The sequence below is a fragment of the Dromiciops gliroides genome, chromosome 1 (assembly GCF_019393635.1).
Source record: "Dromiciops gliroides isolate mDroGli1 chromosome 1, mDroGli1.pri, whole genome shotgun sequence".
NCBI lineage: Eukaryota > Metazoa > Chordata > Mammalia > Microbiotheria > Microbiotheriidae > Dromiciops > Dromiciops gliroides.
In genome coordinates this window covers 12,640,549-12,712,637 of record NC_057861.1, presented here as the reverse complement: position 1 = coordinate 12,712,637, position 72,089 = coordinate 12,640,549, and positions in this window count along the sequence as shown.

The window sequence follows — 72,089 nt, the reverse complement described above, 5'->3', positions numbered from 1 at the left end:
TGAGAAAACTTCTATTAACTGATACAAAAACTTCTATTAACTGATACAAAAAAGTTAGCAGAACCAGGAAAACAATATGCACTATGATTAATATCACTTAAATTAACCACAAGAATAATTACAAAACCAGAGTTCAAACTTAGCACCAGAGAAGAAATATTCAAATGTGGGGGTAGGATGAAGGCTTCCAGATTTTACTTCTCTGTTAGATATTTTCACCTACCCACCTTTCTCTACTTCATATTCAATTCTTAGTTTGTGTGGAGAGGAAGGAGAAATATGTTGGGCAGGGGGAGATGATATCAAAACAAAAACTATTAATGGACTTTTTTTTTAAATTGAGGCTTTGGAGAGTCATGGTGGAAAAAATGTTTGAAGTCAGGGGTACTACATTTGAATCTTGACTCTGCTGATAATTATATGGGTCTTTTGGACAAGTTTAAACTTTCTGGGCTTCAAGCAACCCCCTGTAAAAAAAATGGGAGGGGATTGGACTGGATGACTTCTGAGTTTCCTTCCATCTCTAGATATATGTATGAACCCAGGGATACTTACTTAGCTATGTCACCCTGAGCAAATGACTTAACCTCTGTTTGCCTCAGTTTCCTCAACTACAAAATAGGAATAAGGGCAACTTCCTCTCATAGTTGTTGTGAGGATCAAATGAGATATTTGTAAAGTTCTTAATATAGTGCATGGCATGTAGTAAACGCTCTTAGCACTTAGGTAGAAAGTAGCAGAGTCTGAATTTGAACCCATGTCTTCTGATTCTAATCCAGGTCTCCCTATTTTAATCTTTCTGGCCACCTGGTAGATCATACATAAGAACATGCCCAAGACCAGACTCCTCTGTCTGAGAGAAGTATCCCTACATGGCTCAGTTCCTTCTGGAGTGTCTTTCTTCATCTTCATAGCTCCTCATCTTCAGTCAAATTGTATCTTTCCTCTGGAATGGTAAAAAAAAAAAAAAAGTGTGAGTGGTAGAAAGAAAGGGGGGGAAGAGTGGGGGCAGGCTGTGTTTGAAATCCTCGAATTGTCAATGAGGCAGCTGTCAGTGGACAGACGGAACAGAGACCATGCCAAGGGTAGTGGGATCTCCCCCAGTTCATCTCCATGGAGTGTGATGTTCAAAAGATTTGTTCACACCATTTGGCAGCCGCCCCCTACCTCCTCATTAGAAGGGGGTGGGGTTCAGGCACCATGAGCTGAAGGAAAATTCATTGCTCACAGAGCATGGAAGAGGGGGAAACTATGGAAGAGGGAGTATGTCTTGAGGGACTATGGGGTTTTCAGCCTGTGAGAACAGAAGGCTGAGCAGCGATAAGCACTAAGATAATTCTCTCCAAGCTAGGCAAGGGTGTTGACTAGAAAGGTCTAGCTTGCTAGACCTTACATGAAAAGTAGGCTGTGATAGACCCAGGGAGAGGCATTGAGAGGGACAAGAGGATGGAGAAATGTAGTGAGTCTCAGAGAAAGAGAAAGATGATGATTCAGAAGCTGTATACTGACAGTGAGGTACAATAGGAAGAATATTGATTCCGGAGTAAGGAAGTGGATGAGGGTTCAAATCCTCCCTCTGACACTTAATAGCTGGTGTGTTCTTGGAAAAGTCACTTAAGCTTCTTGGATCTCAGTTTCCTCATCTGTAAAAGTGGGGATTTGGATTCAGTGGCTTTAGGGGTCCGTTCTCATTTTATGTTCTGAGAGATAGCTATCAGATGGGCAGATTCAACAATACCTCCTATATATTAGGAAGCATGCTAGAAGCTTGGGAAACACAAACCAAAATAAAACCAGTCTGACTTCAAAGATTATGCATTGTAATTGGGGAGACAAGTGGAGGGGGAAGAAGGAAATGAAGCATTCTGCAGAGAAGTCTACTATAGGGAAAATTAGCAAGTACTGCCAAGCATGTGTGGTTGGGGACAAGGGAAGGGATCAAGGAAGGCTTCAAGCAGAAGGAGGAGGAAGGACCTGAACTGAGACTAAAGGAAGAGAAGAATTTTAAAAAGGAGAGATAGAGAGAGAATGAGTTACAGCTGTGGGTCAGTCTGTGCATCTGCGCAGAGGAAAGAGATGAAAAATAAAGTTTAAGGACTTGGGCATAAATTCTAATGGGAGAAGATAACCCATAAAGGGTAAGTTAAAAAAGGGCAAAGGAGGAAGGGCATGGATGGGTACCTGGCCAGGATGTGGCATATAGACTTGATTGGGAGGGAGATAAAGGAAAACCTCATCTGAACTCTGAATTTGGAAGTCCAATGTTCCAATGGGGGAAGGGGAGAATTAGGGATGATGACCTGAAAAGAAGTAGCAAATGTGAAAATGGTCTAACAGATAAAGAGGTAAATCTCTGCCACACCCACCCCTCCCATCCTACTTAGCAAGGACCTATAAATTCTTCAAGTGTAACCCCTTCCAAGAAAAATTTCCTTGATCAGTCTAGTTCTCACATGCCACCATCCCATTCTTTCCCTGAGCTCTTACAGTCTATGTGGTTCCTTAATGGGACATTTCTTAGAAAGCACAGCATCCTTCTGATAAGGGCCTCATCTCTAAAATATATAGGGAACTAAATCAAATCTATAAGAACCCAAGTCATTCCCCAGCTGAGAAATGGTCAAAGGATATGAACAGGCAGTTTTCTAATGAAGAAACCAAAGCTATCTATTCCCATATGAAAAAATGCTCTAAATCTCTAATGATTAGAGAGATGCAAATTAAAACAACTCTGAGGTACCACCTGACACCTATCAGATTGGCTAAAATGACAACAAAGGAAAATAATAAATGTTGGAGAAGCTATGGGAAAATTGGAACACTAATCCATTGTTGGTGGAGCTATGAATTGATCCAACCATTCTGGAGAGCAATTTGGAATTATGCCCAAAGGGTGATAAAGCTGTGCATACCCTTTGACCCAGCAATACCACTTTTGGGTCTTTTTCCCAAAGAAATCATGGAAAGGGGAAAGGGACCCACATGTACAAAAATATTTATAGCTGCTCTTTACGTGGTGGTAAGGAATTGGAAGTTGAGGGGGTGCCCATCAATTGGGGAATGGCTGGACAAGTTGTGGTATGTGAATACAATGGAATACTATTGTGCTGTAAGAAATGATGAGCAGGAGGAGTTCAGAGAAACCTGGGGGGTCTTGCATGAGCTGATGATGAGTGAGATGAGCAGAACCAGAAGAACATTGTACACAGTATCATCAACATTGAGTGTTGATCTACTGTGATGGACTATATTCTTCTCACTAATGCAATGGCACAGAAGAGTTCCAGGGAACTCGTGATGGAAGAGGATCTCCAAATCCAAGGAAAATAAAAAAAGAACTGTGGAGTATAGATGCTGAATGAACCATACTATTTCTTTTGTTTTTGATGCTGTTGTTTTTTTTTTTTCTATTTTGAGGTTTTTCATCATTGCTCTGATTTTTTCTCTTATAACATGACTAATGCAGAAATAGGATTAATGTTATTATGTGTGTGTGTGTGTGTGTGTGTGTATATATATATATATATATATATATATATATATATATATATATATATATATATATAACCTATATCAGATTACCTGCTGTCTAGGGGAGGGGGGGAGGGAGGGGAGGGAGGGAGAAAAATCTGAAATTGTAAAGCTTGTATAAACAAAAGTTGAGAACTATCTTTACATGTAATGGGAAAAAATAAAATACTTTATTAATTAAAAAAACAAAAAACAAAAACAGAAACAGAAAGCACAGCATCCTACCAAAAATTATTTTATAGAGCTAGAAAAAATAATAACAAAATTCATCTGAAAAAAAAAAAGTCAAGAATATCAAGGGAAATAATGAAAAAAAATGCACAGGAAGGTGAGTTAGCTGTACCAAACCTGGAGCTCTACTATAAAGCAGCAGTCATCAAAACTATCTGGTACTGGCTAAGAAATAGAGTGGAGGACCAATGGAATAGGCTAGGCACAGGAGACACAGTAATAAATGACATTAGTAATGTACTGTTTGATAAACCCAAAGACCCAAGCTTCTGGGATAGGAATTCAGTATTTGACAAAAATTGTTGGGAAAACTGGAAGATAGTATGGCAGAAATCAGGCATAGAACAACATCTGACATCTTATACTAAAATAAGGTCAAAATGGGTACATGATTTAGACATAAGAGGTGATACCATAGGTAAATTAGGAGAAAAAGGAATAGTCTACCTTTCAAATCTTTGAAAAGGAGAGCAGTTTATGACCAATCAAGAGATAGAGAATATTATGAAATGCAAAATGGATGACTTTGATTACATTAAATTAAAAAGTTTTTGTACAAACAGAAGCAATGCATCCAAAATTAGAAGGGATGCAGAAAGCTGGGAAACAATTTCTATGGTCAGTGCCTCTGATAAAGGCCTCATTTATAAAATATATAGGGAACTAAATCAAATTTTATATGAATCCAAATCATTCCCCAATTGAGAAATGGTCAAAGGATATGAACAGGCAGTTTTCTGATGAAGAAATTAAAGCTATCTATTGCCATATTAAAAAATGCTCTAAATCACTATTGATTATAGAAATGCAAATTAAAACAACTCTAAGGTACCACCTGGTACTTATCAGATTGGCTAATATGACAAAAAAGGAAAATAATAAATGTTGGAGAAGCTGTGGAAAAATTGGAACACTAATGCATTGTTCGTAGAGCTGTGAACTGATCCAACCATTCTGGAGAGCAATTTGGAATTATTCCCAAAGGGCTATAAAGCTGTGTATATACCCTTTGACCCAGCAACACCACTCTTGGGTCTTTTTCCCAAAGAGATCATAAAAAAGGGAAAAGGACCCGCATGTACAAAAATATTTATAGCTACTCTTTTTGTGGTGGCAAGGAATTGGAAATTGAGGGGATGTCCATCAATTGGGGAATGGCTGAACAAGTTGTGGTATATGAATGTAATGGAATTCTATTGTGCTGTAAGAAATGATGAGCAGGTGGAGTTCAGAGAAACCTGGAAGGACTTGCATGAACTGATGATGAGTGAGATGAGCAGAACCAGAAGAACATTATACACAGTATCATCAACATTATATGTTGATCAACTGTGATAGAGTAGATTCTTCTCACCAATCCAACGGAACAAGAAAGTTCCAAAGGACTCATGATGGAAAAGGCTCTCCAAATCCAGAAAAAAAAAGGAACTGTGGAATATGGATGCTGATTGGACCATATGGTTTCTTTTGTTTTTGGTGCTGTTAATTTTCTGATTTGAGGTTTTTCCTTTGTGCGCTGATCCTTCTCGTATAGCATGACTAATGCAGAAATATGTTTAATGTTATTATGTATCTATAATCTATATCAGATTGCCTGCTGTCTAGGGGAGGGAGGGAGAAAAATTTGAAATTGGAAATCTTATATAAACAAATGTTGAAAATTATTTCTATATGTAACTGGAAAATAATAAAATAATTTTATTATTTTTTTAAAAAGAAAGTACAGCATCTATGAGCTGGGAGAAAACAACAACAACTCAGAGTCCATTGAATCCAACTTATACCTAAAAGATTCAATTCACTTTGAGAAATACCTACTGTGTATAAGAGGTGATACCATAGGTAAATTAGGAGAGAAAGGAATAGTTTACCTATCAGATCTTTGGAAAGGAAAACAGTTTTTGACCAAACAAGAGATAGAGTATATTATAAAATGCAAAATGGATGATTTTGATTATATTAAATTAAAAAATTTCTGTACAAACAGAAGCAATGCATCCAAAATTAGAAGGGAGGCAGAAAGCTGGGAAACAATTTTTGAGGCCAGTACTTCTGATAAAGGCCTCATCTCTAAAATATATAGGGAACTAAATCAAATCTATAAGAACCCAAGTCATTCCCCAATTGAGAAATGGTCAAAGGATATGAACAGGCAGTTTTCTGATGAAGAAACCAAAGCTATCTATTCCCATATGAAAAAATGTTCTAAATCTCTAATGATTAGAGAGATGCAAATTAAAACAACTCTGAGGTACCACCTGACACCTATCAGACTGGCTAAAATGACAAAAAAAAAAAAAGAGAAATACCTACTGTGTGCCTGACCCAACAAGTGATCATCCAGTCTCTTCTTGAATGTGTCCAATGATGGACAATTCACTGGCTCTCAAGACAGCCCATGTCATGTTGGACAGTTCATTTGGATAGAAAGCACCCTGACATTGAGCCTAATATGGGCCCACTTGCAATCTCATCCTTTACTCCTAGTGTTTTCTTTGGAGGCCAAGCAGAATTGGTCTAATTTTCCCTTCATAGACTTGTAAACTGTATACTTCCATGCTCCCCACCCAGTCTATTCTCCATGACTTAGTTTCTTCAACTGTCCTCATGTGCTATGAACTCAAAGCCTCTTACCATCCTGATTACCATCCTCAGGTGTTGTACTTGATCAATATCCTTCCAAAAACATGGCAGCCAGAACTACACCCAAGACTCCCAATGTAGTCAAAGCAGACAAAGGACAAAGGACCAATCACCTCCTTCACTCTTGTACTAGCTTTCTCGTAAAGTAGCCAAAGGTCCCATCAGCTTTCTTGGCTACCTCAACCCACTATTATCTCATACTGAGCCTGCAGGCCACCAGACCTTTCAGATGAAATGCTATCTTGAACTCCTACCTCTATTTTCATGGAACGTGCTCTTTTATAAGGAAAGAAGCAAAATCAGGAAATCATTTCTGGCCTAGGAATCAGGGATTTATATCCCCAGGACTGACATGGGGGGCACATGGTGATTGCACCCCTAAACTGGCTCTCTGGAGGGGAAAATGTATATAGGATATATTTTTAAGTTTAATCTGAATTATTAGCATTTTCCCCATCACTTTCTTAAGTCCTAACAACTAAGGAAACAATAAATCAAGCCCAGGATTGTTGTGTTTACTGATTTCTGAGGTAAAAATGCTTGCATGAAAATATAAAAATTGATTCCTATAAGCTGGTTCAACCTGACATCAATGTACCTCTTACTGACACACTCTGGGTCATGGATAAATCAGTTCTCCTCTCTGGGCTCAGCTTCCTCCTCTGTAAAATGAGAAGGTTGGACTAAGTGACCTCTATAATAACTCCAAACTCCAGATATATGATCCGGACAATAATATTGAATAATCCATATGAAGAGAAATGCAGAATAATCGTCTATTTGAGATCCAATCAGGAGGCAATTATTGATTGGGATAGATAAAAGATGACTTTCTGGGGGTGGTGGCACTTGGGTTGGGCTTTAAAGGGGGTAGGAGGGGTCATAATAGTGCCTACCTCTCAGGGATCAGATAGAATACAGGATAAGGCCCTGTCAAGCCAAGGTCTATAATTCTATGACTTCATATCTGCATAACATCCAATGCTTTTTCAGCTATTTTTCTATGATCTTCACAATCGATCAATAAGCATATTAAGAGCCCGCTATGTGCCAGGCACATAATGCTAGCAATACAAAAGGAGGCAAAAGATAGCCCCTGCCCTCAGGGAGCTTATGGTCCAATAGGGAAGAGAATATGCAAACAGATATATACACAGAAAGCTCTATACAAGATTACTGGGAAGTAGCTAAGAGGCAAGGCACTGGAATTAAGAGGAGTTAGGGAAAGCTTCCTATCAAAGGAACTTAAAGGAAGCCAGAGAGGTCAGTTATCAGAGCAGAGCAGGGAAGGCATCCCAAGCACTGGGGGAAAACAGAGAATGCTGGAAGCCTAGAGATGAAATGACTTGTTTGGGGAACAGCCAGGAAGGCACTGTCACTGGATCTAGAAGTATAGGGCGGGTAGCAAGGAGTAAGCAGACTAGAGAGAGAGGAGAGAACTAGATTATATGAATGCCAAGCTGAGGATTTTGTATTTGCTCCTGGCGGCAATAGGGATCCACTGTGGTTTATTGAATAGTGGTGTGACATGAGCAGACTTGTGTATTAGGAAAATCACTTTGGTGATAGAATAAAGGATGGACAGGAGTGGGGAGAGACTTGAGGCAGGCAGCTACTGCAATAGTTCAGGTGTGAGGTGATGAAGGCTTGCACCAAGAAGGTGGCAGTGTCAGAGGAGAAAAGGGATGACAGCCCTGTATAACAATAGCCCTGGGACCTAATTACTGTAGGAATTCTAATTCCCATGCAAAACAAGAAAACTGAAATTCAGAAAGATTAGTTCACTTGCCCAAGGTCACACAGCCACTTCATCCCACAGATAGGATCCAAATAGAGATGTCTCTGGATTCTTCATCAACTCTTTTAATTATACAAAGCTTCCTCCTTTTCATAATCCCATTCCATTCATCTAGCATTCACTAAGTACATATTTCGTGCCAGGTATAATGCTTGATGCTGGCTAATGGTGATAATTATGCAATTAATTATGCAATATTATTGCTATTAATGCTAATAATTATGCAATTAATGCTAATAGCTTAGAGCTATAAAATTCTTTCATGTTCATTATGTCAATCCTTACAACTCTTTGGGGAAAGGTAATACAAGTATTTTACAAAGGAAGAGCCTAAGGTCAAGAAAAGGAAGGAGAGAGAAAGGAAGAGGATATAGTTCATACCAGACCCTGTACAAGATATGGGTCTTCACTCACAATCCAGTCTTCCCCAGTGTATCAATAAAATACTTAAATAGATCAAAGATTTTAATTGTCAAAGATTTTAAAAGCCCCTGGTCAAGAGTGGCATCCATGGTGGCAGAAAGAGAGGGCCACTGGATTCTCCCTTCGTGGGTATGAGTGACTCCATTTTAGCATAAGCTTCCATTTCAGAGTAAAGGGGCAGTCAGGGGCAGCTAGATGGCACAGTGGATGAAGCATTGGCCATGGATTCAGGAGGACCTGAGTTCAAATCCGGCCTCAGACACTTGACACTTACTAGCTGTGTGACCCTGGACAAGTTACTTAACCCTCATTATCCCTCAAAAACAGACAAACAAAAAACAGTGTAAAGGGGAAGTCTCATTGAATCCCTACATTTACCCTGACTATAACCCAAGTCATATAAGGCAAACTGAAAACTCAGAGTTGTTATGCCCTGCCTCGACCTTCAAGGCCAACAAAAGACTCTCAGATTAGGGAGTCTTTGTCTCCCCTTCCCTCAAACACAACCAACTGGCCCAAAGCCAGTGGTTGACCAGTTATGAATCATAAGTACCTATGGAAAATGCCTGTTTTTCATAAGTCTACTTGCTTCATCAAGATGTCATTTCTCAACATGCCAACTGGTGCTTCTACCTTGCAAATGGATAGAGCATTGGGCCAGGAGTCGGGAAGACCTGAGTTCAAATCTGACCTCAGACACGATTTGTACCACTCTGGGCACGCAGTCTCAGTTTCCTCATCTGTCAAATAATAGCACCTACCTACCAGGGTTACTATAAGGATCAAATGAGATATGTATAGTGTTTTGTTTTGTTTTTGCGGGCCAATGGGGGTTAAGTGACCTGCCCAGGGTCACACAGCTAGTAAGTGTCAAGTGTCTGAGGCCGGATTTGAACCCGAGTACTCCTGAATCCAAGGCCAGTGCTTTATCCACTGCGCCACCTAGCTGCCCCGATATATACAGTGTTTTGAAAACACTTTTAAAATGATAACTATCATTGACTAGCATTAACTAAGAACCAAATTAAGCCTTTAACTGTATCATTTTAATTTTTTTTATTTATAATTTTTAGAATTCCAAATTATAATGGCCATTATACATTTTCCATCATGCATAATTCTTGTCCAGGTCCTTGCATGAATTCATCACAGGGCACTGGTCCTTCCTAGCAGCTGAAGGCCTTCCTTCCCCCATTTTTCCTGACATCCTAAAAATACCCAAATGATACTAGAGTCACCCCCCTCCCTTGTCCTGTGGGACCCATCCACCTTTTCTTCTTACCATCCAATCCGCTAATGACATTTTTACTCCTGACTTTTTTTTCTCCTTGTTTTTCCCTCACTACCTACTCTGACATGCCATTGCTTCCTTTCATTAATCCCTTTGTCATATTCATTTTTAATTATTCATTATTCTATGCTTTGATCAACAAGAACTAAATACCTACTATGTTCTAGGCATTGTACTCTCACAAGGTACTAGTGAAACAAAGACAGAAATGAAACTATCTGCATCCTATCAGGGACATAATATGAACACCTATAATTATATAGAGGATCGAGTACTGGACTTGAAGTCAGGAAGACTCATCTTCATGAGTTCAAATCCAGCCTCAGACATTTACTAGCTCTGTGACTCTGAGCAAGTCATTTAATCTGATTTGCTTCAGTTTTCTTATCTGTAAAATGAGCAGGAGAAGAAAATAGCAAACCACTCCAGTATCTTTGTCAATAAAACTTCAGAATGGGATCGTAAAGACTTACAACTCAACAATGATTATATACAGAATAAATACATACAACATAAGGAAATATACAGTGGGTTTAGTGTATCTGAGGCAGTTAGACAGTGCAATGGAGAAAGTTGACCTCAGTTCAAAGCCAGCCTCAGACACTAGCTGTTTGACCCTGCACAAGTCACTTGACCCAGTTTTCCTCAGTTTCCTCATCTGTAAAATAAGCTGCAGAAAGAAATGGCAAAGCACTCCAGTATCTTTCCCAAGAATACCCCACATAGGATCATGAAGATTCAGACACAATAACAACAATTATGTTGGTAAATGCAAGTAATTAAGGAGGGAAGACACTCACAATTGTATGGATCAGGAAAGGTAGTGATTAGAAGGTGGTGATTGGACAGTATCTAGAAAGAAGCCGGGGGTTCCACGAGATGGAGGTGAAGAAGGACTGCATTCAAGGCATGGAAGATGGTGCAGGGAAAGGCACATGGGGGAGAGAGCCTGTGTTCTGAGGGGAACACAGAGAGGAAGACAATTTGACTGGAGGTTGTCAAGGAATGTAGGGCATAATGAATCTGGAACACATAGACTATAGCAAGATTGTGAAAGGGCTTGCCAGGAAGCCTCAAAGTTCCTTCTTCCGCTTCTCTCCCCTCCCCTCCCCTCCTCTCTGCTCCTCACCCTCAGCAAACCAATTTCTCATTGTTGAGGTCTAGCCACATGATTATTTAATATGATAAAAATGATGAACATTTAGGGCATTCTTTTTTGCACATGCAGAGTCTTACATAAATACTAATAGATATTTATTTAGTAGCATCAGTCATGCTGGGTTTAATATTTATCTGTCACACCAAAGTATAGACTATAAAACTCCAGGCTCTTCATTTCCGAAATTCTTTTATGATATTAGAGCTGAAAGGGATCTGGGAACAAAGAATATTAGATATAGAAGAGCTATTAGAACAGGGAATGTCAGAGCTAGAAGGGGACTGAGAACAGGGATTGTCAGAGATAGGGGGACTTAAAAAAAGGGAATGTCAGATTGGGAAGAGCCTGAGAACAGAGAATATTGGAACAAGAGGGCCCTTAGAACAAGGAATGTCAGAAATGGGAGAGGCCTTAGAACAGGAAATGTCACAGCTTAGAGGGAACTGAGAACAGAGAATGTCAGGGCTGGGAGGGGCTTTAGAACAGGGGATGGCAGAGCTGGGAGGGGCCTGAGAGTTTTTATAGTCAGTTGTAGAATCAGGAACCTAAGCAGATTCCTCAAGTTTCTGTTCTATGTCTTTTCCATTATACCCCTCTTCCTTTGGAGAAGCAATGTCAAACCTTGGATAGAGGTGAGGTAAAATTTACAATAGATATAATTATGAAACAAAAACTACTAGAAGAAGTATGCTAACACCTGGGTCCTGGTCGCAAACCTGCCACCAACTCTGTGACCTTGGGCAAGTCATTCCCCTTCTCTCAGCCTCAGTTTCCCCTTTAAGAAAAAGAGAAGATTGGGCTAAGACCTCTCTACCTTTTCCCCATCCCTACCTTCTCCTTATCTTCCTTGCTCCTTCAATGATTCTACCAGCTACTTCTACACATAACTAGTCTTTTGCCTTTATCACTCTACTCAAATGCTGAATTGAACTGAGGGGGGAAATTTGCTTTTTTAACACCTGAATTACTTTTGATTATTTTGAAAAGTTTTGTATTTTATTTTTCATATTACATGTAAAAATTTGTAACATCCATTTAAAACTTTTTTGAGTTCCAAATACACTCCCTACTTTTCCTCCCAGTCCTTGAGAAGGCAAGCAATTTGATACAGGTTATAGATATGAAATCATGCAAAATATATTTCCATAGTCGCCATGTTTCAAAAGAAAACACGGACAAAAAAAAAAAACAAGAAAAATAAAGTTTTTTTTTTTTTTAAAGTCTGCCTCTATCTGCATTCAGACCCCATCCGTTCTTTCTCTGGAGGTGGATACTATTTTTCATCATAAGTTCTTTGGAATTATCTTAGTTAGATCTTTGTATTGCTGATAAAAGCTAAGTCATTACCAGTTGTTCATAGGACAACATTGCTGTCACTGTGTACAATGTTCTCCTGGTTCTGCTCACTTCACTTTGCATTAGTTCATATAAGTCTTCCCAGCTTTTTATGAAACCATCCTGCTCATTATTTCTTATAGCACAGTAGTATTCCATTACAATCATATACCACAACTTGTTTAGCCATATCCCCAATCAATGGACATCCCCTCAATTTTCAATTTTTTGTGACAACAAAAAGAGACTACAAATATTGTTGTACACATGGGTCCTTTTCCATTTTGTTTTTCATCTCTTTGGGATACAGACCTGGGACAAAGGGTATGCAGTTTTATAGCCCTGTGGGCATAGTTCCAAACTGCTTTCCAGAATGGTTGGTTCTGTTCACAACTCCAAGAGTTCTTTAGTGTTCCAATTTTTCCATGTCCCTTCCAACATTTGTCATTTTCTTTTTCTGTTAAATTATCTGATCTTGTAGCTGCACTATTTCAAACACTTGACACTTACTAGCTGTGTGACCCTGCCACTCGGGAACTTTCACAGAGGAACAAACAGGGACCTACACTGGGATCTGTTTGATGAAAGAAGAGGTGATAATGCATAGGAACAATAAACAGAGAACATTTGGGCCGACTGAAAGAATAAGTGGTTACCCCCCAGGATGACTTGATGGTTTACTTGTCACACAGAGCTAGCAAGTGTGTGAGGTCAGATTTGAACTCAGGAAGATGAGTCTTCCTGACCTGTGCCACCTAGTTATCCCTAGCAAGGTTTACAAAGCACTTCACAAATGTAATATGGGGGTGGTGTGAAGTAATCCGTTAACTCTTTCCCATTAACACACTGAGAGTTACCTAGAACTGCAGAATGTCAGAGCCAGAAGTACTCTGAGGACATGGAAAGAGATAACAATGACCCATGAGGCACCTAAGAAATTTGAATGTTAAAGGTGTCAGGGACCTTAGAACATAAAATGTCCCTCCCTCAGAGCCCAGAATAGCAGGTTTTAGGGCCCAAATGTCTGAGCTGAGCAGAACCTTAGAACAGAAAAAAGAACTAGAAGCAACACCAGAAACATTTAGTCTGACTCTTTCATTTTGTGGTTGACTCAGACATCTCAAACTCAACATGTCCAAAAGAGATCTCATTATCTTCCCCCCCCCAAAGAAAACCTTTCCATTGTCTCAACTTTGCTATTACTGTCAAGGGCATCAGCATCCCCCCAGTCGCCCAAGCTTGTAAACTCATTGTCAGCCTTAATTGCTCACTCACACTCTCCACTCATATCTGATCTGATGCTAAATCTTCTTGTTTCTACCTTCACGACATCCCCCCACATAGTTCCCCTTTTCTCTACTTACACAGCCAGCTCCTTAGGAGAGTTCCTCCCTCAATACTTCTCTCCCTGGAATCCCAGCCTCATGTCTCCCCCGACCCTAATCCATCCTCTACTCTGAGGCCAAAGGGATTTTCCTAAAGAGTATGTCTGACTGTAGTATCACTTTCTTCCTGCTCAGTAAAGTCCAGTGGCTTCCTGTTATGTCCAGGATTAATACAAATTCCTTTGCTTGGCTTTCAAAACCCATCATAGTCTGGCCCCTTCCCACCATTCCTACCTTCTCTTCTATTTCCATCCATGCACATGACTAGTCCCCAAAGGAACCACATGCTGTTATTTAAACAGGACACCCCATCTCCAAAACCTGTATCTTTGCCCTGGCTGTCTCTGCTCTTCTTCCTCATCTCTTCTTGGAAGGCCTGGCTTCCTTCAAGATTCAGTCCTGTTCATTCCTCGTAGAAGCTAGAGCTTTCCCTCTTCCCTCTGAGATTACCTCCCATTTACTCTCTCTGTCTGTCTCTCTCCTTTATTTCTTTTTTATTATTATTATTATTTTTTAGTGAGGAAATTGGGGTTAAGTGACTTGCCCAGGGTCACACAGCTAGTAAGTGTGTGTTAAGTGTCTGAGGCCAGATTTGAACTCAGGTACTCCTGACTCCAGGGCTGGTGCTCTATCCACTGCGCCACCTAGCTGCCCCTCCTTTATTTCTTTATCTCTCTTCTCTCAATAGAAGATGTCCCAGCTGTCTGAATTGTCCCACGGTGGAATAGGGGACCCTTGAGTTCCCCCATTAAGTAGAGGATATAACCATTTACTCTCTCTCTCTGCATCTCTCTCGTCTTTCTTCTCTCTCCTGTCTCTTTCTCTCTACCTGTTTCTCTGTCTCTCTGTTTCTCTTTCTCTCTCTCTCTCTATCTCTCTCTCCACACACACACATGTTCCATTTACACTGTATATGAATCTCCCATATACATTATCTTGAATGCATGTAAATGCCTAAAGCTTCCTCCATTAGACTATAAGCCCCTTGAGGTCAGGAACCTTGTTTTTGCCTTCCTTTCCTTGGTGTTTAGCACAGTACCTGCTGCATAGTATGTACTTAATAAAAGTTTGTTGACTCACTGAATGGATGGTACAACTGAGTTCCAGATAGGGAAGCATCTTGCCCTTGGTCACAGGGCAAGTCCATTGCAGGGCTGGGATAAGAACTTGGGTCTCCTGATTCCAGACCCAGCCCCTTTCCAATGCCATTCTGCCAAAAGACAATCTATGCCAGGGGCAGCTAGGTGGCACAGTGGATAAAGTACTGGCCCTGGATTCAGGAGGACCTGAGTTCAAATCTGACCTCAGACACTTCACACTTACTAGCTGTGTGACCCTGGACAAGGCACTTAACCCTCATTGCTCCACCAAAAAAAAAAAAAAAGGACAATCTATGCCTACACACATCAGAGGACTTATGTTCGTTTGATTTCTTGCTTCACTAGCCCTGTGATGGAGGCAGAGCAGGACTTAGGATGCAGGTTTCATGTAGGCTGGGGAAATGAAGTGAGCCCTTGAGGGTCATGGAAGGAGGGAGTGATGCAGCTGGGCTGATTCCCAGGTCCCAAGACTTCTGGCCTCAGGTTCTTTCCAAAGTGCCAGAGCCATCATTTCTGTTTCCATTTTGGTATCCATGACCCCAGGAACAAATTCCTTGTTGCCCAATTCTGAACCTTGAATTTTCATTCCATAGAAAATCCCCCAGAAGCCAAGTTAGCCCCTGTGAATTCTCTTGTCAATAGATAGGCGACCCTCCCTCAGGAAGACCTGCGGTAAAATCTGGCTTCAGACATTTATGAGCTCTTTGATTCTGGGCGAGTCTGCCTCAGTTCACTCATCTGTAAAATGAGGATATTTACTGCCTCCCAGGGTTTTTGTGGGGATAAAGTGAGATATATTTGTTAAGTGTTTGGTAAGCCTTGCTAGGGATAGCCAGGTGGCATGAGTGACAGGCTGAGAGTCAGGAAGATTCATCTTCCTGAGTTCAGATCTGGACTCAGACACTTACCCGGTGTGTGACCCTGGGCAAGTCACATCACCTTAGATGCCTCAGTTTTCTTATCTGCAAAATGAGCTGGAGAAGAAAATGGCAAACTACGCCAGCGTTTTTGCCAAGAAAATCCCAAATGGGGTCACAGAGAGTCAGACATGACTGAAAAACAACTGCACAATGAAAATTGCAAACCTTAAAGCACATCGTAAATATGTTTTCCTCTCCTCTCAGCTGCAATGAGCCTTCCCTGTCTCTTCCCCAACCTCTTCTCTGGGCCTCAGCTGATGCTTGCAAAGATTAAATAGGACAAGGAAAAGTCCCTTCTCACCTCCTCAGGCTCCCTCCCAGGTGTTCAGCTCAAGGTAGCCATGACTCTTCAGATGTCTACATGTCTCTGGCTGCCCCTTAAAGCTGAGGCAGGACAGATTCCCAGAGGATTATGGGAGCTGGGGCTGGAAGACCTTAGAGACTGTTAAAGATAATCCCACCATCGTACAGAGGGATGACCTGAGATCCAGATTAGAAAAGGAACTTTTCCCAATGTCACACAGGTACCTGAAGAACAGAGCCTAGTGTCAAATTCTAATTCCAAATCCCAGGATGTACTGGAAGCAAGTGGGGGGAGCATCTAACTAGTCAAAACCAGTTTTGATTGGACCATTCAATCAGACATTTATGAGATGCCACCATGAGCCCTGCCAGTGGTGCTGGAAGACAAGGCAAGGCAAGGCAGGAAGGAGGGAGGGAGGGAGGGAGGGAATGAGGGAAAAAGGAAGAGAGGAAGGGAGAGAGAGAGAGGGAGGGAGGGAAGAAGGAAGGAAAGAAGAAAGGAAGGAAGGAAGGAGGGAAGGAAGGAAACAAGCATTTATACAGTGTTTACTATGTGGCAGGCCTTGTGCTAAGCACTTTAGAAATATCATCTCCATTAATCCTTGTAACAACCCTGTGAGGTAAACACTATTATTATTCCTATTTTACAGTTGAGGAAACTGAGGCTGAGGGAAGTTAAGTGACTTGCCCAGCTAATGTCTAAGGCTTCATTTGAACTCAAGTCTTCCTGACTCCAGGCTCTATCCACTGTGCTACCAAGGTGTGTAGAAGCTACATTCCTTTCCTGTCTCTTCCCTCCACCCTACCACCCCTAAACACCACCAGTAAAATTCTAGATCTTTGAGGACATAGATTGTCCTGGTATCACCAGTACTTAAGAGCATCCTATCTGACCAGTGGTTTCTCTTTTCCTTTCTTTCTTTTTTTTTTTTTTTGGCAGGGAAATAAGGGTTAAGTGATTTGACCAGGGTCACACAGCTAGTGTCAAGTGTCTGAGGCCGGATTTGAACTCAGGTCTTCCTGAATCCAGAGCAGGTGCTTTATCCACTGCACCACCTAGCTGCCCCTAAGTGGTTTCTTAATTAAGGGCAAATCTCTGGGGGAGGGGAGCTTACACACTGATGAAGGCTCAATGAATATTTGTTGAAGGAAAAAATCTAATCCAACATGCATTTATTAAGCAACAACTGTATGCTGGGTGCTGTGCTCTGGATATTGGAGGGGCCCAAAACAAAACAGAGCAGTCACTGCCTTTTAGAGACTCACTTTTATTAGATAAAATCCAATAAATATATAGCAAGGAGAAGAGAGTTTCAAGGAAGTGTCCCTTGTTAGCTGACTTCCTGGGATGGTCCCCTAGAAGCCAAAGTTGGAGGTTAGCCCCCAAGCCAAGCAGAGAACTCACTTCCTTTCCTATGAATGGAATCCTCACAGATAATGGGGACACAGCCCAGCTCTGGATTTTAAGTAAACTGAGAAATAGGCATGTGTTTACTGGAGAGGAATTTAGGCTTTGAGTCGATGAGTTGTGATGGAAGGTAGGCATAGGAGAAAGGAGAGATAGGAAGTGTGAAGGCCTGGAGGGAGGAGATGGGCCGCTATAGGCATCAGAGGATAGGTGGGAGGGGAATCCATTCAAGCTGGAGGCTGGCGGGGGGGGGGGGGGGTCAACAAAGACAAAAATTTTCTTGTGGAATAGAAAATAGAGGCTGATTCTGGCTCAATAGAAGGAAAGATGTTTTGGACATCCAAACTTTCCCCAGGTGGAAGGGTCAACCTCGGAACCTTGGGTTCCCCTATTAAGTAGAGCCTCTGACCATTTCTTGGGTGTGGTAAGGGCTAAAATTCTAGCTAAACTGTCTAAAATATCTGATGAGTGGTCGCCAATAAATTATAAGCTTTAGCAAGAGTTAGACTTTTAAGCATTTATTAAGGAGAGTAAGAATTTGGTAAAGAGAGAGAGAAAGGCGTAAATTCCTCTATCTATTAAAGGGAGAGCGCATTCCTAGCTCCCTTCTCCACCAGAGTCCTCAGGAAAGAGAGTGAGTCAGAGCGCCAGCCTCCCTCTTCTTCCTCCCACAAGCCAACGTCACTTCCTGATGCCCAAGAAAAGCTGCATGGTCCTGCCCTCAGAGGCCCTCTCCTCATGTTGGAGCTTTCCTATAGTAAGTCTCCAGCAGGTGGCGTCATTCCAATCATTATAGTGTATTCCAGCAGGGATTCTCAGCCAGGTGCCTTCTGTAGCCTCAAGAGCCCCTAGACTCCAGGCCATCTGAAAAACAGGAATAACAATCAAATCAACCTCTCAGGGTTGTTGTGAGGATCAAGTGAGATATTAATCGAAGCAAATAGAGATTAAGTGGGCAGCTAGGTGGCACAATGGATAAAGCACCGGCCCTGGATTCAAGATGACCTGAGTTCAAATCCGACCTCTGACACTTAACTAGCTGTGTGGCCCTGGGCAAGCCACTTAACCCTCTTTGCTCTGTGCAAAAAAACAAACAAACAAACAAACAAACAAAAAGAGATTAAGGGACTTGTCCAGGGTCACTGCTAGTAAGTGTCTGAGGCCAGATCTGAACAAGCATCTTCTGAGCCCAGCACTCTACCCACCATACCATGTGGTCCTACTCTGGCATTTTATAACTAAGAGAAGGTCAGAGAAGGGCAAGGGCCAGGAGTGGGGCCGACATCAGTGTTCGCTCTGCTCTGACCCCCAGCCTGTGTCTCTCCACTCATCTTCACCACCTTCCACCTTCCCTCAAACTGAAAATGGTTTCCCCACTTCACCAAGAACATTGCATCTTGTTCAATCCTCTCTCATGTCACATGGGCAAAGGCCCAGCTGCAATTGGATTCCCAAAATAACCTCTTTCCCTGGGCCCGCTCAGGCTATTACAGAATTGCAGGCGGGCAGGAGAGGGGTCATTCCATTATCCAGAAGCCAGATATCCCAGTATTACAGCCGGCAGGCCCTCTGACTCACCATACAGCCGTAATAGGCCTTTTTTTTTTTTATAAAGAGCATTAACCAATGCGTCTATGCCATATTTGACAAGACTAAAGGTAACATTGCATTTAATTCTCCTGCCTCTTGGACTTGAGGCTTCCCTAAAGAAAACACTAACAGTGGTTGGACTTGGGAAATGACTTTAGTTTCTATCTATTGTACAGGGCTATTTTCTTCAGAACCCTGCCCCCCCCCCTTTGAATTTTAGGTGGCAGCTAAGGAGACCAAAGGCATAAAGAAAAGCCTGCACTTACCCACAGATGGCAACATTAGGATAGCAAACATTGGAAAGAAAGTGGTCAGCCATTGATTGGGGAATCGGAAGATCATAGACTGAAAGCTTTGAAGGATCTTGGAGACCATGGAGCCCAACCCTCTCATTTTTCAGATGAGGAAACTGAGGCCCCAAGAAGTTAAACATCTGCCCAGGTTCACACAACTAGTAAGTATCAAAGGTGAAATTTGCACCCAGATCTTTCTGATGACATGGGATATCACCATAAGAAACACTGAGCATGAGGAATCTAGAGAAAACTTGTTAAACTAATCCTGAATGAAATAAGCAAACCCAAGAGAACAATCTACACAATGATACCTGAAATTAACAATAAAACAACATGGAATTAGGTTAAAAATGCCAAGTTTGGCCCCAGAGAGGAGATGAGGAAATCTACTACTTTCCTTTCATGGGAGAGGTGGGGGGCTATGGGTGCCGAATGGGGCATTTTGACAACTGTGTTTAGAGTTTTGCCAAATTATTGTATTTGTGTAATTTGTATTCATTTTCTATACTCTCTAGTACAAGGGAAGCCTTGCTTGACAGGAAGAAGGTGGGACAGGAGATGTGATTGGAAACAATGTGTTACAAAGAGAAAAAGCCTTATGGGATAACACAAAAAAAATTAGTACATCAAAGTTTTTGAAATATTAACAACAAAATAGCCTTGTAGAACATGGAATAGGGAACCTAGAATAGAGATGTTCAAATGCTGCCTTCTATGGAAACCCTTCCCTAATCTAGCTGCAGCTATTTGTGTCTACTTACACACACACACACACACACACACACACACACACACACACGCTGTATCTCTCCTGAAAGAACACAAGCTCCTTGAGGAGAGGGATTGTTTTGTCTTTGTATTTCTAGTGCTCAGCACATAGTAGGTCCTCAACAAATGTTGTTTGGTTGAATGATATAAAGTTCTATCTTAAACAATTATTCATGTACTCATTTAACAAGTATTTCTTAAGGTACTACTATGTGCAAAGCACAAAGACAAAAACAAAGCTGCTACTGCCCTCAAAGAGCTTATATTCTACAGGAATTCTGTGCTCTATATTTTAAGGTCACATCTATCTTTGAAATTCTGTGATCTCTATGGAATATAGGTTTTGAGCTGGGAGGAATCTTAAAGGTTTTTGAGTCCTACTTTATTGCATCCCATCACCACCACCCCAGGTCCCACCCATTTCACAGATGAGGGAATCGTCTCAAAGAGGTTTAGTTATTTGCACAAGGTAACTGGCCTGGTAAATAGCCAAGGAAAACTTTTGATACTAGACCCAATGCTTTTCCATTGTTACAGGGTGTTTGACCCTAAAGGTCCATTTCCAAGACTCTATGCCCTAAAGTCTTCAGTTCCATTGTTCTGTGAAGCTATAATTCTATGTCATTGTTTGTTGATGTTGTTTATACTTCATTCTTGAAGAGGACCAACTTGCATGGAATTGGATTTAAGTGAGGGAAGGCTGTTCAAAGAAACCAATCTTACTCTCTCCTCCGGAGCCATCTGGGTCCAGTGGCAAGATATACATCAGGGTGACGGGAGATGGCCCCAGATGTTTGAGACAATTGGGATTAAGTAACTCACCCAAGGTCACTCAGCTAGTAAGTGTCTGAGGTGAAATTTGAACAAAGTCCTCTCAACTTCAGGACCAGTGTTCTATCCACTGTGCCACCTAGCTGCCCCTATGTATGATTCTATGACATTTCCCTTCAGTACCCTGGGGATGAAGCCTGGGGATCAGTCTCAGTGTCCCTCTGGACTGATCAGTTTTCTCAAGTCCCAGAGGCCTTCATCTTATAGCTCATCATCAAACTGTAGTTTCCAGAGTTGTCCCATGCCCAGCTACCATTTTGGTTGCCCATCCTTGAGCTCACAGCTCCTCCCTGGCTCTCACTGCCTACATCTTCCCATCTCTGATCACTCCTGCTATTGGCTAAATTGGGAAGTCCGACTCCCACTTTTGACATGGGACTTTCCTTTCTCCCCCTGAAAACCTTCTCTCTATCAGTGTAGAAGGATTTTATACCTTAAAAGTGGATTTAATTCACTCTAAAGAGGGAATGACTGTCCATTGTTCAATGAACTGGACCTTCTCAAGGCAGCTTTAGCTGGAATGGGATTTTGAGCCTCTGAAGGGTATAAGGAGGAACTTTGGGAGCAGAGAGAAGCCACATACTTGCTAATTCTTTTTTTTTTTTTTTTTTTGGTGAGGCAATGAGAGTTAAGTGACTTGCACAGGGTCACATAGCTAGTAAGTGTCAAGTGTCTGAGGTCAGATTTGAACTCAGGTCCTCCTGAATCCAGGACCGGTACTTAATCCGCTGTTCCACCTAGCTGCCCCCCATACTTGCTAATTCTGTGGCTTTCTGCTCAATGAAAGGCTAGATGTATCCACCCCTAATGGTTCTGTTCAGTCATTTCAGTTTTGTCCAACCATTCATGACTCATTTGGGATTTTCTTGTCAAAGATACAGGAGCCATTTGTCATTTCCTTTTCCAGCTCATTTAACAGATGAGGAAACTGAGGCAAAGTGTTAGGTGACTTCTCCAGGGTCTGAGGCTGGATTTGAACTCAGGTCTTACTGATTTCAGACCCAGTGCTCTAGCCACTGAACCACCTAGCTGCCCTATGTACCCCGAATAGGAAGGTTTTAAATGGATTGTTGGTTAGTTTGACTGAAGTTCAATATATATATACAAGGTGAATGCTTGGGGAGTCTGCTTTTATTTCCTTCACATTGTGGTCACTAAGAATGATCCCTTCCTGAAGCCTCTCAGAACCTGACCTTGAAGCTCAGTCTGTTCTCCTGGCAAGAACATAGGATTTGGAATCAGGGCACTCAATCTGGAACTACAGGCCTCCTATTGAACCAAGTAAATGTGTGATTCTCAACATGTGGCTGAGCCAAAGTGTCTCCATCTTCAAAGTAAGAGAGTTGGGTTTAGAAGAAAAGACTGCTAAGGTCCCCTCAGGGTCTGTGTCCTAGAATGTATCGAGGGCCCTTAGAGAGAGAAGTGGTGAGAGTATCAGGAAGGAGGGAGGAATAGAGGCTGAAAGGTTTGACTTGGTTTTCACTGGAAACATTAAATATAGGGGCAGCTAGGTGGCACAGTGGATAGAGCACTGGCCCTAGAGTCAGGAGGACCTGAGTTCAAATCTGGCCTCAGACACTTGACACTTACTAGCTGTGTGACCCTGGGCAAGTCACTTAACCCCAATTGCCTCACTAAAAACAACAACAACAACAACAACAAAAACATTAAATGTAAAATTACATAGAAATAAAATGTTGGAGTTGGAAGGACACTTAGAACATAGAATGTCAAAGTTAGGATGGACCTTACAACAGGGATAGGAGGGCCTTAGAACAGAGAATTCAGAGCTGGGAGGGGCCTTAGAACAGGGATTGTCAGAGCTGGGAGGGGCTTTAAAAGATGGAATGTCAGAGCTGAGAGAGTCAGTAGGACATGGAATGTCAGAACTGGGAGGACTTTAGAACAGGGATTGTCAGATCTGGGAGGGTCCTAGAACAGGGAATGGCAGAGCTGGGAGGAGCCTTAGAACAGGGGATGGCAGAGCTAGAAGGGCCCTTAGAACTGGGAATGGCAGAGCTGGGAGGGCCCTTGGAATGTGTTGTTCTAAGAACATTCTACATGTTTTCATTCAAGGTAAAGAACATGGACCCTTGATAGAAATGGCCAAATGGGGAGTTCTTCTCACATCCCCGTCCTATCCACCGAGGCCATTGTTGTCTTGGATTCCCCAATGGCCCTAGCCCTCCCTTCTGTGAGTGGATCCAGCCGCAGGAGGTGTCGGGCAGAATTTCCCACTCCCTTCTCCCCCGCCCCAACGCGGGGCAGCCTGCATTGGCCTGATTCTTCTCTTTGGCCTGTTCTCTGTGCCAGCTTCCCTCTACCCAGCCTGGGCCCCCTACCCCTGCATGCTTCTCACCTCTTTAAGAGTGAAAATGTATATACTAAAGATTGCAGCTTAATTGATTGATTAATAACAGAAAACCTAATTGGATCCTCCCAGCTTGTGTGTGAGATGCCTTAATGGTACAGCCTGGGGAATCACCGCACAGCGGGGAAGTTTGAACTGTTTCGAAACCACTCACACTTGGAATGTAAAAGCCGATCTCATTAGATGAGAGGTTGTTTTCCCCATTCCTCTGGAAGCCCAGAGACAAGAGCCTAAGCGACTGAGACCCCTCCTCCTCCTCCTCCTCCTCTGTGAGTCTCAGCCCAGTCTGCTAGTGTCTGTACAAGATGCAAATAGCAATCCTCCTCTCCTCTCTCTCTCCCTCCCTCCCTCCTTCCCTTTTCTCCCTCCCTCCCTCCTTTTCTCTCTCCTTCTCTCTCTCTCTCTCTCTCTCTCTCTCTCTCTCTCTCTCTCCTTCTCTCTCTCTCTCCTTTTCTCTCTCTCTCCTTTTCTCTCTCTCTCTCTCTCTCTCTCTCTCTCTCTCTCTCTCTCTCTCTCTCTCCTTCTCTCTCTCTCTCTCCTTCTCTCTCTCTCTCTCTCTCCTTCTCTCTCTCTCTCTCTCTCTCTCTCTCTCTCTCTCTCTCTCTCTCTCTCTCTCTCTCTCTCCAGGATTTGTTCCCACTGTTGCATATCTGAACAGCTCAGTAAATATTCATGAGGCTGCCTTTGGAGGAGGAAACTGTGAAAAGCATAGACAATCTGCCCTCCAAGGTGACATGAGATTTGGCACCAGCGGGCACTGAGAGGCAAAGGGGGTGGAGAGAGCCAGGGGCAGTCTTCAGAGTAGGCGTCGGATGCCTTGCAGCCAACTCTCCTCAGGCCTGTTTTAAGAATTAGCACTGTTTCTGAATTGGAATAATAATAACAATAAACTATTTAATAGTTTAATAAATACTAAACTATTAAAATTAAATAATAAATAAAGAAATGGATGAATAAATACAAATAAATTAAATAAATAAATAAATAAACAATAGTAGCCAGCGGCATTATCATTGTCATCATTGGTAGGGATTGATTCATCCTTTTTATTTGAACCCCAGTTCCAAGAACAGAGCCTATAATACAATAAATGCTAAGCAAATACCTATTGGTTGTTCTTCTCTAAGATACATGGACCAAAAAGCTTTCCAGATATAAAGATCTAGTAGAAGAGACCAAAGTCATATGGGAACAGAAGGAAGTACACGTCACCCCTGTGGTCTATTTTGCCAGTGGGGTTATATCGAGGATGCATTAAACAAGTCTATAGGGGATAAGCTGACATCCCAATATGTTTATTCAACTACAAAACAAAACCCCAGTTATGTTATCCAAAGAGAGATGGAAGGGGGGGAGGGTGGAGGAAAGGGAATGAAGAGAAAAGGAAAGAGAAGAGAGAAAAGATACAGGAGACAGGAGAAAAAGAAGAGAAATATGAGAGAGAGAGAGAGAGAGCCTAAAGAACAATAATAATATCGTGATAGTGATTTGTCCTAAGACCATTTCTATGTGAACCCCATAGGAAAAAATGATAATTCATCTACAATAGTAGCCTTCTAATTACCTAGAAACACATGATCAAGTGACCAGAATTATACCCCGCAAGCTCACTAAACAGAATTTAACAAGTGACAAGGAAGGAAGGAAACAAGTATTTATTCTCTCTTCTATATGCCCAGAATTGTGCTAAACACTGTATAAATATTATCTCATTTCATCATCACAAAACCCTGAGAAGTAGGACTATTATTATCTCCATTTTACTTTAGAGGAAACTGAGGCAGGCAACAGTGAAGTGACTTGCCTAGGGTCACACAGTAAGTCTAGCTTTTAACTCAGATCTTCTGGACCCCAGACCTAGGACTCTATCCACTGGCAACCCAGCTGCCTCAAATCCTGATATAATAAATACCAACCTCTAACGGAAAAAATAAAATACCTCATACATTAAAAAATAAATAAATAAAATAAATACCAACCTCAAAGTAGTCTTGAAAATTCAACCAATAAGCTATATTGAAATCAGAGCACCATTACCTGTTTAACTGTTGCCCACAATCACTTAGAAATTACATGGGTTCCAAAATGTAGCACTTTAAGTAGATAGCACCATACCACATCCTCCTATGTGTTTGCTATGAGAGTTGTCCTGAATATCCTTTCAGCAAATCTACAGAGGATGAGCAGACATCCTAATACTTGTAACCAATTATAAAAAAAGAATAATTATATCCACCAGTATGAGTCTTGCAAACATTAAACATAAAAGATCATTACCAAGAGACCAACTGGCCCCCAAGACTACTCTTTGTACCTGCATTCTATCAAAGAGGAGAAAATGATGATAATGATAATTAATTATCATTACATAATAATACAATTTTATATATATATATATAATTGCATGCAGTTACAGTGCTATAAAATAATTAAATATAAAATAATAAAACCATGATGATAATGCTAAGGCTCCTTCCTACTTTTCCAATCTAGATATAGAGACTGAAGAGGTAGGAAGGAGCCTGGTGATGAAGGGGTTTGAAAACCAGATACAGGATTTTGTATTTAATCCTGGAAGTGATAGGGAGCCACTAGAGTTTCTTGAATGGAGAAATGTCTTTGTGACCTCTTTGGGGGTTTTCTTGACAAAGATATTGGAATGGTTTGACATTTTTTCTCCAGCTCATTTTACAGATGAGAAAACTGAGGTAAACAGGGTTAAGTGATTTTTCCAGGGTCATACATATAATATGTGTCTGAGGCCAGATTTGAACACAAGTCTTCCTGATTTCAGGCACAGCATGCATTTTAGTAGCCCTACCAGTCACCAAAAAAGATATACACTTCCACATACAATGTGGAAATTCAGATAACTCTTCTATCTTCTTTTAAGTAGAAGTCCAACAAATTCATTATAATTTTCCTACTTAACCATGTATTGTACACCCCTATTTCTCTGCAGTTTTAAAAAAAATCCCAATGACCCCCTTTTCTAATTTTCATCTTATTTCATTGTGTAACCCTACACAGTCCCTTTCTTTTTCCATCACCCCCAGAACAAAAATTGAATGAAAGAAATAAACCAAGTTCCCTGTATAAATTCAGACCATATTGCCCATGTCTGAAGATATGTGTGAGTCCCCACTTTGAGTTCACCTCCTTTCAGAAAGTGACTAGCATGGTTCATCACTGTTCCCTATCCCCACCCCCAATCCGACCCCCAGGGGCATTGATAGAGGGAACTCCCACTGAAAAAACTCCTTCTACTAAAGTAGACGAACTGTTGCCCTATAACTCATAGTCATAGAAAACTGCTGGGGCCTCTAGAGGTTAAGTGATTTGCCCAGTGAAGATGTGTCAAAGGTAGGACTGAGCTCAGGTCTTCCTGACTCGGAGGTCAACCCTCTAAGCATTACAACATACTGTTTCTCACTTAGCATAAATAAATGCTTACTTGGGGTGGCAGCTAGGTGGTGAAGTGGATAAAGCACAGGCCCTGGATTCAGGAGGACCTGAGTTCAAATCTGGACTCAGACATTTGACACTTACTAGCTGTGTGACCCTGGGCAAGTCACTTAACCAAACTTGCCCCGCCAAAATAAAGAAAAAAAAATGCTTACTTGATTGACTGACAGAAGGCCATGCTTGACGCTCTGATACTGACCTCATCATTCAATTTCTCCAGGTCCCCCTCCCCAAGTCTTTGAAGATCCCACATGATAATGATGAACAAAATGTTCAAAAAATGGTTGGAGAATTCCTTTCTCTGTCTGACCATCTCAGTTTCATGCCAATTTCTCATATGTTTTGCAAGTTTGGTCATGTGGACCAATGGAAGTGTTCCAAGTCTCCCCCACCCCTTAGCCGTGACACCCTCCCAACTCTAATATCCCCTGTTCTAAGGCTTCTCCCAGCTCTGACATTCCCTATTCTAAGGCCCCTCCAAACTCTGACAGTCTTTGTTCTAAGGGCCCTCCCAGCTGTGACATCCCATGGATGGTTCACAAAGCCTTCTCCATAGGTTATCTGATGACACCTCTCTATGTGGTCTAGGTTATTGTATCTCTATTTTTAGGTGAGCAAATGAAAGTTCAGAAAAGCTCCTTGTCTCACCCAGTCATCCGGTTAACAAGTGTCATGGTCAACACTGAACACCAATTGATGGATCTAAAATAAATGACATTGGTTTGAATCCCAGTCTCGTTGCTTGTTAGTAATTCACTTAATACCTCTGGGCCTCAGTTTCCACATCTGCAAAAGGACAGAGTTGAACTAGTCTGTTTTAAACCTATTTTGCCAGCTTTAAATCTGTGATCTAACAATCCACTTTCTGACCCCAGGTCCATTGCTCTAACCATTGGGCTGCACTGCCTGTCTCCTGATCCACTTTCACTGGACTTTACCTGTGACACCTCCTTTTAGCTCAGTCCCAGGGAGCCCCCATCCTCTGGCCTGGCAGTGAAGGAAGCAGCCTGCCATCTTTAATTGGCTAATAGCAACAGCATGATGGAGTCTCTAAGGGGAGATCACTGTACTCGCGTTACAATAGCCAGGTGTGCAGGCAAGAAGTCCAGGCTCAATTAGAGCCCGAGAGGGGCTGATTTGTAAATGGGCCTCTCTGGGGCTGCCTACAAAGGAGCTCCTCACGCTGATGACTGTCATTTGCTAAGGCCCTGCCAGGCCTTCTAATTAACCCGAGAGGTGGCAGGACTCACATCTACCAAGGAAGCTGGGCTTAGGTAATAAGGCAATTGGATTTGCTTTTTCATTATTATTAATACTGTTTTTGGCAGATTTTGGTTTCATGAAAATGAGATAATTTTAAGAAAATCCACAGAAGCCAGAGTGGAAACATCTGAAGAGGAAATTAGTGTCTCTCCCTTTTCCCAAATTCCTTAGTACCAATGTCCTAATAATAATGCTCCCTCCAGTGTTTGAAACCTTCAGTGGCTCCCAGCTGTCTACTAAACATAAAAGAAAAATAACTCTCCTATATCATGCTTTGAAGACTTTTCACAATTTGGTCATAATCTATCTTCCCAATAACACTTACTTATTCTACTTATTCCATTACCCAATATATAATAGTGTAGTTATTATACTACCTATTCTAATACTCCTTCTTTTCTTCTATGATAGAATAAACTTGGCCATTCACTGCTCCCTAATTCCATTCATTCTATGACAAACATTTATGAAGTAACTGCTGTGTGCCAGGCCCTGACAGTAGAACTTAATCACTAGTATACAGGGACAAAAACAAAATGGCTCCTGCCCTCAGGAAGCTTACAGTCAAATGGAAAAAAACAAACAAAAAAATAAGGATAATATATATGCTTTCTGGTCACCTTCTCCACAATTTTTCTACTTACCTTGATGGCTGAAACATAGCCTGTCTTCCACTTCCATCCCACCCTCCAGTTTTGGAATCTTTGTAGGGTTGAACCATGATCAAATGAATTCTGCCATTGTTCCTGAATAGGGTGTTTCAGACTTTGGTCCCACCACCATCTCATAACTATCCAGAAAAAAGTGACTCCTCTCTCTCTCTCCCTCTGGCCCCCATTGCTCCCTCATTAGAATATCAGCAGGGACTGACTTTGCTTTTTTTAAACATCACAGCACAAAGTAAGAACTTAAGAAATGTTTCTGACTTCTCATTCATTCACTCACTCATTCATTCATTCATATGTACATGTGAATATATAAGAATTGGACCTGTGATTTCATTGATAATTCACTATCTTCTGTGAAAATTATTATCATAGGAGCTACCTAGAACACTGAGTTGGGAAGAGACTTGTTCAAGGTCACTCAGCCTGTATGTGTCAAAGGAAAGACTTTGACCTATCTTTCTACATCCAATACCAAAATGTTTCTTACATACAAAAGTTTAGTTGTGAGTTAGTTATTGTTATTTTTCAGTCATTTCAGTCATGTCTGTCTCTTTGTGACCTTATTTGGGGTTCTTTTGGCAAAGATACTAGAGTGGTTTGCCATTTCCTTCTCCAGCTCATTTGACAGATTAGGAAAGTGAGGCAAAGAGGGTAAAGTGACTTGCCCAAGGTCACACAGCTAGGAAGTGACTGAGGTTGGATTTGAACTCATGAAAATGGTTCTTCCTGACTCCAGGCTCAGTATCCTATCCACTGTGCCACCTAACAACTAAAGAGATTATATAGATATGTGGACATATATAGATATCTATAATCAATATCTAGTACATAGGCCAGGAACTAGTCTGGTTATTTCTTTGGTATAGGAAATTCCTAATTAGAAAACTTTTTCTACCAAAAAATAAGTCAAGATGTTTTGTTCAAGGGGCAGCTAAGTGGCGCAGTGGATAGAGCACCAGCCTTGGAATCAGGAGGACCTGAGTTCAAATCCAGCCTCAGACACTTGACACTTACTAGATGTGTGACCCTGGGCAAGTCACTTAACCCCAATTGCTTCACCAAAAAAAAAAAGATATTTTATTCATCTCCTAGTTTTAGACATTTTCCTGAGCAATGAAAGGTTGTGACTTATGCTATACACACAGACACATGTACACATATATACTTTCTCTATATGTTATTGTACGTGCATATCCAAGTACATAGACAATATAGTGGAGGCCACTAGGAAGCACCATAGTGCACAAAGCACTGGGCCTCTAATCAGGAAAACCTGAATTCAAATGCTGCCTCAGAAACTTACTAGCTGTGTGACCCTGGGCAAGTCACTTAGCCTCTGTTTGCCTTAATCCACTGGAGAAAGAAATGGCAAATCACTCCAGTATCTTTACCAAGAAAACCCCATGGGCAATATGGTCCATGGCGTCGTGAAGAATCAGACATAACTGAACAACAATGATAGGTAGATAGATAGATATAAACACATATACACACATATGTATGTATGTATGTATGCATACATTATTTTCTCCAAATAAAATTAAAGTGTAAATCCTTTAGGGAATGGGATAGTTTTTGTTGTTGTTGTTTGTTTTGTTTTGTTTTGTTTTTACCTAGAATACTTTTGGAACACAGTAAGTTCTTTTTTTTTTTTTTTGTGAGGCAATTGGGGTTAAGTGACTTGCCCAGGGTCACACAGCTAGTAAGTGTCAAGTTGTCTGAGGCCGGATTTGAACTCAGGTACTCCTGAATCCAGGGCCAGTGCTTTACCACTGTGCCATCTAGCTGCCCCAGTAAGTTCTTAATAAATGCTTGCTGAATCAATAAATGATGGGTCCTTAAAAAAGGTCCTTAGCACAGTAAGTTGAATCTCCCAACTGGAAAACTCATTGGAAAACCTGGGCAAGAAGCCCACAGTACAGGAAGGTATAGATGAGCTGCAATATGCATCATGGGAGGGAATACACACACCAGGGAGATCACGAGTTCTTTACTTGGCATCCATGAACTTAATGTATGTTAATTTTTATAATAATAAATAATATTTTACTATCATGTAATTTTACTATTATATATTACACACACACATGCACGCACATACACACACTGGGCATCTCTAGGCTTCCCCAGGCTTTTGAAGGTGTCCATGACACAAGAAAAAGCAAAGAACCCCTGGATTTCTCTCATCTCTATTGGTGTGTTGGAGAAGCTTGTGCGAAAAGGGGGCAAAATGAAATAGATCTCAGGAGGGGCGTTGATCATTCGTGATGTGTATTACATTTGGCAGTGCTGTTATTGGACTGACTACTAGTTCCCTGAGGACAGAGATGGTGTTTTCTCTCTCTCTCTCTCAGGTCCAAGAAGAGGGACCTTCGCATAGTAAGTACTTGGCAAGCGTTTGCTTTGGCCTCTTACTTTTTCTCTGAATTAATAACAGTTTAGGGGCCCTTAAAGAGAAGCTTCCTGGAGCACTGTGCTCATTTGGGGCCACCATATTGTGGAAAGGGTTTTAATAGGATATGCCCGGGATGCCAAGGGGGGTAGAGGCTGTTCCTTGGAAGGATCCAATGAAGGCAGTGGAAATGGAGAGTTGGGGGGTGAAGACAGCACAGGAGAGTGACACGGTAGAATAATGGGATTGGAGTCACAAAACCTGGGTTCAAATTCCAACTCACTTACCCCCATGTGACCTTGGGCAAGTAACTTTCTGGAACCTAGTTTCCTCATCTATAAAAAGAGGGAATCAGTCTACAAAATGCATGATGTCCTGTTCTGGCTCTAAATCTATGATCTTATCATCAAAGCTGTTGTCAAGTATTTGAAAAAGGGATTAGGTTTTTTTTTTTTTTCTGTTTTATCCCAGAAGACAGAGCTAGAAGCAATAGGGAGACCTTGTCAAGGTGTAGATTTTGAATTGATATAAAGAAAAAAAAAATCTCTTTCCTTTGAAAGGTATGCAAAAGGGAATGGGATGCCCCCAGAGCAGAATTGTAACTAGGAATTCTGGTGTCTCGGGTGAGCAGAAGTAAAAGGGGCTTTCAAATCACCTTTCAACAAATAAACAAACAAAAACAAATTTAGTTTAAAAGAGCAGAGAGGAGGATCATGGGGAAAGACCTCAGCCCTTAGGAACTGGGGTCTTAGTGGGAGATACTCTCTGCCATGCCACCATCTTGGGAAGGGGGGCACAGGCTTCCCTGGATAACTCAAAGTCACTATTAAGAACTTAGAATACTGAATGTCAGGGCTGGGAGGGGCCTCAGAACAGGGATGTCAGAGCAGGGAGGGAGCTTAGAACAGGGGATGTCAGAACTGGGAGGGAGCTTAGAACAGAGGATGTCATGGCTAGAAAGAGCCTTTTAAACCATCTAGTTGTCACTACCATTTCATGGATGACAAAGATGAGCCTGGGACAGGTTAAACATTTTGCCCAAAGTCAGCCAGGCAGTCAAGGGCAGAGCCAGGGGCTGCCCGCCTAGTACCACATTGCCTCTCTCCCTCTGCAGTCCCTGGAACGTGTGCCCTTCAATGGCAGTGTGGTCACAGCTCGAGGACAAGACAATTAGGACATTCTCCTCATGGCCCCTCTGGTGTCAGGGAGGCTGGAAGGGTGTTTTTGTTCCCGTCCACTATGGTTTTCAGAAATGCCGGAAGCTCTGACAGCTCTGAGCAGGGACGCGATTCCCCTTCGAGCTGATCAATAGCAGGGCCTTGAGGGGCCTCACACTGGTGTCAGACGTGGGCTTTTTAGCACAGGAGCACTTAGGAGACTTCCTGTTTGCTGTCACGCCGGTGCCGATGCAGCAGAGGAGACAAGAGCCAAAGTCACCGTCTCCTGTCCCAAAGTCCTTTAGACACTTCTCAAGGAAAAATAAAAGAGATCGCGAGAAGGCAGAGTGAGCCGCAAACTCCTCGACTGTCACGAGCTCCTCAGTTGTCAAGCCTTGCCTCATTCTACCTCCCCAGCACCTCACAGCTCAACCAACAAGCATTTATTCTGCACCTACTGTGTGCCAGCCACTGTGCTGAGCCAATAAGCATTTATAGACACCTACTATGTGCCAGCCACTGTGCTCAGCCAATAAGCATTTATTACACACCTACTATGTGCCAGGCACTGTGATGAGCCAGCAAGCATTTATTACACACCTACTATGTGTCAGGCACTGTGCTAAGCGATGGGGATAGAGAAGAAAACCAAAGTTAGCCCCATACTCTGCAAATCTCCTTCCCTACAGGGCATCTGCTCTCCCAGGGATGATTGCAATCCCCTCTGAATTGTCCATCTTGACTCCAACCTCTCCTTCACATAGCTGCCAAACTGAAATTCCTAAAGCACAGGTTAGCCCCTGTCCCTTCTTCCCTGCTCCAGAATCTTCAGGGGCTCTGCTGTAAAACAGATTCTTCTACCTGACTTTAAAGCCTTTCACATTATGGATTCTCTTTACTTTTCTGGGGTTATCTTATATGACTGCTCTATAGACACTATGAATCCCAGTCAAGATGGTCCATTTATTGTTCACTACATAGGATGTTTTTTTCTTCCATCTTCATGCCTTTGAAAGGCTGCCTTCCAGGGCCAGATTTCACTCTTTGTGCCTCCAGTAGCTTAAAATCCCTACTTTCCTTCCAAAGAGGAAGAGTGTGCGGGAAGGGTGAAAGAAGGAAGGAAGGAAGGAAGGAAGGGAGGGAGGGAGGGAGGGAGGGAGGGAGGGAATGAGGGAGGGAGAGAAGAAAGAAAGAGGGAGGGGCAGCTAGGTGGCACAGTGGATAAAGCACCGGCCCTGGATTCAGGAGTACCTGAGTTCAAATCTGGCCTCAGACACTTGACACTTATTAGCTGTGTGACCCTGGGCAAGTCACTTAACCTCATTGCCCCACAAAAAAAAAAAGAAAAAGGGAAGGAGGGAGGGAGGGAGAGAAGGAATTAGTCATGTGCACTGGCTTTCTAAATTCACCCAAGATGCCAGACTTCCTACATATGACCATGGCCATTCTTCACCAGCCCCACCATATCTGGGCTAGAGAAGGAAATTGCAAGCCACTCCAGTATCTTTATCACTGTTATCTCATTCTTTTCCTGTTCTGTTCCTTTTTTTTTTTTTAGGTGAGGCAATTGGAGTTAAGTGACTTGCCCAGGGTCGCACAGCTAGTAAGTGTTAAGTGTCTGAGGCCCAATTTGAACTCAGGTACTCCTGACTCCAGAGCCAGTGCTCTATCCATTGTGCCACCTAGTTGCCCCCTCACTCCAGTATCTTTGCCAAGAAAATCCCAAATGAGGTCATGAAAAGTTGGACATGACTGAACAAGGTGTTGTCATTATCACTACTTTACAGTTGAGGAAACTGAGGAAGACAGAGGGGAAGTGATTTGCCAGGGTTACACAGTGAGTCACTGCCTAAGGCTGGATTTGAACTCAAGAAGATGAGTCTCCCTGACTCCAGACTCAGCGATGCACCATCCGCAGTCCCTAAGCCTCAGAAATCTCTTCTGGATCTAGGCTTACTATCCGATGATTGTAAATATTGTAATTTGATCCTAAAATCTCAATGAGGTAAATACTGGAGGTATTGTTATCTCCATATTATTGACGAGGAAATTGAGGTACATTGACTTTCGCTTCCCTTCAACTAGCATTTCTTAATATGTCCAAAACACGTATGCTAGGTGCTGCCATCATCTCCAATGGGACTTTTTCCAACCGATCATTGAATTGAGTTGATAATATTATCAAGCATGGAAGAGTGGAAGGAGGGGCTTTAGGCCAAAAGAACTGGCTTCTAGTCCTCTCTGCCACCAATTTTCTGTTTAGCCTTAGGCAAATCAAAAGGCAGCTAGATGGTGCAGTGGATGCAGGAGTCAGGAAGACCTGAGTTCAAATTTGGCCTTAGACACTTACTAGCTGTATGAATGACCTTGGGCAAGTCACGTGACCCTGTTGGCCTCAGTTTCCTTATCTGTAAAGTGAAAATAATAATAGCACCTGCTTCCTAGGATTATAATGAGGATGAAATGAAATAATAGTTATAAAGTACTTTGTATGCCTTAAAGAGGCATGCTAGTTAGCTATCACTATTATTGTTAAATCACTTGTCCCTATTCTTGAAATTCCTCCTATGAAAAATGAGGGGATCCCTAAGGTCTTTCCACCTCCCTCAACTCCATTCTGTTCTAGGGTCCCTCCCAGCCCTGAAGTTTCCTGTTCTAGCCCTGACACTCTCTGCTCTATGTGAGAAGGTTCCTATGGACATTTGGAAGGAGAAGGGCCACCCTGCAGTGCTTCCTCAGAGCCCAGGCAGTGTTCTCCAGGCATCTGGAGGATCTGGAGGGAGGAAGGGAGGTGGGTGGTTCTCTTGGACCTAAAGAAGATGAATTCTTTGGTGACTTCTGTGGACTGATCAGAGAGGGCCTGAAGAGAACATCTCTGTTACACAAGGGAGATACCTGAGCCAGAAGAGGTTACAGAACCCATCCCCTCCAGCCCTCTCCATTCCCACTGGACAAAGGAAGGACAAACAGGAAGTTGGGTTTCTTAGCTGGGGAGACCCAGCTGGGAAGTAATGAAGGCGCGACAGTGGCCCTCCGAGTCTGGTCCCTTCCAGACTGCACTTCAGCGCCACTCAGAGGGGCCTGGGCAAAGTTCAGGGTCCAGGTCTCAGAATCATAGGGAGTTGGTACCACAGGGGTCCTCTGAGAACACCTGGCCCAGCCTTCTCCGTTGGAAAGGAGGACCCCCACCCCTACCCCCTGGCCAGGGAAAGAAAGAAGTCACCGCATGGGCAAGTCACAGAGACTGCTCCTGGTCCCTGGCTCTTTCCAGTCTTCCTGGGTAGATGGGGATGAAGCCTGGTACAAAGGAAAGCCGACTGTATTTGGAGTCAGGGGACCCGAGTTCAAATCCTAACTTTGGTCCTTACTACGTGTGTGGTTTGGGGCATGTAACTTAACTCTGATTATCAGTGGCCTCAGCAGTAAAATGAGTGGGTTGGACTAAGTAGCCTTTGGGGTCCTTTTTAGCCCGAAGGGTTATAATCTAATGATCCTATAACTTCCAAGGGAAATGGTGAAATGATGCAAAGTGGGGGGGGAGGCAGGGAAGGACCTGGCTTAAATTTCAAGAGCTTTCATTTGCTACCTAGGTGACCTTGGACAAGTCATTTACTTCCCCTCTCTGGGTCTACATTTCCCAATCTATAAAATGAAGAGGTTGGACTTTGTAGCTTCTGAGGTCCCTCCTGCTCTAAGGCTCTGATTCTGTGATCTACTTATGGCCTTGAGAAAGACACCCTTCCCCTTCTTACCTCAGTTTCCCCGCCTGTCAAACGAAAGGGTTGAAGTTGATGAGCTCCGTGGTTCTTTCCGGCTTTAGGCCCAGGATCCTATTATCTTATGCTTGTGAATGGGGGCCGGGCCCAGGGACTCTTCAGGGGCTGATGGAGAAGGAACCTAAATAAAATAGCTGGCCTCTGGGGGTCCCTAACCACCATGCGATTCTATGTCTCTAAGATCCAGCCATTCAAAAGGTTAGGGTTTAAACTGGGTCTGTGCCAGAGACACAGCAGGTATAGTCCAAGAAGCCTAAGTCTCTGGATACCCTGGGCTGGTCTGCATCTCGCAGTCCCTGCATTCAGAGAAGGGAACGGAGCAGCCAGCCAGCAGCCAGGAAGCAGGGTCCTCCGTCTTGTCTGTATTCCTCCCCTCCTCCTCCGGCCCCCATAAACATGCGGCACACAGCACTTCCAGACACTTTTTAATAGAATCGCTTAAAACAATTAATTACCAGAGTTTTCATTCAAGCTGCAATGGCAAAGATACGCGGGCAATAAAAGACATTTATTCCTCGGTTTCTGGAGGCCTGTTTGTTATTAACATGTAAATTAAATCATCACAGATGTTCCATTTTTAATCTGGGGATGAGAAGCGCGGGGCCAACCCCAGCCCAAACTGCTTTATTTCATTACGCGCACATTCATTAGAAACCAGCAGTATTACGGGATATCATTTTTCTTTGATGCATTTTTTTTTCACCAATTATCGGGATAATTTGTTCATTTTACTCTCTATTTGTTTTCCCTCCTGCTCGTCTGTGTCAGGAGCTGCGTGCCTACACTGGTGGGGGCTCCCACTGCTTCCCCTGGCTCCTGTGGACTGCTCTCTAGACCCTGACCTCTGAACTCCCCCTCCCCCACTACCACCAAACTCAAGACACTAAGAGAAATCTTGGCCCCTTGTGTGTCTGGGCCAGATTAGATAGACCCACCTCCTCAGCTGGGGCCAAGTGTCAAGAATGATGGGGAGGTGGGGAGGGGGCTGAGTTTGAATCTATAGCTCAGATTCCTACTAATGGGACCAGCTCTTGGTCAAAACAACCCATACAAAGCTGGTCACTGGCCACACTCTTCCAGGGAAACAGAAAGCCAGGTGTGACTCTGCCACCAGTGGTTGTGTGACGCTGGGAAAGTCCGGAATGAATATTGCCTGAAATGCAGTGATTCAAAGGTCTTTGATGTAATAAAGCATTCTATAAATGCCCACATTTATTAGGATTAACATCATGACAAGTGGCCATCCATGTGTGCTCCAGGTCCCTCTTGCTAGAGGTCCCCTCTGAACTTCAGTTTTCTCTTCCGCTCAATCAAAGATTTAGAACTTTGGGGTGTTTTCCAGATCTGATAGTCTGGTTTTTATAAAAGGTTCTTTATAACTCTCATAGTCTAGGTTTTATTTTATAAAGTCCTTGTGTCTCTGATGCTGTTTGATCTCTTCTACGCAAAGTTCTTTATTTTGGACGGTCAGAGCTTCCTTCCACCTTGGCCTTTCTATCGTCCATTATAAGCACAGAAAAAACCCAGTTCTCCTCCATTAGATGCATGTCTATTAAAACCATTTATAGGGGGCAGCTAGGTGGCGCAGTGGATAGAGCACCAGCCCGGGAATCAGGAGTACCTGAGTTCAAATCTGACCTCAGACACTTAACACTTACTAGCTGTGTGACCCTGGGCAAGTCACTTAACCCCAATTGCCTCACTAATATATATATATATATATATATATATATATATATATATATGATTCTCCCATCTCTGACCCTGGATACTCTCTTTTCTGAACCCTCCCACACTCTATGGAAGGATGTAGCCTATGTTCTATGACACTTCAAGTACTGACATTCCATATTCTATTTTCTAAGGCCCCTTCCTGCCTTGACATCCCCTGTTCTAAGGTCCCTCCCAGCTCTGATATCCCCTATTCCAAGACCCATCCCAGTTCTAACATCTTCTGTTCTAAGGTTCTTCCCTGCTCTGACATCCCCTGTTCTAAGACACTTTCTAGCTCTGACATTCCCCATGCTAAGGTCCTCCCAGCTCTGGCATTCCATGTTCATTGATAGCCTAAATGCCTTTGGAAGCCATCCAGTCACAATGTGGTTATCAGGAATGAGCATTCTTCAGGTCCTACACTAGTGTAGAGAAGGCAGTGAAAGAAAAGAAAACATGGGGAGAGGAGGAGCAATTGCATCACACTCCCACTTAATGCCATGAATTGGCTTTGTGTGTGTCCAGTCCCAGGGACAGCAGATTCCCTGGGGACCAGGCTGTCCAGAGGACGTCAGAGGGAGGGGTTCTAGCCTGTAAGGTTGGGCGTGGCTCCACTGAACCACCAGGGCTGTTGAGGTCAGAGCATCCTTCTTTGGCCTGGGTCTGAGAGTGATTCCCTTTCCTGGAGACCAAACAGACAATGAGCCTTCTAATAAGGGCTCCCCTTAGGACAAAAGGAAGAAAATTGGAGGGTGGGAGGGCTCAGATTCATTTAACTGAAAACAACCACATTTTATTAAGGACTTTTGTTTCTTTGTAATGAGCACTTTGGGATGTACTCCACTTATACTGTCCACCTCCATCCCACCTCCTCCAAAACGGAATCCTCCCTTGTGACAAAGAAAACAAGCTTAAGCAAAACCAACCAGGGCAGCTGAGTGGAGCAGAGGATAGAGTGCTAGCTAGGCCTGGAGTCAGGAAGACCTGAGTTCAAATCCAACTTCTGACACTTATTAGCTGTGTGACCCCAGGCAAGTCACTTCACCCTGTTTGCCTCAGTTTCTTCATCTGTAAAATGAGCTGGAGAAGGAAATAGCAAAGCACTCCAGTATCTTGGCCAAGAAAACTCCAAATGGGGTCGTGAAAAGTAAGACATGAATGAAACAACTGAACAATAGAAATAGTAGCCATACCTAATTATGTTTTCCATACGTACTTTGCATATGACAAATGGTTTTTCATTCTCATTCATTCATTCATTCATTCATTCATTCTTTCTTTCTTTCTTTCTTTCTCTTTCTTTCTTCCTCTTTCTTTTCCTTCTTTCTTTCTTTTCTTTCTTTCTTTCTTTCTTTTCTTTCTTCCTTTTCCTTCTTTCTTTCTTTCTTTCTTTCTTTCTTTCTTTCTTTCTTTCTTTCTTTCTTTCTTTCTTTCATTCATTCATTCATTCATTTTCATCACTATCACCACCACCTCCCTCCATCTGGGCTGGGAGGAAGTACTAAACTCTTCTGAAGCCCCCACTCTGCTCAGGGACAGAACCGTGCTGATTCATGAGGGAGAGACAACATTTAGACATGCACTATCCTTGCCCTTGGGGAGCACAGGGTTGGGGGAGACCCCTAAACAGGTCGTCGATAGCAGTGTATTAAGAGAGCATAATACCGAGATGAGCAATACCATCTGTCATCAAAAATAATAGAGGGCGAGTCGCAGGAAACCTTGCTCTCTGATAAATCATCATCACAGATGAACCCAAGGGCAGTGGAGAGATCCACGGTGGACACAAATGGGCTGTGGCCAATGCTCAGGTCAGAGGATTTAGAGCCCGATGGGAACTTAGCGTTCATTTAGCTCAATCCCCTCATTTTACAGATGAAGAAACTGTTAGTCAGTCAACAAGCATTTATTCAATACCTACTGTGTTCCTAAGCCCTGTGGCAGGTGCAGGGAATGCCCAGAAAGACAGTCCCTGCGTTCCGAGAGCTTATATTCCAGTGGGGTAAGATAGAGGCACTTATGGGGCAGCTAGGTGGTGTAGTGGATAAAGCACCGGCCCTGGATTCAGAAGGACCTGAGTTCAAATCAGGCCTCAGACACTTGACACTTAACTAGCTGTGTGACCCTGGGCAAGTCACTTAACCCTCATTGCCCTGCCCAAAAAACAAAAACAAAACAAAACAAAACAAAAAGATAGAGGCACTTGCCAAAGGTCAAAGGGGCAGGAAGTGGCAGGGCCAGGCTTTGAACAAGGGACAAATTCCATCACATCACATGGGGAGGGGCATAAGCACAACCAAGTGGGACCGGAAGAGGAGGCAAGCAGAGGTCATTTCAGGAAGAAAAGGGGCAACACACGAGCAGTCCTTGTACTAATTACCCCATCGTCCACCTCTATCATGGCAGATGGATCCTCTGGGGGGAACCTATGGAAAGACTGAAAAACACCAAGGAGAGTGAAAAGGCTGCAACCTGTGCCAGGAGAAGGAGGATCCTTACAGATGAGGGAAGGCCATTTCAGAAACATTTATTAAACACCTACTGTATGCAAGGCTCCTTCCAGGTATTGCTATGGATTAAAGAGGTTTGCGGATATAAGGGAGGCAGCTGAAGCATTGCGAGTGGATAGAGGCCCTGCTTGAAATCAAAGAGGCCTGGGTCCAAGGGCTCATTCATTCTTTCATTCAATAAATAAACATTATTAAGTGCCTGCTGTATGACAGCGCTGTGCTAAATAAATGTTAGAGGCAGAAAAGGAGCAAAATTCCGTTCTTGCCCTCAAGGAGCTTACAATCTAACTGGGAAGACAAGCATGCAAGCAAATATGTATAAAGCAAAATCAATACAGGATAAACAGGAAACAGCTAAAAGAGGGAAAGTACTGGAATTAGGAAGATGGGGTTTTCCGGGGAGAGCAGAAGAGGAGAGAGCATCCCACACATGGAGGACATGCCTGGAGATGAGAGTTGGAGGGTCTTGTTTGTGGAACAAGCAGGAGCTCTGGGTTCAAAAGCTACCTCTTCGTGTGTGGCAATGGAAAGTGTGTTGGATTTGGAATAAGAAGTGATGGGTTCCAATCCTGGTTCTGCCACTTAATAGCTGTGAGACCTTGGGCAAGTCATCTGCTTCTTATCTTGAGCTCTTCCTCAGTAAAATGAGGCAATTGAGCTCAATGGTCTCTCAGTTCCCTTTTGCCTTTAAATTAATGGCTCTATCTAAAGTCTCAGACTCTCAGAGGCCTGGGCAATGTTCAAAGACTATAAATGGCACAGGGGTTGGTCATCTTTGCTAGCAGAAGGAGACTGAGGCAGCTCCCCCAAAAGACATTGAAACAAGTGCTCTGTGAAGTATGAACAAAGTCAGCTCAGTATAACAATCGCTTATTAAGCAACAACGATCGTGGGTCAGACACTGGGCTCTGGGCTGGAGTTACACAAGTGAATCCTGGATCTCACGGATTTGGAACGATCTGAATTCAAATGCATCCAGCCTGCCTGGGGGGGGGGGGAGGGGAAGGGGAATGCATCTCCCACAAGGCAATAAACATTTAGCACTGTGATAGGCTTTCCAGATCCCAATACAAGCAAAACTTGAAGAGACAGTCCCCGGCCTTAGGAAGCTTTTTGTTGTTGTTGCTGAGTCATGTCTGACTCTTCAGGACCCCATCGGGGGTTTTCTTGGCAGTTACTGGAATGATTTGCCATTTCCTTCTCCAGCTCATTTTACAGATGAGGAAACTGAGGCAAACAGGGTGAAGTGACTTGTTCAGGGTCACACAGCTAGCAAGTGTCTGAGGCTGGATTTGAACTGAGGACAATGAGTCTTCCTGACTCCAGGCTTGGTAGTACTCTATCCACCATCCCAATATTAGGAAGAAGACAATACACAGAAGAGAACTGATAAAAGGGGTGTGGGGGAGGTACTCATTCAGGGACAGGTGTCAAAATCCAGAAAGACAAAAGCAGAGAGGGGAGGGGAATGAAGACTGAGCCCCTCCGCCAAATAGAAGCTCCTAAAGGAACTCACCAATGGAAGAAGAGGGTGAATTTAGGGATGTGATGTTCCAGGGTGAGGAGGCTGCAGGCACTGAGAAACATTGCACAGTGGGACAACAGTGGAGGCTGGAAAGTCAGAAACAAGCCAAGAGGGGAATGGGGGCTGCTGCTTACACAGCCAGTGAGCACCACAGGCAGACTTTCTGTTTGTTTGTTTGTGTGTGTGTGTGTGTGTGTGTGTGTGTGTGTGTGTGTGTGTGTGTGTGTGTGTGTGTGTGTGTGAGAGAGAGAGAGAGAGAGAGAGGCAATGAGGGTTAAGTGGCTTGCCTAGGGTCACTCAGCTAGTAAGTGTCAAGTGTCTGAAGTCAAATTTGAACTCAGGTGCTCCTGAATCCAGGACCGGTGTTTTACCCACTGCTCCAACTAACTGCCCCTACCACAGGCAGAATTTGAACCCAGGCCCTCTGACTCCAGAAGCAGAGCTCTTTCCCAATATGCTGAAAGCCTCCTTTCCCTTCTCCCAATATTAGAAGGATGTCATAAGAGCATTCTCGCTGTCTCCCTACCTTCTCTTCCTGAATATAAAACCAAAAGCAACCTAATACCTGCCCTCAAGGGCTTACATTCTTCTGAGAACATGGTAGAATTTCAGAAGAAACTTTCTGACTGAGACAGACCTAATAACTTAGTGCTAAAATTAGCTCCTTGGCCTGAAAGGAAGGTGTAGACAGGACTTCTCTCACAGCAGATTAAAATCAGCTGGCCTGAGGCAAAGGTGGTGATTAGAACAAGAGGTCCTTCCCCAACCCTTGGCCCAACTCCTAAGGTTCTTGCCCTCTGCTGCCTAGCTCTCCATGGAGAAATGCATGATTTGTCATTTTGCCTCTGATCTGTATACGCATACATATGTGTATATGTCTGCCTAACCATGCATTGCTTTGTTTCCTTCCTGAACCAAGTACATCTCCTCCCTCTCATCCCCTTGTAGTCTACCCTTTCCACAGGGAGAGATCAGGGTCAGCCCCAACCCAGGGACAAGGCAGAAGGAGACAAGCCTGTGAGGGGAGATGAGACTGAAAGGACAAAGGTGAGGGTAGCCACAAGGTCATTAGGGTTTGAGGAGGCAGGGGCGCCATGACACCAAAGACTTCATACACCTTCACAAGAGGTAGGGCAGGAACAGAAGAAGTAGGGTCAAGCACAGACCAGAGAAGCTGGGTCTGAGTCCGAGCTGGGGGACAAGCTGGGTGGGGTGCTATGTAGGGAGGTCCAGGAGCCTGGATCTCAAGCTGGAACGGACCTTGAAGGGCCACTTAGTCCAACACCATTATTTCACAAAAGAAGAAACTGAGGCCCAGGGAGGAATGTCAGTATTCGCACCCACATCTTTTGACTCCAAATCCAGCAATGAATTCTAGTGCCTGCATATCAAAAATAGGGAGATTCAGCATTATGCTTCTTACCCAATTGAACCTTACGTCCTGAGCTTATAGGTTTAAAGCTAGAAAGGACCTCAGAGGCTGTGTAGCTCAACCCTCTTATTTTACCACAGAGGAAACTGAGGGCCAGAGCAGTACAGTAACTTACTCAGGATCATACATATGATAGGCATCAAAATCAGGATTTGAATTTAGGACCTCTGACTTCAGAGCCAATGAATGCTGTTTCCACTCTCTTGGTGAGGAGAGCTCTTTACTGACAGAAATAGCTCAAAGAAATGAGTTACAATTATTCCTAGGGGGCAGCTAGGTGGTGCAGTGGATAAAGCAACGGCCCTGGATTCAGGAGGACCTGAGTTCAAATCCAGCCTCAGATACTTGACACTTACTAGCTGTGTGACCCTGGGCAAGTCACTTAACCCTCATTGCCCTGCCCCCCCCCAAAAAAAAGAATCATTCATTTTATTAATTTATTCTATAAGCATATATTAGGCTCCCCACCCCACCCTCACCCCCTCCAGTGCCTCTCTGTGATAGGGAGATAAGCCTGCAGTGGAGAAGCAAGCACAATTGATATCATGGATCCCTGTGAAACACCGGGCCAAGCATTTAACCTCTCTGAGCCTCAGTTTCTCCATTTATAAAATAGTCAGGGGAATAATAAACATAACACCTTCTTCACAGTGTTGTTGTAAGGTTCAAATGAAACAATAGACCTAAAGTGCTTTGTGAATTTTAAGATGCTATAAAAAAGTCAGTTATCATTTATTTCCCTTGACGCACATCTTACATCCAATGGAGTTCAGATAGAAATGGTTCTGACCCAAGTCATGAGACAACTTTTAAAAAAATAGCAAATATCTCACAAACCATTTCACAAATGCATAAAATGGTTGCATTTTGGAATTGAATGATAATATTGGTCCATCAACTCATCTTCTTAGGGCCATAGGATTCATAGGTTTTTCAAGGGAACTTAGAAATAATTGAGTCCAACCCCATTCCCATTTTACAGATGGGGAAATTGAGGCCCAGGGAGGCCAAATTACTTGCCTCACATCCCACAGAAGCTAAGTGGCAGAGCGGGGGGTTTGACTGAGGTCCTCTGGCCCAAATCTTCTATTCTCTTCTATTCTCTTCTTTTCTCTTCTCTTCCTTTTTCTGTTCTTTTCTCTTCTCTCCTTTTCTTTTCCAGTGTTATTTTCAATGTACCACCCTTGTTGTATAAGATGGTATTCAGGAAACAAAAGCCATGATGGGTCCTACAGAGCTGACAGCTTACAATGTTGGCTAGCCCCTATCAGCCTGTCATCTAAAACCAGCATAACTAAGTGGAGGGAGGGTCATCATGGGGAAATGGGGAGACAGAGGCATTGAGTGTTGAATTTTCAGTTTCAGGTTCAGCTGTTCAGCTATAAACTGATATCCGTGCCTCAGCTAAAGAAACCGGAGACCCTTCGGTTTGTATTTGCCTCTCTATCTCCCCATTTTGGGGGGGCAGAATGGGGGTTAAGTGACTTGCCCAGGGTCACACAGCTAGTAAGTGTCAAGTGTCTGAGGCCAGATTTGAACACAGATCCTCCTGAATCCAGGGCTGGTGCTTTATCCACCATAGCGCCCCCTGGGAGCCCCCCTCGCCATCTTTCTAGATTAATACTTTAACAGTTCCCTTGTATTTCCTTCAGCCTTGTAGAATTCCTAGCTTTCCTTAAGACACAGCTCAGATCCCATCTTTCACATGAGATTTTTCCTGCTCTCCAGGCAGCTGCTGGTGCCCTCCCTCCATAACTGTCTTATATATATTCCATATATATTTATATACATACATGTAATCTCCCTTGATAAAATATAAGCTCTCTGAGGGCAGGGACTGCTCCATTTTTTTATTGTATTCCCCAGTGCCTGGCAGAGAACTGGGCAAAGAGTGAGCTTTGTTGTTGTTTAGTCGTTTCACTCATTCTGTTCTTTGTGACTTCATTTGGGGTTTTCTCAGCAAAGATACTGGAACGGTTTGCCATTTCCTTCTCCGACTCATTTAACAGATAAGAAAACTGAGGCCAACCGGGTGATGTGACTTGCCCAGGGAAGGTCACACAGCTAATTAGTGTCTGAGGCTGGATTTGAATTCAGGTCTTCCTGACTCCAGGTCCAGCACCCTATCTGCTGCTATTAGTTTCAGTAAGTCCTTCTGATGTCCTGATTGGGGGGGGGGGCAGGGAGGGGCTTTTCCCACTGAATAAAAATTGATCCCTAACAATGGCAGTCACAGCTTCCATGTGCACGGCACCCTGACATCCACCCTGTCAGGAAGCAGCATTCTGCCCATTTTAGAGGTGAAACTCGGAGAGGCCACTCAGGGAGCCAGCTGGTGGCAGTGCCAAGCAGGGAACCCAGGCCTTTTCTCCTCCTGCCCTTGCAGGCCTCAGCTCACCCACAATGTGCCAGACAGGTCTCTGGGTCATCTGGCCCTCAACCAGCCCAGGGGAGAGGGCTGGCCAGATGGGGTGGGGGGGGGAGACCTCACCGCTCCCCCTGTGCCGCTCTAACGGAAACTGCGCAGGTGGGGAAATGGAGAAGTAAGGAACCAGCCGGGCCACTTTGAGTGCTGAGAGCGTGGAGGAAATGGATGTGTGCGGCTTATTTATAGCTGATGGCAGGAGGACAATTCTTCCAAACTAAAAATTACTTCTAAACCAGAGTATAAATTTCCATTGACAGCCCCGAGCTGGAGAGTTAGGCCAGAAGAAAAACAGCAAATTCTGGTCCAGGGCGGGGGGAGGGGGTGGGAGAGTTATTTCTAGTCTGGGTGGGGGTTTGCCAGCTTTATTTATTTATGCTGATAAAAGATGGAAGCAAATTCGTATGCCAAGGCCAGTGCCACACTGGGTCTGCAGCACTCCCTTCCAGGAATTCTACTGGCCAATTTACCCCCGAGTGGCATGCAAATATACCCAGGCTGGTGTGGAGGGAGGCCCGGGGAGAAAATGGAAGGTGCATGGGAGTGAGACTCCCAACGTGCAGGTCCTAAGTGCATTTAGCCACGAAAGACCGATCTGTGTGCCCCTGAGCAACTCACCACCACCACCATGGTGCCTCAGTTTCTTCTTCTGCCAAATGAAGAATCTGAATGAAGCATTGACCTACATTTAACATTCAAGCTTCTGTTCAGCCCTCACATTCTTTTTCTAAGATTCATTTCAGTCCTAATATTTTATCCTTTAGATTGTAAGGTCACTTCAAACTCAAGCATTCTATGACCTCTATCCTAAGGTTCTGTCCTGCTTCAATAGTTTTTATTCCATTCTCTAAGGCCCCTCCCAACTCTGCCATTTCCTGTTCTAAGGGCTTTCCCATCTCTGACATCCCCTGTTCTAAGACCCCTCCCATCCATGACATCCCCTGTTCTAAGCTCCCTCCCAGCTCTGCCATTTCCTGTTTTAAGGCCTTTCCCAAATCTGACATCCCCTGTTCTAAGACCTCCTACCTACTGAAGACAGTTGATGGTTACATTTTCAGGGTGAGCATTTACACCTCAGAAATGGGGAATCGCTCCAAGTCTTTTTATTTATATATTATTTTGTTGATTTCTAGACTTAAGAAATCAGTGGGAAAATGTTAATTATGCAGATTAAATTCAAAAATGTCTCTTGGACCCCCCCCCCAAAAGCCAGTTACCTACATTTACCAATACGCTCCCATTTGAAGGCTTTCAGAACCTGGTCCCCGTTACTTTTCCCATCTTCTTACACTTTCCTCCCCTCTTTGAAGCCTGTCACCCACCTACCTGCCTCCTCCTTGATGTTGTTCACACACAGTCATCCATTTCCCACCTCCACCCCTTTGCATGGGCTGTTGTAGATATTTCCGTACCTCCTCACTTCCACTCTTAGAAATCCTGTTTTCATTCAAAATTCTGTTCAAGGGGGCAGCTAGTGGCACAGTGGGTAAAGCACTGGCCCTGGATTCAGGAGGACCTGAGTTCAAATCTGGCCTCAGACACTTGACACTTACTAATTGTGTGACCCTGGGCAAGTCACTTAACCCTCAATGCCCTGCAAAAAAAAAATTCTGTTCAAATTCCATCTTCATAGGAGGATGTCCTAGTCTGCCCCCTGGCTTCCTTCCCCCACAGGCACCTGTTTCCCCAGGGGTGCTTCTCCAGCATCACCTCCCATTGACAGGGCATGCACTCGCCAGCACAATTTTCTACACGTTGTCTTGTCCATTCCTAAAATTATTGAGTATGGCAACTGTTTTCCCTTTCTTTGTATTGCCAGAACTTACCAAAGTGCTTGGCACAGGGTGAACGGTCATCGTGGTTGTTGATTGACTCACTGACACACTCTGTGCTCTAAAGTCCCTTCCATTTCTCCCTGATGTTCTCTGTTTTGAGAGACCTAGATGGCATGGTATTCTCTGATCTGAGGTCCTGGCCTGGCCTGGCAGTCTCTCCTAGCAGTAACAGTTCTCTGGAGTGAAAACTCCTACTTCCAAGCCTTCCTCCCATACCTCCAGGACTGGTCAGAGCTTGGAGGTGGGATATTTGTAACTTCATCTTCTCCTCCTTGCACACCTCACCAACACACACACACAAATACATGCACATATATATAACCCATACATTTACCACACCCCCAAACACATACTCTATACGTAGACACACACACCCCAAGCCACACATGCACATACTCCCACATACACACAAATACATACATATATACATACACCACACACACACACACACAGGCACTGACACATACACCCACACTCACATGCACACAAACACATACATACAGCCCCCCACATAGACACACGCATAGACACGCAGCCCACACAGACATACAGATACACACACACACATACACACACACACACACCTCACAGGCACACACATCCTCATACCCCCCACGTATACACAAATACATACATATATACATACTACACACTGACAAATGCACAACTCCCCACACACAAACACATACACACCCCACAAAAACACACACACTCACATAGCCCACACAGACATACAGATACACATCCCACACAGGCACACATATGCTTATACCCCCACATACCCCCACATACACACCTCTCACACATATACAGACACCCGCCACATACATATGTATACACACAGAGACCTCCCTTCCCTCCAATGCAGCCTCCTCTGTTTTGTCCCCCTCTATGAAATCCGCCCCCCCACCCCGCAGCTGCCTGATGCAAGACAAGGGTCTTCAGGGGGCATCTCACTTCCCTAGCTTGGGGTCTCCCTCTGGGCTCATGGGCAGAATGGCCTTGGAAATGAATGGATGAAGAGTCAGACTCCATTTGCAAAGCACCTGGGAGCATTTAGAGGGGTTTGGGGAAGGAATTGGATAATGTCTAGCTCCCTCACATCTCCTTCCCCCCACCACCTCCCCCTCATCCTCTTCCTCCTCAGTTCCTCTCTGTTTGTATTCCTGGCACTTTCCCAGGCTGGCTCCCTGTGGGGGTGGGGTGGGGGAGGCAGCAATAGCCCTTCTTCTCATCCACCAAAATAAAATGATGGGTGGGGGGAGCGGAGCAACAAAAGAAGGCAGAGTTTCCTGGGAAAGACTATTCAGGAGGAAAAAATAAGAGGAGGAAAAGGCTAATGGCAGAGAGGGAAGGGAAGGTGAAGTTATGGGTGGGGACAGATATGGAAATAGAGGAAGAGAGACAGGGAGGGGGGACAGCAGAGAGAGAAAGAGAGAGAGAGAGAGAAAGAGGGAGGGAGGGAGGGAGGGGGGAGGAAAAGAGAGAGAGAGAGAGGGAAAGAGGGAGGGAGGGAGGGAGGGGGGAGGAAGAGAGAGAGAGAGAGAGGGAAAGAGGGAGGGAGGGAGGGAGAGAGAGAGAGAGAGAGAGAGAGAGAGAGAGAGAGAGAGAGAGAGAGAGAGAGAGAACGAAAACAGAATGGCAAATAGAAGACAAAGCAGAAAGATGAAGGTGAAAGGAGAGGAGAAGAAGGGAGGAAAGAAAAAGAGTGAAAGGGAGAGGGAAGGGAGGGGAGGGGAAAAAAGAGAGGGGAGGGAGAGGAGGGAAGAGTCAAGGAGAGCTCACAGTTTAGGATAGGAGGCAGAGAGGAGTTGGTACAGCTAAAAGAGAAAATGAGAGAAGGTCAGATAATGGGAGAAGGAATAAACCAGGGAGGAAGAGAGTGGGTGTGGGAAGGAAGATTTAGATGAGGAAAGAACCAGAAAAGGAGAGAAAAGCAGAGGAGAGAGAAGAGAGAAAGAAGGTGACAAGCACATGGAGGGCAGAGAAGATATGACAGAGGGGAAAGCAGAGAGGAAGAGGAGACAAAGAAGGGATTGGCACAGAGGCAACTGAAGAATGGCCTGGGCTGGGACATTGCTAGAGGACTAATAGAGTTCTCTGTGGGCTCATGGTTTGCTGCTGGCCTAGCTAGGGAGGGAAAGTAGGGGTTAGGTCAGTCACCAACTACCATCTGCCTAGGTCTGATGACTCCACTTGAAGTGAGCCAGTGTCAGCACAGGATGCTTGGTCACCAAGGACATCTCCCATACTCCTCGGCTCAGCTCTCAGAGTAACAAAGGACCTGTGAAGCAATCTGAGGCTCCCCAGCTGTCCCTAAGCTCCTCCTGTACTCCTCCTAATTCTTGACCCCCAAGGGAATTCTCTCACATCCTTTCACCATATGGAAGTTTTCTTTTTTTCTTTTTCCTCTTTTCCCCTATAAGCAAATTAGAAGGATTCTTCCTTTCTCCTCCCTCCCTCCCTTCCTCACACACACACACACACACACACACACACACACACACACACACACACTTCTTTCCCTAGTGGCCCTCTGGGATTATTAGCCTGTAGTTGACATAATTCAACCCTGTCCTTTTACAGAAGGGGAAACTGAGGCCCAGAGAGGCTTGCCCAAGGTCACACACATATTATCAGAAGTAGAATGAACCTAGTTCATCTGACTCCCAAGCCAATGGTCTTTCCACTTTACCAAGCCCTTCTCTATTAACCACCAATCAATCAACAACTAATTAATTAGTTAAGCACCTACTCTATGCCACACATTCTGCTAGGGAATACAAGTACAAAAGATGAAACAGCCCCTCCTCACAAAGAGCTTACATTCTAATAGAAGAGAAAACAAGGAAGTATAAAGTTAATGCTACATATGTAAACAAAAAGTAAATACCAGGTAGTTTGGGGGTGGGTGGGCACTAGCAGTTGGGGGAATCAGAGAAGGTTTTGAACATAAGTCAGTGCTTGAGCTTCATCTTAAAAGAAGGGATCGATTCTCTGAGGCAGAGGTGAGGAGGCAGGGCATTCCATGCATGTGGCATGGTCAGGGAAAACACAAGGAAATGGAAGATAGAGTGTGATGGGTGAAGAACATGGAATAAGCCCAGATGGGTGAATCGATGAGAAGAAACAGGGGAGAATCTTAGGGAACAGTCCCAGTTAGGGGGCATAATAGGGATAATGAGTCAGTAAAATAGACCCCCAAATGGTGGTCAGCTAGGAGGAGAGAAATGAAGCCCAAGAGGAGAGAATATCCAGGAGGAAGAGGTGTTCAACACTGCCAAAGAGATGTTGACAAGGCTGAAGGCAAGAAAAGACCAGCAGTCTTGTCAATTTAGAAAGAATAGCATTAGAGATGGTTTCAGTTAAGTGATGAGATCAGAAATCAGATAACAAAAGGTTGAGGACTGAGTGAGAGGAAAGGAAGGGGAGGTATGAATGTACTTTTCCCACTCTTCCTGCCCACCAAAGAGTTTGGCTAAGAACAGGAGGAGAGGGGGCAGCTAGGTGGCACAGTGGATAAAGTACCAGCCCTGGATTCAGAAGAACCTGAGTTCAAATCTGGCCTCAGACACTTGACACTTACTACCTGTGTGACCCTGGGCAAGTCACTTAACCCTCATTGTCTTGCAAAAACAAAACAAAACTTAGAACAGGAGGAGAGATATAAGAATGGCAGCTCGAAGGAATGACAGGGCATTTGAAAGTTGTTTAAGAATGGGGTAACTTTGGGAATAGTTGAGAGAGTGAAGAAGGAACCAGTAGAAAGGTCCTTATAACATCCTATGTTCTAAGGCCTCTTCAATCCTAATATCTTTTGTCTGAAGGTCCCTTCCATTTCTGTCATTCTGTGATCAAAGGTCTTTTCCAGATCATCTTCCCTAAGTTCTCCTTTCTTAGTCCCCATTCAACTTGGAAAGACTATGTTCTGTGTTCTACTCATTTCATGAGTAAATGTTCTAAAGGTCCTTACATTCTGATGCTCTCTGGGTCTCAGATTATGTTGTTTTCTAAGTCTAGAATGCTTTTTTTACATTCTAAGAGTCCTTGAAACTCAGACATTCCATGAGGGTTGTTCTAATGCCCTTTCCTGTATCAGTGTTCTAAGTGCTGAGAAGCCTCCCACCTCTGACATTCTCTGTTCTAGGCTTCTCACAGTTTCCATATTTCCTTGGTAAGAAGGTCCACTCTTCTATTCCATTCAAAGCAATAGGCATTTAGTAAATGCCTCCTAGATCCAAAGTCTGACCTAGAACCCTGTTTCTTTCCCCCTGAGTTCAGATTGGTTCAGCACATTTTTTTTCTTCCATCCCACAGGGCGACATGGATAAGAAAAAGGATAATGAGCCTTTGTCAGTCTTTCTGTCTGTCAGTCAGTCCACATGGCAGTTAACTTTGTTTCTGTCTTTCCTACAATCCCAATCCCAAGGAGAAGTCACCCATAAATCAGAGTTCTCTTAAAGTGCACCGGAAAGATGTACATATCAGTGTCTTCCCTCAGCATGCGCCAATAAAAAATATGCAGCCCCCTTTGGCAACACAAGCAGAAATAAGCAATTTAGGATCCTAAAAGATAAAAGATAATAAAAGTAATTAAGATAATTAACCACCCTGAAGAGAGAAAAATTTACTGCTGTAAATTTTGTGCTTCTTTTTGGTCGGCAATATTGCAGCTGCCACTCCACTCTCCTCTTAATATACATCCCATCAAGACTTTGAGATGTTCTCTGTGTGTGTGTGTGTGTGTGTGTGTGTGTGTGTGTATTTTTGTTTGAGAGAGAAGGGGGATAAAAAAGAAAGAGAGAATGAGAGAAAAGAGAGAAGGAAGGAAGGAAGGAAGGAAGGAAGGAAGGAAGGAAGGAAGGAAGGAAGGAAGGAAGGAAGGAAGGAAGGAAGGAAGGAAGGAAAGGAGAATAAGAGATAGATATTGAGAAAGAACAAGATAAAGAGAAAAGAATAGAGATAAAAGAATGAGAGGAAAGATAGAAGAAAGAGGATGAAAGACAGAAAATGAAAGAGAGAGAAAGCATATGAAGAGTTCGACATGACTAAAAAATGACCGACAACACCAAAGCCGGTTCACTGGAGGGGTTACACTATAGAGAAAGGGGGGGCAGCTAGGTGGTGCAGTGGATAGAGCACCGGCCCTGGAGTCAGGAGTACCTGAGTTCAAATCCAGCCTCAGACACTTAAAACTTACTAGCTGTGTGACCATGGGCAAGTCACTTAACCCCAATTGCCTGACTAAAAAAAAAAAGAAAGAAAGAAAGAAAGACAAAGGGGGCATAAGGGGAGATTCATGACCTTATAGAGTCATAGACTTTGAGCCTTCCATTATACCTACTACAACCTCCTCATTTTACACAAGAGGACCTTAAAGCCCAGGGAGTAATATGTGACTTGTCCAAGGTCTCATGGTTAATAAGTGTCATGGATGGGGGTTCTCTGACTAGAGCCAGCGTTTCTTCCATTGGGTCTCACTGAGTCTCCAAGTCTCTTCCCAGTCCTTATCACCCCTAAACTGTCTAAGATGTAAGACCTGCTGAGCTCCAGAGATACATGAATCCCTCTTGCTGTTTCCTTTCAGAATTTCTGCTAATGAGGATTGAGTTGAGAGCATTTCTCAAAGAAGAAGTTTGTTCCCCTAATCCAGGCTCAGGTGTTCTCTCTGTGGGGCCTCCTCAGCTCCCTCCTCTTGGCAGAAATGGCTGTTTTTTTCACTTAGAGATGACTTGTGACCAGTCCTAGAACATTCCTTCCCTGGGAACTTCCTAGAGGTAAAAGATGGTGGTGGGAGGAGGAGGGTTTGGCTTCTGAACCAGTTTTTTAGCCATGTATTTACTCAGACAAATCTGTGGTCAATGGTGTCAGAATATGATCTCCTCAGATCTGCCTCCTGATTCCTTCTTCCTGAGCCCCACAGACACACCCAGAGAAACAGGGCTCCACCCAGGATCTCTGTTGTCCCAGGGAGGCAGAAGATGGACCTCTCCCCTGGACCAGGGCCAGAACAAAGGGAAGGAAGGAGAGCCAGGGAAACGTGATGCATGCTGGATATGTCAATGTGAATGGGATGACAACCACAACAGGGTGGAAAAGGAATGTTGTAATATAATAGAACAAGCTTGGCTCCAAAGAAGAGATATAGAAAGACACAGCCTTCCCCTCATGGAATGTCAGAGCTGGGAGGGGCCTTAGAACAGGGGATGTCAGGGCTAGGAGGGTCTCTAGAACAGGAAATGTCATGACCGGGAGGGGGCCTTAGAACAGAGAATGTATAGTAGAGGACCCCCTATTCAAACTCCTACTCCCCAATTACTCTGTGGCCATAGGCAAGTCACTTAACCCAAAATATCAGTTTTCTCATCTGTAAAATAGAAATAATAATTAGTACAACAATTATTTATTACACAAATGGAAAAATTGTTTTTATAATGTAATAATAATATAGAGCTTCAGGCTCATCTTTCACAGACTCAGTGAAAGTCTCTTTAGGACAATTGAAAAAAGTCAACAGTACTTCGGGGATGGTATGCCCTCATTAAAATAAGACCCTGTACAGGGACTGGCTTTAATTTTTCACCTTTCCTTATACCCTCAGCAATGACTAGAGTGCCCGGCATGTGCCCTTACTTAGTGTGTTTTTGATGGATTGATTGTTTGTTAGGTACTTCTTCCTCTCGCCACATGGGTTTGGCGTTTTCTGCTAGGTCTCTATGTTTTGACAGTTCTTCATCCCCATGTAGTTTGGCAATTCTGTGAGTTTGAGAGAGTAATTTTTTTTTTTTTAGTGAGGCAATTGGGGTTATGTGACTTGCCCAGGGTCATACAGCTAGTAAGTGTTAAGTGTCTGAGGCCAGATTTGAACTCAGGTTCTCCTGAATCCAGAGTGCTTTATCCATGACAGAGTTGATATTAAAAAATAAACAAAAACTAAACAAAAACATCATTCTTAACTTTTTTGTGACTCAATAGTATGTCTGGGAAATGTCGGGTCATTATCTTGTCTGTGACAATTCTCTAGTTTCCATTCTGGTTACTTGTTGAATTCCCATCTGATTGTAAGCTCTTTGAGAACAGGGACTGCTTTTTAGCTCTCTTTGTTTCCTCAGCTCAGCACATAGTAGGCACTTAATAAATATTTACAAATTGGATCATTTGGAATTTGTACATGTCAAACAGGGATTTTTCTTCTGTTAATTTACAAAGGCTTGAAAGTTTCTGCTATATAATTCTGACTCCTTGAATTTGTCTTTATAATAATTATAGCTAGTATTTATATAACACTTAATGGTTCACAGTGGTATCGAATTTCATTCCCACAACAACCCTGGGAGGTAGATGCTATTATTGTTCCCATTTTACAGATGGGGAAACTGAGGCAAACAGGAGTTAAGTGACTCACCCATAATCATACAGTAATTATGTGTCTGGGTCAAGATTTGAACTCAGATCTTCTTGACTCCAAGCCCAGAACTCTATGCCACTATGGTACCTGGCTGTATTTTGGTTAAGTGCAATTTTTCCCAATCTGCAGTGATATCTTGAACACTTTCTGCTATTTCCTTGTTAAAAAAAAATTAAAGTATCCTTTACTAAGGTTAGGCTCCTTAAATAAGAACTGTCTGAGGCTTTGGTAGTAACCATTGATTCTATGTGGATATTGTGAGCCCATCTTTTTTTTCTGTAAACAAATCTATCAAACTCAGTCAATTGTTCAACCCTTCTCTGTTGACATTGTGTTGGTTGTGTTTGAGTAGATGTCACCCACAGAGGGCCTTTGGTTTCCCTCCTTGGATCTTGACATTTTCACAGACTCCATCCAGAAGTAAACTAATAATGGTAACATTTGATAAGTTCCAAGGTATGTTTCAGTTACCAGCCTTTGTCATTGTGCTTGTGAATTTTTGTCTGTTTGTTCAGAAAGTACTTGTGTGAATGTTGAACCCTTTCATCATGCATTTCAAGAATATCTGTTCATGATCTCCCTCTTTTGGGAAACATCAACCTTTCTAAAGCTGTTTTGAGTGGCAGGCTCTAAATTAAGTTAATATTAAAGGAAGGTTCATATATCCTATGCATATATGTATGCATGCATGCACACATATGTATGTATGTGTATGTACACATATACATATCATGTATCATCTATATGAACCTTCCTGCAATATTAACTGAATATATGTCTGTGTATATGTGACATTTTGTTGGTTGTGTTTGTATATATGTGTATATATGTGTACATGCATATATGTGTACATGTGTATATATTCACACACACTCTAAATGAACTTATCTATTTTCCCAATTCAAAGATTTGCAATAAAGCCTGCATTACTTAGGTGTTAATTGCTCTAAATATCTCCTTCCCATTGAGACTTGCCTATCTCTTGACATACACAGTCGCAAATTTCTCCTTGAAAACTTTGTACTGATTTAGAACTATGCCCAAAGGGCTATAAAACTGCATCCCCTTTGATCCAGCAATACCACTATTAGGTCAGTATCCCAAAGAGATCATAAAAAGGGGGAAAGGACCTACATGTAGAAAAATATTTATGGCAGCTCTTTTTTGTGGTGGCAAAAAAATAGAGAATGAGAGGATGCCCATTAATTGGGGAATGGCTGAGCAAGTTGCAGTGTGTGAATGTAAGGAAATACTATTGGGCTTTAAGAATGATGAGCAGGTGGGGGCAGCTAGGTGGTGCAGTGGATAAAGCACTGGCCCTGGATTCAGGAGGACCTGAGTTCAAATCCGACCTCAGATACTTGACCCTTACTAGCTGTGTGACCCTGGGCAAGTCACTTCACCCTCATTGCCCTGCAAAAAACACAACAAAACAAACAAACAAAAAAAGAATGATGAGCAGGTGAATTGATCCAACCATTCTGGAGAGCAATTTGGAACTATGCCCAAAGGGCTATAAAGCTGTGCATACCCTTTGACCCAGCAATACCACTATTAGGTTTTTTTTCCCAAAGAGATCAGAAAAAAGGGAAAAGGACCCACATGTACAAAAATATGTATAGTTGCTCTTTTTGTGGTGGCAAGGAATTGGAAATTGAGGGGATGCCCATCAATTGGGGAATAGCTGAACAAGTTGTGGTAATGAATGTAATGGAGTACTATTCTGCTATAAGAAACGGTGAGCAGGAGGAGTTCAGAGAAACCTGGAAGGACTTACAGGAACTGATGCTGACTGAGAGGAGCAAAAACAGGAGAACACTTTACACAGTATCAACAACATTGCATGATGACCGACTGTGATAGACTTGACTGTTCTTAGCAATACAATGGTCCAAGATAGTTCCAAAGGACTCATGGTGAAAAATGCTCTCCAAATCCAAAAAAAGAAAAAAGAAAAAATCTATGGAATCTAGATGCATATTGAACCATACTATTTCTATTACTTTGTTTGTTTTTCTTTTTTGAGGTTTTTCCTTTTTGCTCTGATTCTTCTTTAACAGCAAGACTAATGCAGAAATATGTTTAATGTGATTGTACATATATAACCTATATCAGATTGCTTGCTGTCTTGGGGAGGGGGGAGGGAGGGGAAGAAGGGAGAAAAAATTGAAACTAGAAATCTTATAAAGAACAAATGTTGAAAACTATCTCTATATGTCACTGGAAAACAATAAAATACTTTTATGGGGGGAAAAAGGATAATGATCTGGCAGATTTCAGAAAAACCTGGAAAGATTTATATGAACTGATATAAAGTGAAATGAGCAGAACCAGGAAAACATTGTACAAAGTAATAGCAATGTTGTATGATGATCAACTATGGATGACTTAGCTCTTCTCAGCAATACAAGGATGGAAGACAATTACAAAAGAAGCATGATGGAAAATGCTATCCACATCCAGAGAAAGAACTGATGGAGTTTTAGTGCAGATCAGAGCATATCATTTTCACTTTGTGCGCTCGCGCGCGCGTGTGTCTATGTCTGTGTGTGTGTGTGTGTGTGTCTGTGTGTGTGTGTGTCTGTGTTTGTGTCTGTGTCTGTGTCTGTGTGTGTCTCTGTGTGTTTCCTTTTGGTCTGTTTCTTCTATCACAAGTGTGACTAATATGGGAAAATGTTTTATATGAATACACATATATAACCTATATCAAATTGCTTACCATTTTAGGAACAGGGGAGGGAAGGGAAGGAGAGAGAACATTTTGGAACTCAAAATTCTGTGAAAATTAATGCTAACATTTTTCTTTACATATAATTGGGGAAAAATAAGATACTATTAAATTTTTTAAAAAAGCTCTTCATGCTCAATGTCTTTTGCCTGGAGAAGACCAAGATATTTTCATCTATCACCTTTATTGATTTTTTCTATTTTACCTTTTGATTCAAGCTCAAAATCTTTATTTTTCCTTGACCTATACTAAGAAATTTATATTTATCATCTTAAAATGACATTTTGATATCATTAGTTATCATTAGAAACCATTAGAGATCTCAAGGTATAGTCCATATAGACCTGAGAGTCCCTGAGACCCTTTTGGAGTTTAAAAGTCAAAACTGTCTTCATAATAACACTGACACTATTTGCCTATTAAAATACTTCTCCCATTTATAGCTACATACCTGTGTGAGAGTGAATTTTTTTCATATAATTCAACCAAAACAACTTAACACAGCAGATTGGATGCAGATAAGAGAATCATGTGTCTTTTATGAAGCCAAACATTAAAGAGATTTTATATATATATATATATAGATACATACACACATATACACATATGCATATACATACATATACATACATACATACATACATATATATATATATATAAAAGCACGATGCCCTGTTTTCATTTTGGAAAATATGGTTATTTTTCATAAAAATGTGATTTATGTTAACATGTCATAGTTTTTTTGTCATTTGAAATGACTGACAAATATTTTTCAATGTTATCAATTTTAATTTCTAATGAAATAAATAGCAATAGATATAGCCCATGCATAAAAAAAAAAGCTCTTTGGGGTCCACAATATTTTTTGACAATATTTTAATAGTGCAAAGGGGTCCTGAGATTAAAAAGTTTGAGAATGACTACATTAGAGAATTTTATTATTATTATTATAATCATTATTATTGTATTGCTGCTCTTGCCATTAGCTATATGGCATTGGGTAAGATCCCTTCTCTTTGCCTTCTTTCTCCTTTGGCAGATGAAGCATGTAGATTGGCTGATATCTACTAAAGCATCATGATATAGTGGAAAGAGTACCAGTTCTAGAGACAAGGGACTTGGGTTCAAATTCTGCCTCTACATGTCTAAAGAGTTGGGGAAAGCAGATAAATGATAAGGCTTCTCTACAGGATGGTCAGTCACAGGATTTAAAAGGTACGTGTGTTAAGGTAGGATTTGTTGAACATCTTCTCTGTAGAGTTTCCAGAAAATTTAGACAAGAATGAGCTGCAATCTATGCATACTCCCATTCTGTTGATCATGGTTCACAAATCATCAGCCTCTGTTTACCTACCTACCTGTTCTCCCAGAGTTGCTAGGACAATTCTAGGGAAGGAAAGCAATGATTGTGTTAGTCTTAATTATGCAGATTGTGTCTTCTTAACGTCAACTTTCTCCTGGTGAGAAGTTCAATGGTTGGGGACCAAACAATTAAGGAGTACTTATTAAGCACCTGTTGTGTGCTGGTACTGTGTTGAGTCCTGGAGGACAAGGAGAAGCACAAAACAATCCCTGGTCTTTATATTCTACTGGGAGGATAAAACATTAAATTTTGAGTCAGTTCAACAATCATTTATTCAGCACCTTTCATGTGCTAGACACTATATACAAAGACAACTATAACAGCCTTTGCCTTCAGCAAGCTTACGTTCTACTAACACTCAATTCAAACTATTCACCAGTATTTATGCATTGCTTATTCTGTGCTAGGTACTATTCTAGGTGTTAGAAAGACAAAGACAGAAATAAAACAGTCTGTGACCTCAAGAGGTTGCATTTTATTGGAAGGAGAGTTAATAGAAACAAGGCAAGCACAGGGTAATTTCATGAGTTTGGCACTAGCAGCTGTGAGGCTGCTAAAGGGTCACACCTGAGCTGGATTTTGAAGGACTATATGGATTATAAGAGCCAGAGAGGTAAGGAGAGGGTGTATTCTGGGCATTGGGGATGAGGGAGAGGACAACCTATGTAAATCATCAGAACTCTGAGCCATCTGAAGGACCATGGAGAGACACTAAGTGGGTGGTTGATAAAATAGCTCATCCAGGGCATGTGTGATCAGAAAGGGAGGTAGGTTGACCATGTGGGAATAGAATCAACAGCTCACATGAATGGGAACCTACAGAATGTTTTTTCAAAAAAAAAAAAAAAGACTGTAAAGAAAGCCTCTAGTGTGTTTTCTGGACTATCTAAGCAGCCAGGTGTCACAACAATGGGTTGCTGCCTTGGAATTCAGAAGGACTGAGTTTGAATCCTGTCTCAAATTCCAGCTGTATAATCCTAGGAAACTAATCCAACCTCTCTCAACCTCAGTTTCCCATTCTGTAAATTGAGAATTTTAGACTTGATAACCTCTAAGGTCCTTTCCAGCTCTTGTGGCTAGGGCCGGAGATGCCCTTCAGAACAGAACTGACTGAGTGACAATCTGAGATGGAGGGGAGGGGAAAAGGCATAGAAGAGTAGGAAGAGGAGGCAGGCAAACCCATTTAAACTCAAAATTGGAAGCAACTCTCCTCTCTGTCATCCCAAGTTATCTTCCAGCCTGGATTTGATAGTTTTTGCTTTTGTTGTTGTTTCTATTTGTTTTTAATTTTTTTCTTTTGTTTGTATTTTAAGTGTTCAGAACAGTGTTGGCCATATACACTTTTAAAATGCACTTATTAGAAAGTAGGAGAGATAGAAAGAAGATGTAGAGAGAGAGAGGAAAGAATAGAAAGAGAAATGAGAGCAATGCAGCAGAGTCATGAGAAAAAAGTCAACAGCTTGAAAAACCAAATGGAAAAGTAGATTAAAAAACTGTTAGATGAAAATAATTGCCTAAGAATTAGGATTGAACAAATGGAAGCTAGTGACCTTATGAGAAACCAAGGCATGCTAAAACAAATCCAATTGAATGAAGAAATAGAGGGCAATGTGAAATATCTCCTTGGAAAAACAGCTGACCTAGAAAATAAATCTAGGAGAGAGAATTTGAAAATCATTGGACTACCTGAAAACCATGACCAAAACAAGAGCTTAGACACCATCCTCTCAGAGATTATGAGGGGAAATTGCCCTGATATTCTAGAAGCAGAAGCTAAAATAGAAATTGAAAAAATTCACTTATTAAATGGTGGTTGACTGACTGACTAACTGATAGTTTCTTCACCTTCGAAATGAGGGGGTTGGATGAGGCAGTCTCTAAATCTCACTCTGAATCCATGGCATTCTAACTCTGCCAATCTTTTTTTTTTTTGCAGGCAAAATGCTAGAAAAATCAATTGTAAACATTTGCTACTTCCTCTGCCTTACCTTCCACTCGTGTCCTTGATCCTGTGCTGTCTCCTGACCCTAGCCCTGGACCAAAATTGTTCTCTTCCAGGTGCCAAATTATCTATTAACAAAGGTCTTTCCTCAGCCCAAGTCTTCCTTTATCATTCCCTCCATTTCCTGGGTATTTTTTTTCTCTCTTGGCTTCCATGACCCTCCTCTCCCCCAATTCTCTTACTTGACTAACACATATTTCTCATTCTCTCACTAAGACAATTTCCATCACATGGACCCAAACATAGATAAGACAGAGGGAGAGAGGGAGGGAGATGGAGAGAGGGAGGGAGATGGAGAGAGAGAGAGAGAGAGAGAGAGAGAGAGAGAGAGAGAGAGAGAGAGAGAGAGAGGTGGAGGGAAAAGAGGAGGAAGAGAAAGAGTCTAGTTGGAGGTTGATCTGGCTATATGAAGTGGGGGTAAAATAGAAAATAACTAATGAGGAACTCTCACAAGGAAGCTGTTTGCAAACATCCCAAGGAGACTTGCATACTAGCCTCTCAAATTATTAATTTGCTCTGAGTATTTATTGCTTAGCAATAAAGGAAAATAAATTTCACTTCATAAATCATATCTCATTTTAGCCTCACAACAGCCCTGGAAGGTAAGTGCTGCTATTATCCCTGATATACAGTTGAAGAAACTGAGGCAAAGTGACTTGCCCAAGATCACACAGCTAGTGAATATTTGAGGCTAGATTTGAAATCAGGTCTTCCTGACTGCCTGCCCAGTGTTCTGTGCAGGATGATGCCACCTAGCTGCCTCCAGATACCTGACTAGCCTCTTTTGTAGATGAGGATCACTTGAAGAAAGAGTATGGTTGGGGAGTGGGGATGGACCAAGAGGTGCTGGTTGTAAAGTGTGATTTTGTGGAAAGAGTACTGGGTTTGGAGTCTGAGGTCCTGGGTTCAAAACTCAACCAGCTCTATTTCTTATTACCTGTGTGATGAAGGCAAGTGACGTACTGAATCCACTTCCCTGGGCCTCAGTTTCCCGCTTGGTTAGTAAAATGACTCAATGGTTCTTCTCTAACTCTAACTTCCAGATTTACAGTCCCCCAAACTGAGGGTGTTTATCCTGGGGAAGGGAAGAATGAGTGGGGCACAGGATGATAGGAAGGCCCATCTTGGTTGTTTTCAAGTGCTTGAAGGAAAAGAGTTTGGCTGGTTTCATTTGGATGCAATAATGAAATCCAAAGAGAAAAATTTAGTCCTCATATCAGAAAAAAGGAAAAAAAAGTCCAGTTATTTTGGGATTGGACCAGTGATTTTACTGGTAAAAAAAACCAAAAAACCAAAAAACAAACAAACAAAAATTGCCAGTAATGAAATGTTCTCTATCTATGCAGATCAAGATTCTTGAAACTCTGAGAGGTTAAGGGATTTGTTCAGGGTCACACAGCCATTCTGTGTCAAAAGTAGGACTTACATCTAGGTCTTCCTGAATCCAAACAATTCCCCTCATTTCTAACAATTATTTGTTGTTGTTCAGTCATTTTTCAGCCTTGTCCAACTCTTCATGACCCCAGTTGGGGTTATCTTGACAAATATACTAGACTGATTTGCCATTTCCTTTTCCAGCTCATTTTACAGACAAGGAAACTGAGGGAAACAGGGTAAAGTGACTTGTCCAGGATCACACAGTTAGGAAGTGTCTGAGGCTGGATTTGAACCCAGGAAGATGAGTCTTCCTAACTCCAAGCTCTATCCACTGCAGCACCACTTAGACAGCATAGCACGCAGAAAGTACCAAATAAATGCTCATGGCCTTGACTTGACTGAACTCACCTCTAAATGCAGACATTTCTCAATATTTTTCCTTCCTATATTCCCCACCCTATTACACCAAGAGTTCCTCCAGGGCAGGGGTCCTATATTTTAAATCTCTCTGTCCCCTTCAGTCCCCAGCCCAGGGCTTGGCTCATGCTCAAGCTCAAGCAGTCTTTCTTCACAGAAGGATTCCCTGGAATCTCAATTCTGTAAAGTCTCCTTCATCTTCCAGGGACCCCGACAAAGACCCTGTGAAGAGCCTCCACCACACACACCGTGTAAATCCCAACTAAAAAGACAACCTCCCGAGGAGGGTCTAATAATTATACTTCAAGTGAGTCTCATAACTCAGTAACTAATTACCTGGTAGCCTCCACCATGTTGCAGCAACTTCGGTAACAAGCCAGTTCCAAAGGCAGATTGGCCCATAAAAATCCCCGTAAGGACATTAATCTACTGTATTTATTTATTGGGATTTTGAGAAATATGGCCCGAGCCCAAGGGCCTCGGGATGTGTCTACATCATTTAAATTGCATATCATTAAAATATGAAAGACTGTAAAAATGCACCGGCAGCCACGTCACCTAAATTTCTACCCATCCAGGTACGGCAGCACCAAGCCATAATTAGTGTGTTTATGGCCCTTATCTGCGTGCACCTGTGTCTACATTAATGTACCCACGCTTAATGCTGCATTCTGCTTCTTGTTCTAAGGCCCTGATAAGTAGGTTCTCTTCCTTCAGTTTGACTCCCCACTGGATCTGGAGCTAATGGTTGGCTGACTGATTGGAGGAGAGCTAATCTTTCACATTTCCTAACACCCAGACAGAAAGGACTAAGATCATTTGTGATATTAAATCATAGACCACTATTTCTGGGAGGGGCCTGAAAACAGGGGATGTCAGGGCTGTGAGGCACTTTAGAATAGGGGATGTCAGAGCTGGGAGGGTCTTTAGAACAGGGAATGTCAGATGTGAGAGGGGCCTTAGAACAGACAATGTCAAAGCTAGGAAGGTCCTTAAAATATTATCATATATGGGAGAAACCTTAAAACTCAGAATGTCACAGGTAGAAAAGATAGAACATGGAACAAAAAAATGTTATAACTAGAGAGATACTTATAACCAAACCAGTCCAACAGACTCATATCCACAGAGACCTCCAGAAAGAGATGCTCAGCTTGTCCTACTAGGCCCCAGAGAGCAAGCTGAGCAGCATCAGGGAGGATCCAATTTAGCCAGGAGATTGAAATAAGATTTCCTAAGACTCCAACAAGGCCAAATGTAAAATGAGCTACCTCTATGGGTAGTGGATTCTCCTTCAAAAGAAGTTTTTAAACAAAGGCTGACTGGAATGATGGGCACCGACTGAAGTCTGGCTCTGAGATATCTTGATTCTTATGGACTAGAGAAGGCAAGAGACTTACCCAAGGTCACACAGCAAGTCAGAAATGGAGCTAGGACAAAAACTCAAGGATCCTGACCCTCCATTCTACCATGTGGGTCCTCGATAAATACTTCATGGAAGAATTATTTTGCAAATGAAAATGTTATTTAAAACTGGTGCATCATTTGTGGGGGGGGGGGCAGGGCAGTGAGGGTTAAGTGATTTGCCCAGGGTCACACAGCTAGCATCAAGTGTCTGAGGCTGGATTTGAACTCAGGTCCTCCTGAATCCAAGGCCAGTGCTTTATTCACTGCACCACCTAGCTGCCCTCTGGTGCATCATTTTTGCTCTTTGATAGACTGTTAGAATATTCGGATTGCAATTAATTTTCTACCCCCTTCTTGGTCTTGGAAAACTGCAAGGCTAGGTCAGGGCCCCCTATGCTCACACCTGATTCAGGCTCCCCTGGGAAAGCCCACAGGGACCCTCTACTCCCAAGGCCTCTAGATAATGCCAGATGTCTCTAACACTCCCTGAGGGAGTTCCCAATGTTCCAACATTGGTCTTCTGAGCCTCTATTAACATAACAATGTATATCTGAGAGAACAGAGAGTGGGAGACCCAGGATAAGTTTGCAAAGCAAATTACTCATCCCATTATGTGATGGGCTCCTTTGCCAAATTTAGGGGGGGGGAAAGGATGTTTTATTTTCAGTGCTTTTTCCCCCAAGGTTTACTCTCTGAGTTCTTTTAAGGACTATAAAAATTCTCCCAGGCACTGTGGAAGGAGGGGCACCTCTCCCCTGGGGCTCCCATAATGTAGTGGGTCCTGTCGCTGTCCCTGCTGGAGTCTTGTCTGAGCAGGGTTAAATGAAGGCCCAGGAACATGAGAGCTGGAAGGTGGAGGAGGAGAGGGGGGTTGTTGTAGCTGGGCAGTAGAATCACAGGTATGAGGAAACTGAGAACAGAAAATGTTAGAGTTGGGAAGGGCCTTAGAACAGGGAATGTCAGGGCTGGGAGGGGCCTTAGAACAGGGGATGTCAGGGCTGGGAGGGGCCTCAGGACAGGGAATGTCAGACCTGGTCAAGGCCTTGGAACATAGACTGTCAGAGATGGGTTACTTAGAGAACATCTCATGTTATACATGAGGAGATGGATAGGGGAAGATCACGTCATGAATGGTTTCTAATAAGATTATGGATTTATTTAATACCAGAATACAGTCTGTGCTCTCCAGGAAAGACTTGGGAAGGAAGCTCTACTATACAGAAGGAAGTTAGCTAAACCAGAAGAACAATTTCTGTAATAACAACCACATTTTAAAGACAAGCAGCTTTGAATGATTTAGGAACTTTGATCAATGCAAAGACTAGCCAAGATTCCAAAGGGTCTAGGAAAGAACCCGCTAGGCACCTTCTAATGGAGACGATCATCTTGGGCTACAGAATGAAACATGGTTTTTGTACATGGCCAGACTGGGAACCTATTTGCTTGGCCATGCATATCTGTAATAAGCTCTGTCCACCCCATCCCACCGTGGTAAGACAGAAGCCAGAGGGAGAGAAAATAGAGTTTGGGCAAGTTTTGACAATGAATTTTTTTAAATAGAAAGGCATCATAGAATAGTAGAAAGATCTAGAACTGAGTCAAAGACCCGGGTTCTAAACTGAGTCCCAATAGCTGTGTGACCTTGGGCCCTTCACTGTCACTGGGCCTCCATCTCCTCATTTGATAGATAATTCTCCCTGACTTGCCTACCCCACAGGGTTATGTTGGAAGTCAATGAAATCACAACATGCATATCAAAGGACTTTGCCCATGTCCAGGGAAACATGCACCTAAGCTCTGATTCAGGTTTTCAGAATACCTCAGGTACATCATCCACAAGACAGGCATACTTTGCCAGCCCAAAGCCTGGGCTCCAATTCATACCTTATCTTTTTCGGTCCCTTACAGCTTCAGTATCAACAACTTAATTACTCTTGGCCTTTCAGATTAATAGTATGCCCAGCTTATGGGTGTGCCCTGTCTCATGGGCATTAATATTTCTTTTTTTCTTTCTTTCTTCCTTCTTTCCTTTCTTCCTTCCTTTCTCTCTTTCTTTCCTTCTTTCTTTCTTTCTTTCTTTCTTTCTTTCTTTCTTTCTTTCTTTCTTTCTTTCTTTCTTTCTTTCTTTCTTTCTTTCTTCCTTCTTTCCTTTCTTCCTTCCTTTCTCTTTCTTTCTTTCTTTCTTTCTTTCTTTCTTTCTTTCTTTCTTTCTTTCTTTCTTTCTTCCTTTCTTCCTTCCTTCCTTCCTTCCTTCCTTCCTTCCTTCCTTCCTTCCTTCCTTCCTTTCTTTCGTTCTTTCTTTCTTTCTTTTTTTTACAGAGCAATGAGGGTTAAGTGACTTGCCCAGGGTCGCACAGCTAATAAGTGTCAAGTGTCTGAGGCCAGATTTGTACTCAGACCTAGCTGCCCCCAATATCAATATTTCAATAAGGGACAGAATAATCAATTTCTCAACAATCCTGTATTTAACACCTACTATGTTCCAAGTACTGAGCCAGGTTCTGGGGATAAAGATACAAAGAGTGAAACAATCCATGTTCTCAAGAAGTTTACATCCTAAATGAATCTCTAACAAAAGAATTCTCATTAGCAAATCATTGATAAGTTTTACCCTTTGGGGGCAGCTAGGTGGCACAGTGGATAAAGCACCAGCCCTGGATTCAGGAGGACCTGAGTTCAAATCTTACCTCAAATACTAGCTGTGTGACCCTGGGAAAGTCACTTAACCCTCATTCACACACACACACACACACACACACACACACACACACACACACACACACACAATGGCACCATCCTTTGCTCTTGCAATGACCTCATAGAGGGCTTTGTCTTCTGCCTATCCATAAAGGCAGACCTTGTTATTAGCAAATGCAGCAAGGAAGGGATTGAATACTCTTTCCTGCAGCACCTTTCAATATTTGAACTTGGGGGAAAACTGCAAAAATGGACCAAAAGGTTAATTCTTCGAATTTTCTCCTTCCTTCTCTTCTTTTTTGTGCAAAATTAAAGTGAGGATGAGATGGTCCCAAAGGGCCCCTCCCACTTTAACTTTCTGGGACCTATAATCTCTCTACATTCTAAGGGCCCTTCCATTTCCATTTTCTATCCATTTCTCCTCCTCTTCATTCTCTCTTTTCCTTCTCCCCCTCTTTCATTCTGAGAACCAAATGTTTGGAGGTAGGCTTTTGGTACCACTGTAAGTCATTAAGGACAATGATTGTATTGTAAATTTTCAGAAGATGTTTGGTATTCCATATGTGCCTGTAATCAACAGCATTTGAACCCACCTAGAAATAAACACCCACCATGTGGGTCCCAGACAAAGAAATCAAGGAGTGAGGCCTCAGGGCTGCCTTAGAGGGTGTTGGGAGAGAGCTGAATCTCTGTGGGATCCTGGGTAAATCACTTTTCTTGGCTGGGCCTCTTGCCTCTGAAAAACAAATGAGTTGCTTGGTCTCAATAAACCAGGAGATTCTTTTCACCCCACCCCCACCCCGTAACTGTGATTCTAAGGTTCTTCCCTCTCTAACATTCTATGTTCTAAGGTCATATCCAGCTGCAACATTCTGCACTCTGTGTCCTCAGGTCCCTTCATGCTCGAAAATTTAAAACTGCAAAATTTTATGTCCTAAGACCTCATCTAGATGGAATGTTTCACAAAGTCCTTTTTAGCTGGAGCCAGCACTTTATGGTCTAACATCCTATAGCCTAAATTCCCTTTCTAACAATAGTCAGTAAGTTAACAAGCATTTAACTACAGTATCTTAAGATTCTATTATCATATATGCATATTATTCTATTTTGGCTATGGTATCCTGTGAGGTTGTGTTCAAACATTCTATGCATTAACCATCTTCTGTGATCTAAGGTCCTCTCAGTTCTGGTATTTTATATGTTTCTAGTTTTGACATTCAATTTACTTTGGGGGAGGCAAAAAAGTTTTATTAATATCTTTTTTAGCATCACCTAAAGTATTCCTTGCATCCTTCCCCTTGCCTTCCCCAGAAATCTCTTCCTTATAATAGATTTTTTTTCAAAAGAAAAAGACAAAGAAAAAAAATCAGTAAAATGGATCAATATATTGAAAAAAAATCAGACAATATGTGCAGCATTCCCTAGCCACAGAACCTTGGCTAAGAAGACCTCTCTTTCTCAGGGACCAAACTTGCTCTTTATAACTTTGCAACCTTCATTTCTCATTGTTTTGTGATGCTTATTTGCTTACCACTTAAAGCACAGTCATCTTGTATAATGTTTTCTTGCCTCTGCTTACTTTATTTTGCATCAGTTCATGCAAGCCTTTCTATGTTTCTCTGTACTTATTTCTTACAGTACAATTTAACATAATTTAATTTATTACAATTTTCTTTTATATTGTTATAAATACACAAAATATATACAATCTGTTATATATAGTTATGTATTACTTGTGACATATAACAAGTTATTTATGCAATAGATAACTATACTTATCATGCATATATATGCACATACATGCATATATATGTGTATTTTCTGTGTGTATATATATTATGCATCTATATTTTGATTTACCAAAATCTGTTTTCAATTTAATATAAATATTTTAACATTTATAATATTTATAAATATGTTGACATATGTGGGTTCTCTTTCTTTAAATCAGTGGCCTTATTGTTGTTGTTATTGTTTCAGTGGTGTCTGACTCTCTGTGACTCCATTTTGGGGTTTTCTTGGAAGAGATACTAGAGTGGTTTGCCATTTCTTTCTCCAGCTCATTTTACAGATGAGAAACTGAGGCAAACAGGCTTCAGTGACTTGCCCAAGGTCACACAGCTAGTACGTGTCTGAGACTGGATTTGAACTCATGAAGATGAGTCTTCCTGATCCCAAGACCGGTGTTCTACCCACTTTGCTACCTACCTCACATAATCAGTGACCTACTTGCAGCACATACCTAATCTCTGAGTCAAAGGGTAGGGATACTTTAGCTATTTTGTTTACATAGTTGCAAACTGCTTTCCAGGACGGTTACACTAATTCATAGCTCTACCATGAGGTGGTTTGGTGGATGGAGAGATGGACCCATAGTCAGGAAGATTTCAGTACAAATCCAGTGACAGATGATTACTAGCTATATGATCCTTGGTTAAATAACTTCATGTCTGTCTGTCCCAATGTCCTCATGAGGATAAAATGAGATAATATTTGCAAAGCATTTTACAAACCTTAAAGGGATCATCAAATGCTAGCTTTTATTATTGTTATCGCCAATGCATTAATATACTTTTCTTTCCAAAAGACCCTTAATTTTGACTATTGTCTTTCTTTTCTGACATTCTCTGTCCTAAAGGTCCTCCCAGCTTTGAGATTCTGTGTTCTAAGACCCCTCCCAGCTCTGACATCCCCTATTCTAAGGCCCCTCCCAGTTCTGACTTTCTCTATTCTAAGGTTCCCTCATCTCTGACAGAGTCCACATTCTTGGTCCCCCCCTTAGTGCCAACAATCTTTCTATGTTCAAACTCCTTTCAGTTTTAATGTTCTTTGTCCTCAGACATCTCCCAGCTCTTTCATTACATGGGCTTTGTTTGAGGGAAGAGCATTCGCAGCCCACCCTCTAAGCACAAAAGGGTCAACAGAATTGTTGATTCATAGGAATTAAAAACCATGTAGTCCAAGTCTTTCATTTCACAAGTCAGGTAAAGGGGTGTCACTGAAAGCAATGACTTGCCCAAGATCACATAAATAGTGAAAAGTACTGACATTGAAGATCAGAGTCACTGACCTTCCAATCTCTTTGCCACAACAATACTCTGTTTCTTGCACAGACTATCAGAGGGACAACTTAATGTCCTCCTTTTACAGATGAAGACACTGAGACCCAGAGATCAGAAGTGACCAGTCCAGGGTTACACACGCAGTCCAGGAAAAGCCTGGGTCTACCATGTAACCGAGTCAAGGTGAGGAAGTCATTTCCTTCTCTGAATGTTCCTTCATTGGTTTGCTAAGTTAATACCCCCCCAACCATACACACACACACACACACACACACACCTAGACAACTCCCACTGAAAGGCTTCAGTGTGATAAGGGGTATCAGAGATGTTTCCAAAACGTCAGTGCCTTTCATTAGTGTTATTATTTTAAGCCAGATGTGTTTCATTTGAAAAGCCCATCTGACTATGATTGTAGGGATCTATGGTCAGTGAAGGGGAGCTAACACAAAAATTCAGTATTTGGTTTCTGACATCTGAAAATCTCAAAGAGGGAGCCAAGGAAAGATAGAGAAGGAAAAAGATGGAAGCAAAGGGAGAGGGATCGGAAAAAGTAAGAGGAAAATGAGGCAGAGAAGGAGGAGGATAAGGAAATGAAAAGAGGAGGGGAGTGAGAAAAGGGCACAGAGGGGACAAGAAAGGAGGAATAAGAAATAGAAATATGGAGAGAGAAAATGGGAAGAGAGGGGAAAGAAGGAAGGAAGAAAGAAAGGGAGGGAGGGAGGAAGGAAGGAAGGAAGAAAGAAAGGGAAGGAGGGTTGGAGGAAGGAAGGAGGGAAGGGAGGGAGGGAGAGAAGGAAGAAAGGAAGGGAAGAGGGAGGGATAAAGGAAATATATACTTAGCTAGAAATATAGAGACAAAATGAAAGACAGAGAATTAAATAAAGAGGAAAAAAGAAAGAATAAGAGTGAGGGATGTAAGAGATTGTCTCCAAGACAAGGCCAGGTATGAATGGGGTAAAAAGCCACAGTGCCCTGCCCAGTGAGCAGCATAATAATCAGGAGTGAAGCAAAAAATAGGCAGAAAATCAGTTTATTTTATTCCAAAGTGACAAATTTATTTTGAAACACTACCCAGAAGGGTGGCCAAACAGGCCTTTGTTGAAATGGGGGTTGGGGGACAGCCTTCCTCCTCCTCCTCCTCCTCCTCCTCCTCCTCCTCCTCCTCCTCTTCCCTTCATGGCTGCCCTCACCAGAGGCCCTTTCAGCCACATTCCAAGGCCAGCTCTGAAAAGAATGAAGTGTTGAGCTTTTGCCAAAGAAAGGCAGGGCCAAAGGTTGCTATTTATCCCAGAAAAGTAGCCAACATTCTGTCCATTGATGGGAAAGGCCCCACAGGATTGTGGGAAGGAAGACGGCTCGTTCAGCTGCCAATCACAGACCCACATTTCCATGAAGTGCCAATCATAATTAGATGGAATGTGTCCGCTCACAAAGGTCACGGCAGCCAGGATCGGGCTGAATAAACAACAGGTCTCAATGAAAGCCACTCCAAAGACCCTACCAGATCCCAACACTAACACGGACACTGGAAATTGTTGCTGGGGAGACGGCAGAAGGAGGAGGGGGCTGGGGCAAATCAGGTGCCCATCTCTCCAGCATGCCAATCATCCCCCCCGGGATCTCCAGGGTAGGTCGGGAGAAGGCAGCAACAGCCTCATCGAGAGAGTGAGAGATGTTTTGGGCAACAGATGAAAACTGGTAAGAAGTAAAATTTTATTTTGAGATGAGGGGAAAAAATCCTAAAAATCAGAGACGTACAAAAGTGCAACAGGCTGCCTCGGCTTGGGAGAATGACCATTTCCCCAGAATGTACACATAACTGGAGATACAAATCGAGAGGAGGTCTTTGAATTCAAGTAGTTCGACCTTCTCATATAATTGTTTTACAACTAAGAAAACAGAGGCCCAAGGGAACAAAGTGATGTGCCAAGAACATCGCCCTCCTAAATGGCAGAGTAGGAACTGGAACCCAAGTTCTCTAACTGCTCCCCTTCAGTGTTCTTCCCATTGCAGATACTTGTCTTGTTGCAGAGAGTCTTTCTCTGGTCTAGGGTGGTCAAAGACATCTCTAAGGCCCATCTGAC